Source organism: Mchenga conophoros, linkage group LG18 (assembly GCF_057382185.1).
Source record: "Mchenga conophoros isolate Kocher_MC1m ecotype Shallow Benthic linkage group LG18, M_conophoros_male_GT1.1, whole genome shotgun sequence".
Classification (NCBI taxonomy): domain Eukaryota; kingdom Metazoa; phylum Chordata; class Actinopteri; order Cichliformes; family Cichlidae; genus Mchenga; species Mchenga conophoros.
The window spans coordinates 23272032-23343065 of NC_140543.1; the positions used below are offsets into that span (position 1 = coordinate 23272032).

At 40.8% G+C, this 71034-nt stretch overlaps 5 protein-coding genes across 6 annotated transcripts in view; 2 read left to right on the forward strand and 3 right to left on the reverse strand.

Annotated features, from left to right (window-relative positions):
- Positions 1-2363: 2363 nt before the first annotated feature.
- Positions 2364-36186, reverse strand: LOC146553790 (ephrin type-A receptor 4-like). The gene is made up of 19 exons (XM_085256068.1): positions 35702-36186; positions 34972-35039; positions 32576-32773; positions 32150-32260; positions 31384-31738; positions 21874-22029; positions 20770-21306; positions 18264-18388; positions 17960-18119; positions 17759-17870; positions 16916-16974; positions 16602-16715; positions 16315-16500; positions 16181-16242; positions 15779-15988; positions 15293-15469; positions 12811-12998; positions 12426-12611; positions 2364-10107 (listed from the first exon to the last, which is right to left on the reverse strand). The coding sequence occupies exons 1-19, from the start codon at positions 35856-35858 to the stop codon at positions 9990-9992; spliced, it is 3279 nt and encodes a 1092-aa protein (XP_085112194.1). The 5' UTR covers positions 35859-36186; the 3' UTR covers positions 2364-9989.
- Positions 36187-43350: 7164 nt separating this feature from the next.
- On the forward strand, positions 43351-44821 carry LOC146553791 (C-C motif chemokine 20-like). The gene is made up of 4 exons (XM_085254577.1): positions 43351-43454; positions 43575-43686; positions 44204-44281; positions 44408-44821. The coding sequence occupies exons 1-4, from the start codon at positions 43373-43375 to the stop codon at positions 44520-44522; spliced, it is 387 nt and encodes a 128-aa protein (XP_085110703.1). The 5' UTR covers positions 43351-43372; the 3' UTR covers positions 44523-44821.
- Positions 44822-51853: 7032 nt separating this feature from the next.
- LOC146553792 (uncharacterized) lies at positions 51854-52897 on the reverse strand. 2 transcript variants are annotated; one of them, XM_085254078.1, is made up of 4 exons: positions 52747-52897; positions 52503-52611; positions 52297-52371; positions 51854-52169 (listed from the first exon to the last, which is right to left on the reverse strand). In XM_085254078.1, exons 1-4 carry the CDS (start codon positions 52817-52819, stop codon positions 52094-52096), a joined length of 333 nt encoding a protein of 110 aa, XP_085110204.1. In that variant the 5' UTR covers positions 52820-52897; the 3' UTR covers positions 51854-52093. The 2 variants fall into 2 exon arrangements, with proteins under 2 accessions (XP_085110204.1, XP_085110203.1); XM_085254077.1 differs by having other exon boundaries at positions 52503-52614.
- Positions 52898-60960: 8063 nt separating this feature from the next.
- LOC146553793 (monocyte chemotactic protein 1B-like) lies at positions 60961-61747 on the forward strand. Its single transcript, XM_085254708.1, has 3 exons — positions 60961-61042; positions 61154-61262; positions 61386-61747. The coding sequence occupies exons 1-3, from the start codon at positions 60976-60978 to the stop codon at positions 61504-61506; spliced, it is 297 nt and encodes a 98-aa protein (XP_085110834.1). The 5' UTR covers positions 60961-60975; the 3' UTR covers positions 61507-61747.
- A 7705-nt stretch (positions 61748-69452) lies between these two features.
- The window catches only part of LOC146553794 (uncharacterized), a 2534-nt gene continuing 952 nt past the window's right edge, over positions 69453-71034 (reverse strand). The window contains exon 3 of the mRNA XM_085255627.1: positions 69453-70602. Within this exon, the coding sequence (XP_085111753.1) occupies positions 69699-70602 (904 nt within the window). The 3' untranslated portion in view covers positions 69453-69698. The remainder of the gene's footprint in view (positions 70603-71034) is intronic.

Below are 71034 nucleotides of genomic sequence, written 5' to 3' on the forward strand. Positions count from 1 at the left end.
CAGCTCACCAGAAATTTTAGCTGATAGTCTGCATAAAGTGATGCTGGTCATAGTGGTTTCTATTATAATGAACAGAGAACAGAGGAAAGACAGAGTGATGCTAATTATAAGCAATAAAAAGTACTGAGGAAATATACTGAACTACAGCACGCACTTGGGTGTAGCCTATACACAGATGGGGGACAAATTAAAGGATAAAACAGCATAAAGGTGTTTTAATAATGGTTCTCTAAATGTCTGTAACACAACTGGAGAGATGACACAGCACCCTTACAAAATATACTCAGTCATTTGGTGTTTCGATGATAGCGGTGGAGAGATCCAGAAATCTGCCAAAGTTGTTCTGGTGACTGTGAATGCTGAAGCATATGATTCACATCATTTTTACACTCGTCAAGCCACCCCTCGTGCCTCATGAATGGGAGCGTCGTCATCTCGGAAGAGACTGCTGTCACTGGAAAGAAATGTTTCGCTGCAGGATAAAGCTTATCGCTGGATTCAGCAGTCTCTCTCCTCGAAGGGGAAACGTGGACCTAAATCATGCCAGCAAAAGGGCCTCAGAGTTCAAGTTTTCCTTTAATTTGTAAGCATGTGAACACATTTGCTTTGAGGAAAAGTAAAATACAAATAAAGTGCAGAGTAAATCTAATCAAGTGTGCAGTGAATTTGCTGACTGCTGGTGCAGGTACACTTGTATTGCTGCGTGCTTGTGTGGGCCAGAGTTGTGAATGTCAGTCAGGGTGACAAGTCAGGCATGTCGGGCACTGATGGAATGTGTGATGGACAAGGATCAGCAGCCACCTGCCCAATTGTCCAAGAATGAAATTGTCCCTCTCTTGATTTTCCACTTTTTTGTCCTTCTACCTTTCAGTGCACATGCATATACACACACACAGACACGCACCCTTTCCCCCCCCCCTCTCCATCCTATTTAATGCCTACTTCCTGAATTTCAGCCAAAAGGATATTCTTTAACAAACCCAGAAGTGCATGTTTAAAGCCATGTTTTTGTAGCTACATTTCACAACTGTCCACTCAGGCAATCATCGAGATACGTTTTTCAAAAGAGGACAGCTGCAAGGATACACTTGCTCAACGTGTGTGTGATTGTGCCTGTTAAAAAAAAACTGTTTGTTCAGGCTGTGGGTTGCAGCTTTCTCAAGCACTGCTCAGCTAGGTGTGTGATTGTAGTCATTTCTTAACAGAAACCAAAGACAAAAATACATTTTAGAAAATGAAAACATTTGCAGCTATCTTAGCGAGAAGCGATTTGAGTGCCCAGAGCGATGAAGTTTTGTGAAAGGTAGAACATTTTGGCTGGCTCAAATTTTTTCACACTTTAAGCAAATGCAGCCGTTTTAGAGTTAAGACCTGGTTTTAGAGCTAAAGTTAGAATAAGGTTTAAATTAAGGTTGCGGTGTGACTGGGCATTTTTTTGTAATAGTTAAACTTGCGAGTAAAAAAAGCCTCTGTGTGTGCGTTTGTGGGTGTGTGTGTATATATACACATTTACTGGTCACTTCATTAGGTGCACTTGTTCAGTGCCTCATTAATACAAATATCTAATGAGCCAAGTCTGAGTAAAGTGAGAAACCACTGATCTACTGGGATTTTCCCACACAACCATCTCTAGGGTTTACAGAGAATGTTCTGAAAAGAGAAAATATCCAGTGAGCGGCGCTTCTCCATGCCAAAAAGCCTTGCTGATGCCAGAGGTCAGGGGCGAATGGCCAGATTGCTTTGAGCTGACAGGAAAGCAAGAGCAAGTTAAATAACCACTTGTTCCAACTAAGGTATTCAGAAAAGCATCTCAGTATCCACTACATGTCAAACCTTGAAGCACCTGGGCTACAGCAGCAGGAAAGTATACAGGGCACCATTACTGTTAGGTAAGAACAGGAAGCTAAGGCATTGCTCGGCCTGACGAGTCTCAAGCTCATTCAGATGATAGGGTCAGAATTCAGCGTAAACAACACGAAAGCATGGATCCATCCTGCCTGGTATCAATGGTTCAGGCTGCTGATGGTGCTGTAATGGTTTAGGGAATATTTTCTTGGCATGCTTTGGGCCTCTTAGTGCCAACTGAGCATCATTTAAATAAAAAAATAAAAGATACATGCTGAATCTATCGAAACGCAGGTCAACATGATAGCATCATCGTACTATTGTCTGTTTGTTTTCCCAGTTTTATTTTCACATGTTGAGAACCTCTGCTTTGGGGTTACTTTGGTGAAAGTGACCAACTTTTAACCACCAAACGGAGTGAAGACCAGATGTACAGAGGGGCAGGCAGACTTTAAAAAAAAAAAAAAAAATTATAAGTGAGAACAAATAACATAAAAAAAAAATCTGTGTAGCCAAAGTTTGATAGAACAGTGAACAGTACTTTATTCCACTTTGCCATAGAGCACCATAACAGTCAAACATGTACTGGTAAAACATTACTAATCCACACACAAGCAGGCATGTTATCCAGTTTTAACGAATATGGCATGGGTACCGTTTACTGTGCACTGATCCAGTACGTACACTGTACCACTGCTGTACATTCACCTGCAATGGAAAAAGAGTCCTCATTAAAATTCACTACATTTATCTTCTCTTCAAGTGATTATTTTACATCTTACATCACTCTCACCCCCCACTGGTTGTGGCAGATGGCTGTACCTGGTTCTGCTTCAGGTTTGCTCTTGTTAAAAGGGAGTTTGTCCTTCCCACTGTCACCAAGTGCTTTCTTGATTGGTGGGGTTTTCTTGAATCTTAAACCCCAGGTCTATATTTTTGACCATTTGTAGAAACGTGTCTTCATTAGATAAAAAATGGGCTCGCTTGATGAGCCCTAAAACGAAAAAAAATATTCTTTAGTGTGAAATAGTTGCATCAGACCTGCATGATGTTTCCTAGCATGGAGTTTGCATGTTCTCCTAACGTCCGCTTGAGGCTGTTTTGTAAGCTCCAAAGCCAATCACATGCATATTAGATGCACTGGAAACTCTATGACTATCTTTCCTTTCCAATCTATTTCTGCTCCTCCTCTTGCTTTCTGCTCGCATGCAGGCTGGGATAGACATCAGACACCTGTGACTTTGAAAAGTAATATTATCATGGTGATTATCACAAAAAGAAGAAACAAAGAGGTTGGGGAATGAAACATAGACCATAGACGAGGAATAATAAACTAAAAATATTTCGAAATAATTCGTGGATTTAAAGAAACACGGTGGAGCGGCAGCATCTGTACCTGGGGTGAATGGGCCATCACAAAGCTGAGCTTTCATCTGCAGGAAACATAAACAAATGGCTTTGTTCTTTCAAAGCAGAGAGGGGCGAAAGCCAGAACAAACAGGGTGAGTGTGCAGTGTGTGTGTGCGTCTGCACATGCACGTGAAAAGAAGAGAGAAGAAGAGGAGCAGAGAGAGAAAGCAGAGAAAGAGAGATCAAAGCAGGGGGTATGTTTTTGAATCTCTGTGTGGGAGGTGGAGCCTCACCTACCCAGAATGCCTTGCCTCACTCCTTGCAGCCCACTCAGGTTTTTAGGAGCATCACTTTTCTTTGCAGCCAGCAAATTATGATACTACCTCTTCATCAGTCATCTCCAGCTATTCTGAGAGAGTCTTGAAATGGTGACTTGATGTGAAGCCAGTCTCTGATCTGTGATGCATAACCTGTATCTCCCACTCACAGTTCAACACTGCTGACAATGGAGTGATGAAGTGCGCTGGAAGAAAAGTCTACTAAAATCCCAGCTAGAGCCTTGGTTGAATCTTACCATAGAAGATTCCCGCTAAGTTGGATCAGAGCCCATCTCCCCCTTTTTCCAGTCTCATGGCAGGGATCGAAACATCTCTTTTTAACTTGGCGTGAGAAGCTGCTAACAGATGTCTGCGCATCCACGCGGAGGGAATGCTGTGCCCTCTCACACACACATGAAAAGCCTTGAAAGACTCTCCACTGCGTTGACAGTGTCTTAAGGCAGTGTTTATCTTTGGCAGGCTGAAGAAAACAAAGCCATCGATTTCTAATCCTAATCCCCTTCTACTGCTTCTCTCCTATTGATCATCTAGCCATCCTTAATGAGATGGATGAATAAAGGGATGGAGGGCTGATGAAGGACAAAACTTTCCCTGACAGCGTGCTGCCGTGCATCGCCTCTGCCCATGTCTTCTTAATCTGTCTCTTTTGCTCGTGGGGTTCTCGTCAATTTAACGTGGTTTGCGGTGGAACATAAAACAAATCCAGCTTGGTACCTTTGTGGAGCTTTATCAGAACTAGAAGCCAGCAGAGCTGTCAAGGTTTTGCCTGTATATTAAAATGGACTAATGTGGACGAATGCACTGCACACATAGAGGCACAAAGATGCATGCAGAGCAAGATTGGATTGACCACTTATCACTTATTACATTTCTCCTCTGCCCTGCTTAAACAGAGTCAGATAAGCATTCCCCCAACTACCTGATCTTAAATCAGATATTGCTGAAGCTCTGGACTGGATGCTTGACTAGTCCTGTATGTTTCTGTGTGCCAGCTCTCATTGGTTATTTCTCTCTAGAGGTGCATGGGTAGCAGATAAAGGAGAGTGACGTGGATTTGTTCCATACTTATTCCAAATAAGACAAATGTTATATGTTATGTTAGGTTTCAGATTTATTCAAATTATTCAAACAATTTCCTCCTTCAGTTCAATTCAATTCAATTCAATTCAATTCAATTCAATTGAATTCAATTCAATTCAATTCAATTCAATTCAATTCAATTCAATTCAATTCAATTCAATTGGCACCAAATCACAACAACAGTAATCGCAGGGTGTTTTATATTGACAGGTAAAGATCCTACAATAATACAGAGAAGACCTCAGGAATTAGATGAGTCTCTATGAGCAAGCAGTTAGCGGCAGCGGGAGGGGAAAACTCCCTTTTAACAGGAAGATACCTCAGATAGAAAAAAGCTCAGTGAGACACTGTGGGAGTAATGTGAGGAAACAATGATTTGGTCTCCAGCTGAATTTCTAAGTTTGTTGAGTCGAGCACAGAGGAGGGAACATTATGCTTTGGGCTGTTTTTCTGCTAAGGGTACAGGATGATTTCAACATGTTGAGGAGACAATGAATCTGTCCGTGCGCCGCACTGTCGAACCTGGACTAGAACCTCCTTCCCTTAAGCACACTGTAGATCATTTGTGACTGAGTCTTCCAGCATTGCAATAGTCCAAAACATCCTGCCAAGGAAACAAAGGAGCAGATAAGGAAGAAGCACACTAAGGTCATGGAGTGGCCTAGCCAGTCCCCAGAACTTAGTCCTATAGAAAATCTGCAGAGGGAGCTGAAACTTCAAGTTGCCAAGCAGCAGCCAAGAAATGTTAAGGATTTAGAGAATTTATGAGGAACTCCTGAGATTTATGCAAACCCAGTGATCATCTACAAGAAACACCTCTCTGCTATGGGTAAGAACAAGGATTTCTCCAGAAAGTCATGTTAGCTTGTTGATGAAATACTTATTTCACTCAGTAACATGCAAATCAATATGTAACTTTTACGTAATATATTTTTTTTATTGACTTTAGCATAGCTACTAGTCTCTGAGGGGCTATTTTGAAGATATTAAAGGCTTTTTGAAAAACTATAATAAACAGAATTTTGCTCCTGTGATCATAGGTTCGGTCGCCAATAAAGTAAGTTACTACCAAAAGCAACAACGGTATTACAGTCAAATCCATCTAAGACCCCAGTTCACTGTATATGTTTCTATACACTCACAAAGGCTTATTGCACCAAGGGTTGAATCCTTGACCTCCTGCCAATCCTGGAGGCATCATTTATAAGAAGGGTAAACATATAGGCTAACCTAACACACCATGATCCTTGTAAGAAATATTGTTCCATGACCCAATAAAGCCTTTATTTGAACAGACACAATGTCAACACTGAATCAGGTTGTAAAGAACCCAAGAAAGAGCACCACAGGATATTGATGGTGGAGATCCTGTGATGGTATTTGTGTTGATTGTCCGAACCTGTAGGATTAATCTTAATCACTGTGGTATTCCCTTTCTATTGGGTGAGGTCCATGGACGACACCCACACACATTCCTTAGGATTTACTTCTGAGCTCACAGACATCCTGGATTAATCCTAAAGTGTCTACTATCTTCATTAAAAAGGCATAAATTTTTTTAAAAAAGACACAAAGGGGTAATCGAATCATTGCACTGCAACTGACAAGAGTTTCCATCTAAGCAAAACTGAATCTTGTCTTACAAAACGGTTGCTTTGCTTGCAGAACTTCAGAGAAAATCGGGTGGTTTTGGATATTTAATGCATGTCTCTGCAAAAATGGCACCCTGGGGATCGTTTTCCCTAAGTGTGTGATAATGGCTGCAACAGAAGTTATTAATAGCAGGCTAATGTGTGTCAGATGCTACCTGTCCAGCAGCAGCAGCAGGGGAGAGAGAGCGCCAGGACACGAGTGACTGGCCAGCATAATGAGAGGGACATGGGCTGCCAATTTAGGCAGCTGCTTCTCCAGTGGTACTGAATGCTGCGAGTTTGTGTGTCTGGATGTGAGTGTGTACATAAATTTGTCTCCGCTCATTTCTTTTTTTTCTCTGATTTTTATATATACATATATAACACTCAACAGCAGCAGATAGAAATACAGCCACATTCACGCATACGCTCACGGCCTCACATGCACATGTGCACACAGAGGCAACCTCATTGGGCTTACCGTGGGAATGCTTGTGGCACTATGTCAGTTACTGAGGTGATGCTTTTAATCCTGAAACAAATCTAGACTTTGTGTTGTGCGTCTCCAGCTGAGTGTGAGCGAGCGTGCCCGTGTACAAAGCACGATCTCGCTCCCATTAGATTACGGCTGGCTGCACAGCAAAGATACCCCACTGCCACTCCCACATGGAAGAGCGGGTAGGATTAGCTGGCTCTGTACCCACCCTAATCTAGGGACAAAAACCCACAATCGCCTCCCACTGAGACACGTAGACAGAAAGATTCAATTTGATCTGCCCTTCTCGATATAACAAGAGTGTCTTTTAGGGTTAAAATATCTACTGCTCACTCTACCATCAGTCAATGTGGATTCAGCACTAAACTGTGTCCTTTTTATCCCCGTGATTGATCAATTTGACGACAACTCGGAACGCCTACAGGCGACTTTATAGTAATAAATGCAATGAAAATGTAACCTTAAAGTGGTGCATGAAATATCTTTGCTAAAAAAAACTTTGTCATAGACTTCTGGATATGCAAAGGTGAATCTTTTCAAGGGTTTACAGCGATTAGAGCTAAATAAGCTAACGCTAACGTATTGATGGTTCACATCTTAGTGTTTTGACATGCTAACAGTTTGTGCTTGACATTGAACACAAGACAACAAAAGTTAATTGGTCAAAGCCAGAGAGGGAAAGGATCAACATGCTGACACTGGAGCAAAAAACAAAAGATAACATCGTCTTTGAATTACAAATGTTTGCATTAAATTTCATTACTGTCCATTCAACAGCTGCTGATATTTCACAAACCAAGAAGACTCAAACTCCTGAACCTATGACTAATAAACACCTGCCCTACTGGCGGTAAAGTTTTGACTTTACTGATGCTAATTTATCATGACCTTTCCATAGTGGCGATGAAAGTGTCTGAAAAGATGTGCTAAAGGTTAAAATGTGTTGATGTGCCATGTGAAAGCTCCTTAAAAGTAGGGTGCTACGCTTTAAAAGTAGCGTTTGACACAGAAAAACGACGTCTGGCTAATAACACGACGATTTCAAATTAAAAGCAACACAGTGAAGCGAGGAACAAGTCGGACTGTGTTGTTTTAGCGATGATGTCCTAAGAGTGGACTGGAATGACTGAAGCTGAGATACAGTGTTTTCATTACTTAAAAAAAAGTGAGATAAGGGAGAGAAACGGGAACGACTGATGAGAGAGGCTCTTTCCCGTGCTTTTGCCTGATGGCACCACTATAGGAAATATCAGGTAATCACCAAAATCAGCAGGATTCAAATTTCTAAGTGACGACAAAACCAACAGAGTCACCTGCAGAGCACATCTACCAGCTTAGTCACACACGCTACATCCATACAGCCAAGTTTGAAACAGTGGATAGTGAGTTTATTCAACCTTTGAAGAGTTTTTCTTAATAAGACAGCTGCTACTCTGTTTCTTTTTTTTCCAGGTAGAGTTCAGTGCATTGATGCATCATTCCAAAAGGCTACCTGCTAAATGTGGTGTCAGTGTCTCATTATTTGACGAAAGCTGCCTGTTTCATTGCTCCGAGCCAACACAACTCTTTCCCTCTGTCTCTCTCTTCCTCTTTCTGTCTCTTACTCAGAGGCTTCCGCCTCATTAACCACCATCAGCATTTTGCTTGCTGTGTGTGATTTGGACGTACTGAGAGGGAGGCAGGGGGTCGTGTGTGTGTATTCGCTTCTTGGTGCGCAGGCAACTCTCATTAGGACGGAAAAACATTGACATTTTTTGCCAGAATGAAACCCAATCATATCTTCGCCTTTTTTATATATATATCAAAGGGTTCCTCCAATCAACTCGCTGGTGTGTGTTTGCGTGTGTCGCAGTATACACATATATATGCAGTGTATGTTTGTGTGGCGGTGTAGCGGGAGACAGATGTTTGCTGATTTGACATGTTTGCACTGCAGGCTCAGCCCAATTTAGTGAGAAAAAAACTGAAGAAGAAAGAAAGAAACCAAAAAATTTTTAAAAAAGCACGAGGCCACACAGATGCTCTTGGTGACAGCCCACTCTTAATTTTCTCTTCTTTTAATTTAAGTTTGTTTTCTCCTCACAGCTTTTCCTTTCTCCCACTCTGTCTCCTTCTTTTCTCTTCTTCTGTGTCTCTTTTCTCTTTCGTACCCACTCAAACGCAACACTGTGTGCGATAACACCAGCAGACTTTCAGCTGGGTGTTCTTCTGGAGTTGTTTTCCTTGTTACAGGCACCTCTGACTAAGTCTCGACTTTCACAGAGGACACTTTCTTCTGCCAAAACGGAGAAATTATAAACATAAAGAGCCCGGAGAGTGCATTACAGTGAACTTTAAATATATTACAGTTCCAAACTTCTGTTAAAACACAATTAAAAACCTACATACACTGATGGTTTGGCATTTATTGCAATGCAATATGGCACTCATTACAACATTTCTCAGTGTTTCTATTTTACTATGCACAAACTAGATTTTTTTAAAAAAAAAGCTCATAAATAAACAAACTGCTTCATGTATCTATTTCTTAGCATCAAACAAGTGACAAGTACACGGACACCGATGGACAACATCCTAATCTAAATGTTTACTTCAACAGAATCAAAAGTTCATACAGTTTAAAATAAAAACATGAATATAAAAAAGAAAAACACAAGCGAAATCATACAATTGGTTAGCATCATCCTCCTGTATGAAACTAGTAAGAGCTCGTAATGATACATTCTTTCCGGCTTCTCCTGCTCCCTCTTTAACGTTGCATATTAAGGTTATTCAATGATAGCTGACATCTTGACGAGGGAGAATTCATGTAGGATGCACTCACGCTACGCACGCCGCACAAACACACGCACAAACACAGACACACGAGCAAACAAAATACATTTTGTTCAAGTCGAGCACAAAAGCAGCCAAAGGGACAAACTAGGTTGGAAGCCATTCTGCTTATGCACATGTCAGCCTTCAGAAAACAGATGAGAAAAGAGGAGAAGAAGTGAAACTGGATAAGAGGATGAGGCTTCAGTCTAAGCTGCCGGTAGCTCAACGCTATCGGCGACCACGTCCAGATCACGGTTTATAGAAAACTCCACAGGATGGAAGTTCACAAAAAGTGCTGCTTTTCAATCTTCCTTTCTTCCGTCTCGCTTTGCGTTTCTACTGTACGACGCTCCTTTATATTTCCACTGGTGAAAAGTCCCTCTAAAGTGCACAGATGAGGTAAATGAAACAGGTTTGTATCCATTCGCCAGCTCAGACTGGAACCATAGTGTGCTGCATGTGTTGCATTTGAGAGAATATTTCTTGCTGCACACTAGCAATTAGTATGTCCCGATGTGACGGTGTGATTATTCCAAGTCTGTCCATCTCCCTGTGGGTGCACAGACAGAGATAAATGTTCAGACACACAAAGGCACAATATGCAGTATTTAAGGGATAAGGCTGGCTGTTATTTTCTTTTGATCACGAGCCTACTTATTTTAAATTGACCCACACTTTGACTTTCACCACACACAAACATTTGGAGATATTTAGGGTTTTGCATCTGCTCAACTATGCATTTAAATCACTGGGTAATAACAGGCCAGCGGTCTATCAATTAAACTACAGCCGTAATATGAAGAGTTTAATATACTTCATGCCTTTGCACCGCAAACACCATTGTCTCCCAGCACTAAAAGAGTAAAGCAACAAAACGAAGCAACGTAATCAAGAAACCACATGCTAATAAAACAAAGACTGTATATAAAAGATGGCAACTGCAGCTAATGTGATGTCTAACGTGAATTGGTCTGTGGGTTCCCATCTTCGGGGCTTGAAATATTGAAATGATCGCCTACTTGCTTTAAGAAAAAAAAAAAAAAAAAAAGCAGACATGATGAGTGAGGAGTGGGTGTGGCTTAGAAGTCGAGGACACTGCATGCTCACATGTCAATGCAACACGTTCTCATTCCCAAAGCGTAACATTTTATGCTAGGTGACAAATCGTCAGTTTAATACGCTTCCTGCCACCCAACACATCCTTATATTACGAGGTCAGAAAAAGGAGGAAACATGAGAGCCTTTTGGAATGAATCTACACATATATGTTCGTTTAACTTAAATCGCTTTGGAAAACATTAGCTAACGTCATTAAAGTGCTGGTTAAAGTTAGGGATAAGGTTAGAGTTAGGGCTCGAATACATGGCTGGAATGTGTATTACCGTGTAGCATAAGAACGCAGTAGGTCACCTTTCGCGTTACTCAGAAATGCCTCGCCTATATTATGCCTCGGGAGTGAGAACGAGCTAGTCAATGATTTCTCAGTTGGAGTGTAGCCACGTACAAAACATTTCTGCCTTTTACATTTAAATGGGACTAAAATTTACAAAATAAACATTACTCTTTGTTAAAAAAAAGTCTTCGTAATAGTGGTTCAGTTTACAGGTTTATAAATCTAGAAAAAAGATTTGGACCTTTGCTTTTCTGCAACTGGAGTGATTGAACCCTGCTGACTATTAGAAAGAATCCAGCATTTCAGAGCTAAACCTGAAGTGAGGAAGCAGAGGACGATGGATGGATGGATGTGTCACAGTCCCATGTTTTTGAGAAGTTTGTGACATTTTTAGTTTTTAACTTCCTTTGGTTTTGGGTTGTTTTGATTTTGTGTTCTGGTTCTTGAGTTAATTTATTACCTTTATAATCCCCCCAGCGTTTCCCTCTTCCTTCTCTCTTCCTAGTAACTCATGCCTTACACGAGTTGTGTATCGTCGTCTTTCTACTTTTATCAGTGTTATTTGTCGTTTGGTTAATCCCTAGTTAACATTGAAGGTTAGTTTTTATTTCTTTTGTTTCCATCTTTGTGATTCTCTATTTATTCCTGCTTTGTTTCACCTGGGATTCATTATTTCCACCTCTATCCTGCTCCCTCCTGTGTTTTGCTGTGTAATTAGCTCACAGCGTATTTATAGTCATTGTCTTCTTCTCCGTTATGACGCATTTTTATAATCTCAGCTGTTTCTGCTTGGTTCTAGTTTTATGCTTAATTTTTACCCTTTAGACTCTCTGCCAACAAAGGCTCTTTTGCTTTTTACCTCCCCTGCCTCTGTGCCTCACGCTGGGTTTGTCTCATCACCATTCATCACAGAAGGTTGCATCCTTCTTTTATATACAGTCTACAAATGCAAAACAGGTCTGTTTTAATGCCATTAAGAGTGAGTGCGAGCTAAACTCGCTGCTAATGAGAACACCCAATTAACACAAAAAGAAGCATTTGTAAGATTATGAGGTGACACTAGCTTTTTAAATGATGTAATGTTATAGTCATGAGTAGCTTTTATCACTCACTTTCCCCCCTAATTATGTTTCTGGTTAAACTAAACAAGGCTTACAAACAGTAGGTACTTTAAAAAGACTGTAATATGGATCATCACTGACGTTTTTCAGTTAATAAGCATTGAGATCATTAAAGTGTTAAATATTACAGGACAGAATGAAAGCTGCGATTATACAGAATAAATAAATTTCTTACACCCTGTTTCAGCTTTTCATGACACTGAATTTTGATTCAGAAATACGAGTGGGTTTCTGTTGCTAGTTTTAACTCGATTATGCCCAATGCTTAAAAAAATCACAGATTCCATTTTTAAGACATTTTTAATGCCAGAGTGGCTCCTATTTCAATCCATTTTCACATGAAGGTACACTTACTGGTGTGTGAGAGCCAGAAGACTGTCAAGGCTGGTGTAACCCGCTGCTGCAAGGGTGTCTCTGTACCTCTCCAACCCAATGGACTGCAGCCACTCACACAGCGACCACTCGGGCACACACATCTCCGGTATGACCGCCACACACACCTCTGAACCCACCCCTGACTCCAGTATTGTGCCTGTGGGTCTATATGTGCAGAAAAAACAGCAGGTTGGTGGCGGCAAGGGACTGAAATAGGAGTGTGAAGTCATAACTGAAGAAAAAAAATCATAAAGATGTGGGAGTGGGTGTGAGCACAATATGAATGTGGATATGTGTGGATGTGCATGTAATTGCTACTTTGCTTGAGGAAATTTCTGTCTTTGCTTTCGTGCACTGTAAGTACCTTTCCCCTCCTGTCCGGCGCAAAGTCCCAGGGTTGCGTATGAGTTTATCCAACATGTTGAGGATCTGGCTGAACGTGGGTCTCTCTGCTCGATCCCTCTCCCAACAGTCCAACATGAGCTGGTGCAGCACCACAGGGCAGTCCATGGGCGCAGGCAGTCGGTAGCCCTCTTCTATTGCTTTGATCACCTAAAAAAGGTTTCACATTGTTATCAGAAAACCCAAAACCCAAGATGTTCCAAAAATTTGGTCACGTGAAAATTGTTAAACGCAGACCAAACACAAGAAAATGTGAAACTGCACCTGTTTATGTTTAAATGGTCATTTGAAGCTATAAGATGAGCTTTCCTGATTACTTAGCAGCTGACTTGGTTAGCATTGGTAATTATCCTCATGCAGAGCACAGTTCATGTGTTGCTTTTTAAGAAGCATAAAACGTCCATTTACTAATTGTCCTTCTTTTCAAAGCAGTAGCATCAGCTGCTTATCTGTTAGCTTTTATGGTAACAGCCTGTCATGTAAATTCTAGCCAAATAACCCGGGTTACACTCTCACTGAATGGGCGCTACACTAATCTACCTAATGACAATGTGTAATGTTCACCATGTTCATCATCTTAAATTTGGATGATAGCTTTCAAACATTTAGTGACCAACTTTGACCCGCTCTTGCTTTTCTGCAGCTCCAGAAAAAATAAGGATGACAAATATTATTATGATTCATTCTCTGTGAACCACAAATATCTGGGTAAAATATTATGGCAACCCATCTAAAACTTGTACAGTCACTTAGCTAAAAAAAAATGCTGTGGTGTATACTTACTGTCAGAAAACACTTTTTTTTAGACTTTTAAATAAATCTGTGGTTTTTGTAAGGAAATGATGAAAATCGTGCGACTGCCGTTTAAACTTCACCAATAGCAAAGCAAATTCTTCTCCCTGAAGATTTATTACTCGCTTGTTGTTTTCCAAATGGTTCCCAAAGTCGTCTCACCACTAACTGCGATTGATTTTAATTTCCTGCAGATGTGTGCAGCTCTGCATTTTCCTGTGTGCAGTGCAGATATCAAGCAGCACATGTCTGCAACACAATCTGTAAACCTTTGCGATACTAAAATGCTACTCAAAACCCGTCTCGGTATGAAAAGTATAGCCGGGATATTCATAAAGAAAGAAAACAAAGTTCACTTGTTTCTGTTAGTGAAGTAAGTTTATAATATAAATCTATGCACTACAAAAAATAAGCTAATAAAGTGCATAGTGCACCTCTGCTTGTGCAAATTTCCCCTTTTAATACTTGGACAAAATAAAAATCAACTAAATATCCAAACAGTGCTGCAGATGAAATCCATCACATTGCAGACATGTCCACAAGTCATCTTAGTTGTTTCAACTACTCCAAATGAACTCTGTAACACCATTTTTCTTCATATGTCGATAAAAGTTTACAAAGTACAGCCGACTCGGTCGGTATCTCCTCGAACAGATCAAGTAATATTTTACATCCATTTCCCCTTCTATTACTGGCTTACAACACTGAAAGCACATTTGCAGCGCATGATGATATATAATTTAATCACTTCATCTCTTTACCCTCTCCAGTGTAATTAGCGTATGAATTCTTGAGCTATGTCCAAAAAGCTTGTTCTATGAGGTCACAGTGACGTTTATCCAGAAAATCAGTCTAATCCAAGTAAACATATGTAATGAAATCCTTTCCCGCCATAGTGACCTTCACCTTTGAACGTTTGTGCCAGACTTGAAAAAAATTCCCCTGAGGGCATTCCTGAGATATCATGTTAACAAGTAAGAGAGAGACTAATGATGGATGGAAAAGCAGAAAACATAGTGCCTCCAGCTGCATCTGTCGCTGGTGCAGAGTCCTAAAAACACAATTACTGCCTGGCTTGGCTGAGGAATGACTCTAAGCAGCCAATTCATATATGTCTCAATATTTATCTTCAATAAAACGTCCTCTGATTGCTTTCAACTTACCCAAGGATCTCAAACCCAAATTTTGCACTTTTTTTTGCATTTTACAAACAGCACAGAGGTCAAAGACACTGCTCAGAGAGAAGTGCACAGAGGACAGTTTATTTTTGTCTGAAATATGCAAAAGAAGTGGGGTGTGTTGTGTAGACGGGGTTAATTTAAGTCCCATTTCCTGTGTGAACATTAGCAAAAGTTTAATTTGACTTCTAGAGAAAGTCACAGCTCACAACTTGTTTGCGAAAATTCTAATTAATGTTAATGCTTGTGGCTCAGAAGCTGTAGTATATGTGTATATGTCATTTTAGCTTCAGAGCTGATCACATGTCCAAAAACACAGCTTTGTGTTACATCACATAAGCCATTGTTTTTACTTTCACTCTTTCTTCGAGGATAAAGATCATTCACACTCATCAAGAATTCCAGCATTCTTTTTCTTTTTTTCTACAAGGCATCGCATGGATTCAATAATTATTAATTATTAAAATTACTCACATCTTGGTTGTTCATGTCCCAGTAGGGTCTCTCTCCATATGAAACCACCTCCCACATAACGATACCATAACTCCACACATCGCTGGCTGTGGTGAACTTCCTGTAGGCTATAGCTTCTGGAGCAGTCCATCTGATGGGGATTTTCCCCCCAGGAGAAAGATAAGTCCCAGTGGCCTCCTAAAACAGCAGTAAAAGTCACACTGGTTAATTGAATAATTTATGTTTTTTATGATTTCATTTAATCAGTCGGGGGCGAAAAAACCTCCTCACTGCTAATGTTTATTGCTCTAAGCGTCGCTCTTTCAGCGGCGTCTATTCATTTGATGAATTCTACAGCTTTTTGGCCGCCTTTAACAACAAATGTGTGAACTGAAGATGTGATAGCACATATATATATGAAATATGTAAGTGATAAAGAATAATGAATTTGCAATCATTAAAAGCAAAGCATTGTTTTAACATGAGGAAAATAACAGTGTGTCTTACCCTTGCAGTGTAGGCGGCCTCTGGGTCGTCCTCCAGAACTCGGCTCAGGCCAAAGTCGGACACCTTACACACCAGGTTGCTGTTCACCAGGATGTTTCGTGCTGCCAGGTCTCTGTGCACGTAGTTCATGTCTGACAGGTACTTCATACCTGAGGCGATGCCGCGCAGCATGCCGACCAGCTGGATCACTGTAAACTGGCCGTCATGTTTCTGAAATGGTACAATTGCAGAGACAGGAAGGCAAGTTAACACAGACACCCACAGCTAGCAGTACAGTCATGACTGACTGCATTTCATCTGTGATTTAAATCTTTTTTACCACATTTTGTTAAATACAACTCAGAACCAAAATTTATATTCATTTCATAACAGGAGATGACAGCGTAATAAAAGGGCCCATACCCGAAGAAATGCATCCAGAGATCCATTTTCCATATATTCTGTGATGATCATCAATGGTTTACCTGAAGAGGTAAAGAGTTTTATAAATATCAAGCAAAATCTCCACACTGAGTTCTAAGCTGAGCACTACTCACATCTCGTGACGACACCCTCCAGCCTGATGATGTTCGGGTGGTCAAACTGTCCCATGATGGATGCCTCAGACAGGAAGTCCCGCCTCTGTTTGTCAGAGTATCCTGCCTTCAGACTCTTGATGGCCACATAGATCTCCCTCTTCCCCTGCACACGCAGCCGACCGCTGCACACCTCCCCAAACTCTCCTACACACACACACAGAGATAGCAAAAACAGCAGCGTCAGCGCCAAGTAAGCATGTGTGTGTGGGTTTGTGAGTGTGCGCGAGCACCGATGCCAGGCTTACCCATGCCAATAACCTTCTCAATGTGAATACTGCTGACATCAATCTCTTTGGCAAACTCGTGGATGGCCTGATCGGGGTCTTCATAGGTGAACGGGTCCACATAGATTTTCACTCCTGCAAAGGTAGGAGAGGCGGGAGAGGAGACGAGATGAAGGAGGAGAAGGAGGGATGCAGAGGAGGGTGAGAAATTGTTGTATAACTGCATATGTTATGTAAATATCTTTTGGCGGTATGCATATAAGATGTGCAGGTGGATCTGAAGGAATAGTTGGAGAAACAGCATCCACGAGACCTTACGTGCACATATGCAGTACCTGGGTTAAGATGTTTCTCTTCCTCCGAGTCCTGCTTTGTTTTACTGTACTTGCTCCTCCTGATGAGACATAAATGAGGGACAGACAATGAAGATAAGTGAGCTCGTAGCCATCTTTTTCATTTATTGGGTCTTTTGTGCTGTGATTTTTAGTCATTTGACCTGACAAAAGGCCACGTGTGTCACACTGCTTTTAACTTTGTGTGCTTTCTCTTCTAGCAGGGCTGTGCCTTTCGCTGGATTTTCAAGGATTTGCCGCAACAGAAAGCAGTGACAATGAGGAAGGCAGAGCAACGGGCTGCAGGAAAGCATAGAACGACCAGATCAAAGCATTTAAGCGAGAGAGGGAGGAGGCACAACGCCTCAGGTAGCGCAAGATAAAAGGTGTTTTCCATTAAACAAAGAGACTGTCAAAAACACCTTTGTGTCTGAGCAGGTGTGTGCGTGAGTGTGTGTGTGTGGGCATCTGCGCATGCTGGTGAGGGTGCACGCCAGCGGAAGCTGACACACATGCTATGTTGCTGAAGAGACTGTAATGACAAGTCAGGGACAAAGGGATTATCACTGTCTCCACTTTAATCCCTTTTAAAAGCTTCAGGTAACACACACACATTATTTAGGCCCACAATAGCAGGGGAACTGTGGCTGTTGTTTGTGTGCGCTGAAGCAGTTTGGTCAGAAGCAGTAGTTAACAGAAAGGCTGCACTCGTGTTGACGTCAGCTTTGCACTGATGAGAACTTTCTAGCCGGCCTAACAAGTCTATAGGTGTGTATGGCTACTGGATCTTTTGTGTTTGTATGTCTGTGTTGCTGTGTGTGTGTCTGTGTGTGTGTGTATATATACCTGCGACTAATGATGAAGACAGCTGCAGATATCAGCAGTAAAATTCCAACCCCGCTGACAGACAGCAGCAGGAAGGCAGAGTTGACTCCTTCTCCAATCAGAGGGAAGGGATCTAAGGAGGAAGGACACAGAAGTCACCAACCAAAAAGTGATAGCTGCTTCTTTTAAAACTCCCACTACTGAACGGCGCTGTTTGAATACCTGAATTTGTGGAGAATTCGAAGGGAGTGCTGAACTCTCCATATCCAGCAGCTGTGCGAGCGCGCACATGAAACACGTAAACAGTGAGGGGGTTGAGACCCGTGACATCGACACTCCGAGAGAAGGTCCTCATTATGCGGTACGACCTCTCTCTCTGATCCTGATTAGCCGGGACAAAAAGAAGGGTATCTATTCAGTGTCTGAATGCAAATCCATCCTCACCATCAGTGCAATGCGAACAGCGAGCCGGCATATTGACATTCCAAACAGCTGCCTGAGCTGAATTAACCTGCGGGCAGCTCACCTTTTCATAGAACTTGACCTCGTACTCCAGGATGACCCCGTTGGGTCGATCCGGCTGTTGCCACGACAACGACAAACTGTGCCTGGTGACATCAGTGGCTTGGATAGACGACACTGGAGAGGGTGCTGAGAGGAGAGAAACATGATGAGAACTAATACAAAGACAATAGTCTAACCCACTGTTTCTCAAATGATACTCATACCCCTAGGGGCACTTCAGAGTACTGCAGGAGGTACTTTTTTTCCCCTAAATGGTAATTTAATGATATATGAGCCAAACATATTTTAGCAACAATTATTTCAATAACAAAAGCTCGCTGAACTACATTTCATTTTCCATATTCCTATTTTCATCCAGCTGCCGCAATACCTCACAGAAGGAAAAAGCACCAAGTACAATCCCGTCTACTGTGAGCACAGAACCACATCCAGATATTTAATGACAGACGAAAATCGTGAAAATGGTACAGAGTTTCAAGCGTAGCACAAGTACAGACACCACAGAAAAAGAGGTGATCCATATATTTGTGCTAAGCTTCTCTTTGTGTAATGACTCTGATCAAAACAAAGCAAAGACACCGACTGTGCCTGGAAAAGAGTTTGATCGCTGCAGTTGCCTCTCTGGCACAGAAAATGACAAAAATCCTCAGTGATGCACGAGTCCCTGTTTGTTACTAAATCTGAGGTGCAACCCACAAGAAAGACTCGGTTCAGTGAAATTCCGTCTGTCTTTGGTGGATTTCCACCACTTTTGCAATCGGTAAATGCAAAATGTAACGGTTTGTATTTTTATTAACTGACACTGACACTTTTACATCATATTGGCCTTGAAATATTTTAAATAGTTTACATTATTTAAAGAAAGTTTGAGGAGCATCAGTATAACATATGCAGAATGGCAAGCTGAATATGCTCTAATGCTGATTCTAAGGTGAACCATATGATAGTTTGGCGTCACTGAACACAGCTCAGAATGGCTGTTTATCAACAGTCCCATTGACCCAGTGCACCTGAGAACTGACCTACATCTCGTTCCTTCCTATTCCACAGAGACAAGCTCCATTCTGCACTCTCTCCCCTTAAATCCCTCCACATTTCCCTCCTTTTAACTCTCTCTTTGTCCTCCTTTGTGGCTGCTCATACGATATCGAGCCATATGGTAGTGCAGGTTGGGCTTGACAGATCCCAGGCACACTCTCATGCTGTGCACACGCTGCTAAGTTATTTCCCCGGGGCACCTGGAACCAGGCAGGTGCGCTGCTTTCTAAATGCCACCGTAAAGACTTACAGCAATGACAGTTGAGATGTAACAGCATCAAAAAAAGAAAGAAAGAAAAGCAAACGCTGAAAACTAATGGAGAGCATGTGCGAGGAACGCCACACACCAGCTGACACCTTCACAACTAAAATGAAACACTTCATAAAATGTGAGTGACTTTTCAAATAGTTTTGCGGTTAAGCATTTTAGGGCAAAAAAAAAAAGAGGAAAATCCCACCCTTTGGTACGCCGGCGCTGTTGAGTGTCGACACGATTCTGCTCAGTTATTTAAGTGTGGCGATTTACTTTTTATTGCATCCGTTTCCCCCTTTAACCAACTCTCTCTATTTGTTTTTAAGTCTGTGATTTACATTTTCCAGAATGCTTTCTGACATCCTCTTGAAAACACCCCTATAATTAATTCAGCTGTTGTTAGGTGTAGGAGGACAGAGTAATAACTATGGCAACTGTGACAGTGATAGTAAGAGAACAAGTTTCCGGCTGGAAGAGAGCACGACACGGGCCTTGTCGTGTGTTTCTCCATTAACAACTTAACCAGTTTTCACACATGAAGCCTGAACAACGTGGAGACAATGAAGCCAGGATGACATTAAAAGTAGTAGTCTGCTTTTAGATGTGATCTCACTACCAGGATACTGTTTAACCAAGGAGCTAAACAAAGTATTCCTAAGTAAAGCATGCAGGAGGCAGAGGGGCAGGAGACAGGACCGCTGGCTCACTGTGAATCCACCAGATCATTACCTGCTAAATTCTTGCAAGTAGCTAAATTAAAATATCCCATTGTGTGGTACATTTGCGTTCTCACATACAGAAAGGTTTAGCCCCACTGGCCGTCATGTTTCTGCTTCTCACATGTTATCCAGAACCTTCTCAATTTTCAAATGAAACTGTGTTTTCCATTCATTGCAAACCAATATGTACCTTTACTTCCTATCACAAGTGGGAAAATTGCCATTGTTTTACAGCTTTAAAGTGCTTACAGCAGATGCTACTTTCAATACACACAGATGCAGTATACCTACATGCAGAGCATGTGCATATCTGCTTGTGCAATCTACAGTTTTGAGCTTTACTCATGCGACCGAACTTCCCGTAGGCCTTCGCACGCACTGAGTAGCGGCTTGTATTCTGCTGACCCACTTACGGACAACATCTATAAGCAGATTTTGTGTTACAGTCAACAATCTGACAAACAGATTTATCACAAACAAACACTTCTCTTTCTCACCAGCTTGGTTGGTGGTGACGCTCACAGACACGCTCTGTGCTGCCCCTGCACCACTGGCCTGGGAAACCCCATTGCGCGCATGGACAATGAAGGTGTAGTGCGTGTGGGCCCTGAGCTCGCTCACCACCACCCTGGTGGTCGTGAGGCCCGTCTGACCGGGAGAGAAGAGCACATCTGAGCCGCAGGGCGCGCAGAACTGAGAGCTGGAGACGGAGCCGCCGGCAGAGCCAGGCCGGGGAAAATCTCCAGGCCTGCTCTGGAAGACACCTCTGCCTAGATGAGAAGCTTCGGGTCCCACAATCCCCTGGTCTGACTGCATTCCCAGCCCACTATGCTGAGCCTCAGGCTGAGAGATGCTGCGATTCCTAGGAATGGCTCTACCACCAGTGTGGCTGTGGCTCCCAGTCTGACAGATGAGACACTCCAGACTGTAGCTTGTGTCACTTCTTCCTCCCAAACGATGAGGGGGGGTCCATTCCAAGACCACTGAGGTCTCATTCACCACCGAAATGAGCTGCTGTGGGGCTGATGGTGGCTCTGAAAGAAGAGCGTAAGGGGTGGGGGGAGGGCATAAACATAAATGAAATCAACCATATACTGTGAATGTGTGGGGCTTCTGGCACAGCCTAAAATGCAGACATCTGGCATTAGACTGAAAATCATACGGCTGTGAGATGTTTTTGATGGGGTTGATGTTTTCGTCTGTGGCCTTTATTTTTTTGTATGTGTGCCTGAGAGATTGTGTGTATGTGTTTTTGCTTTTCCCAGGCCAAGAAAACCATGTGCTGTATATAGGCATAATTACGCTAACCAAGGCCACCAAGTCTGTCACACAGAACCTACTCATAGACTTACACAGCGACAGAGAAAGGGGGGGAGCATTTATTCACTTCCTGATGTCTTTAGTTATCACTCCCTAACAGAATGTAGATGGTGGCTTAGTCATAAGGAATGGGATTGTGAAACAGGAGTGGCATTCAGACACATTTGTGTGCCACTCCTGTTTGTTAGAGATATAGACTTTGGGTAAAGACGGCTGTGCTTATTGCTTTTGTTTGTGCAAATGCATACACGTATCGTTTGTGTCTGCGTGTGTACTCTTACGGGTACAGGCCATGGAGGGAGGGTCAGTATCAGCACGGAAGAATCCAGCATGGCAATCACAGATAGTTGCTCCATCTCTGAGTGAGTGGCTATGTGGAGGACACTTGGCACATCCTGGATCTGTAGACTTGGCCTTGTAGAAACCAGCACGACAGGCTGCAGAGACACAGAGAAAGAAAGATTCCATTTGAAACATCTGCATTAAAAAAACAATGATAAAAACAGGCCACACTGTCTCAAACATGAACATTAGTTTTTGGAGAGCACAAAAAACTGCATTTGCATTGCTCCAGGTGCACTGCTGTGCTGGTCCACTACTTCGTAACATAAAAACGCTGACCTCATGCATCACACCTTCCTCCCACCCTTGCTTTGTGAATGAGTATTTTCAGAGGTGAAACATGTCTGAACCTCACTATTTTTAGCTCACTATGTGCTACAAAGAATAAAGGACAACTTCAGATGAAATTAAATTCATTTTTTAAAGTGTTCTTGAGGAATTATTCTCCAGGCTTTTTGAAGGTGTCTCAGGATTTCCACATTGGCAACTTCTTCACTCATTTTCAGTCCAGTCTTTCTACCTGACCATTTTCAGGGAAATAATCTTCTGCTTGCTAAGTCAACACTGACCTATCATTCAAGAATAAAAGGCACCTAACTCAAAGGACAAACCAGTGTTGTGTCTAGACATAACAGACAACCTGGCAAAGCACCAATTTCATATTCTATCATTAGCACGTTGTTACTAGCAACCTAGATGCAAAAACACATTGTTTTTTCCCCATTTCTTTAGTTGAATCTATGAAGACATTATCACAATTTGAGAAGCATAACATAGAATCTTTCCACCAACAAGGTGACTCCCAAAGAGCTGTTAGCTGAAAAAACCTGATATGGCTGGACTGAAAATCAGTGGCAACAGGTTCGAATTTAAAATTGTGCTCTCCGATGCATCCATCAGAGTGTAAATGTTATATGGAAAGCACTTAAGCAAAAAAATGTATTTGTATAAACGAGGTATGTTGTGTAAAACAGAGGTTGCAGAACGAGTAGAAAAGCACTATCTCTTAGTATTTACCATGTACCCAGCAAAATATAGAGAAATAAAGGGTGCTTCAAACTTTTGCACAGGGCTGTATATCTAAGTGGTGTTAAGGTTCAAAAATATTGGGGATGGACACCAGAGGAAAAACCACAATAACAACACTGGTCCGGCCGGGTTGAGTCAAACGATGATTTTAATGAACACACGCGTGGGAGATGGACACTGATGCAGACAGCCTCAAAATCTCAAAATGGTGGAGCATTGCTCAAACTTTTATAGCCTCTGGTGCCTCCACCTTATCATACAAAGCCTAAACATTCACATGCTTTCTCTCACACAGCGCCTAAGCTACGACCTTGGCTCCCTGTTTATCTGCTCCTGCTGAAATGGGGCAGAAAACTCCAGCACACTCTGTTCTCTTCTACTCAGACAAATTAGATTTCTTATAACTCAGCAGTATAATGCATCATAAAACAATATCATTCATTCACAACAAGTCAGCAGTTTAATGTAATGCAAATCAGTTTAACTAATGCAATAGTTATCAGCTTCTTCTAATTCAGGAGAATAATGCAAACTAAAACTACATAATAATTCACAATCTTTAATTCGGGGTATAACATGGCATAAAATAATATTATAATCTAACAGTGGAGAAAATAATTGTGTTGTTTTAGTGTTAACCTGTCTGGGATTTATGCAGTTCGCTCTGATGTTGGCTCCGACTGTGCGCCCAGTCACACAGGTGGCATTATGCAGTTTTCTACATTTATTACATGCCAAACACATCTAGTTTAAAAATCAGTTCATGAATTCAATTCATAACTTCTAATAAATTTGAAATGAAATGTATAAATTCTTTATAGGCAGTGAAATACATTCTGAGCGTATTAGATTCCAAATATACACCCAATAATTTTTGGTGTGAAACGTTGTGCAAGATATCTTTACAAACATATTAATAAATAATGAGATTATAGGAGTTAAAGTCCACCCCGCGGCAGGCTGCAATTAGTGCTGTCAACATTTACTTCCAAGGTCCTAACCCTTGATACAGTTCTTTGTTTTTGCCTGTATTGAATGCTTAGAGAGCCTTTGCAAAATTCAAACTGACAAGCGGAGTAGGTTTTTCCTTGGACAGCGTTTTGATCCGAAGACAAACAACTGCTAAGGAAAAATCTGGAGAGAGAAACAGATCCAGCGCGAGGGGGGAGGGGCACGTTGACTTCTTTTATCTTTAACTTTGATGAGCAAAGAAAGGAACACCTAAAAGAACACTTACTGATCAGCTCCCACTCACACGCAGAAACCAGAAACACTAGAACTGAATACATCAAAACTCCTCAGCGCCGGCAGCCCACACAAATATAATTGACATTTAAATATATGAAAGAGGAGAAACAGAGAAGGAGAGGGGCTGAGAGAGAGACAGAGGAAGAGTGGAGGGAGATACATCTTCTCTCTGTATACCAGGGAGTTCATGCATTGACAGAACAACAATACAATAAATGAGTGCATAATTATACTGCTTGACATCCACTGGTGAAGCAAAAGAGATGGCAAGGCATGGCTGCTTAGAGCAATTTCTTCTCTCTCTTTACTGTCAGAAGGAAATCCTTTATTTGTTTCCACTGCAATCATTTTTTCAACACCTTCTTTTTTCATCATCACACCCTATTCACTCTCCTTCCTCGATCCCACCGTCTTTCCCAATTCTCCGCTTTTTTCCCCCCCAGCCCTTTTCACATTTGCACAGGGAGATGAAGACATCCCAGTGAGAGTGGATAGGAATCTGGGAATGATGTGTGTGTGTGCGTGTTTGTGTTTAAGTGCGTTAGTATGCTTTATGACACTCTCGTCGGTAGATGAGAGGGAGGAAGTCTCCTCTGTAATCTACTCAGACCAACCATCCTGCCCCATCTGTGTGAGCCTCCACAGATTTGCTCTTTCACACACTCATTTGCCCTCCCTTTCACATTTCACAGTCTCCCTCCTTCGCTCCCCATGCACTTCCTCCTCGACCTCCACTTATCTGTCTTTCTCCGATAACTCTTCTCCATACATCGCTCTCCTCTCGCAGTATCAAGCCACGAGAAACCTTTGAAGCGTTGGCTGGCATTCTTTATACCCCCATATCGATACCAGGGGTGCCGCGCACAAGTACACACAGCTGAAAACTACTCGGTCGAAACCTGTAAATTCATAAAACGGCTGATAAGAACGGCTTTCATGTGGCGAGTGACTCATCGTGTTGTGGCAGTTTAGACAATAAAGTGCAAGATAAAAATACAGTCATTCTCCAGCTGTTCTCCGCATTCCTTTATCAACAGTGTAGGTAAGACAGAAAATTATCTGAACCTCTGAGGAGGACTTAGAGGTTGATTACAAGGCTCAACAAGAATCTGCCAGGGGGGTAGCACACTGCTTTTTGTTTCTGTCCCATCTAATCCTCCATCCTCCTCACAAACAAAGACGACACGCTGAAGGGGGGAGAGAAAGAAGCAAGCAAGTATTTGAAGCCATAAACTTCCTTCAGCGCCCTCTTATGTCTCTATTCTCTCTTTTCTCTGTAGTCTTTTGTGTCTCCTTTAGCACCGGTTACTGGAGGAGGGTGGGTTTTTGGTGACCTGGAATGAGAGCCCATGAGGGTGTCATTAACCCGACATTAACCCTACGCTACCGAAGGCCGCGCGAGAGCTTGGGTTTGACCGGTAAAGCAGCAGCGATAGGGAAGCACGCTTACTGATAAGGTGGAAATTTGAAAAAAAAAACAAAGACGCGTGTGTGTGTGTGTGTGTGTGTGTGTGTGTCTGTGGGCACATTAACATTCTGCCTGTTAGACAGGACGATAATTACAAAGCAATCAGCTGTTCGGCTGCTTGAGACAAGCGAGACAAAGTGACAGAGTGTAAAGGATTGGGAAGGTTGACTGGGAGAGGCAGCACGAGAAAAACACTGACAAGAAGCGAAAGATAAAGAGATGAAGAGAGGGGAGACGAAGTGAGAGGGAGAAGGGAGAGACATGCAGGAGAAGGTGCCCTTTGATTACTATCAGCATTGTCTTCATTTGCATATGCATTCTTCTGCTACCCAAAATGCAAATGCAGCTCATTCCAAATCCAACTAAAAGCCTCGTCGGCACACTGCGTGCATGCATGTGTGTGTGTGAGGGTGGGTGTGTGTGCGTTTGCGTGAATTCTCCTTGACCCCGTGTTAGCTGTCATCGTCCCTTGGTTCTTCCCAGCAGAGGGGTGGAGATGGAGGAAGTACCCCTCACTGCTCCGGTCTGACACCTGTCTGTGTGATGGATGGAGGGAGGGATGGATTGACGGATTGATAGACCGTCACGCGAGAAGGAGGGACGCTGTTAATCGCAGGGGTCATGCCCCATTTTAATTAACGCCCAAGGAAACGCTGGGGGAAAGGCTGGAGATGAGGCTGAAGATAGGATCGGATCCTTACCCTTTTCAAGTGTAGGACTTCCTAGAATGGACCGCCTGGCTCCAAAATCAAAGTTCCCCTGTAGCCAATTTTAGCTTGTATTTTACAGGGTCAATGGAGTCTTGCATTTAAAACGTCAAACGAGGCTGCAGCTTTAAGTTTGTCTAAATTTAAATATTCACATAAACTGGTGGTCTGAAGCGAGAAGTGTGTGGATTTGTGAGTGTGTGTGTCTGCCTAAAGCCAACAGTGTTGAACATTAGCATGTGAAAGGGACTCTGCAACAATAACCCCCCCTCCCTATCAGACACACATCACCCCCTGCCACCACCACCACCATAGCAGCAGCAACACCCCCACCCCCTGACTGTGGATCGGGGAGAGGAGTTGGAGAAGGAGGGATAATAGGAGCAAGACAGAGAGGGAGAGCGGAGCTTGTGCCCATGCCAGGGAGCTACAACACAGCCTGGTGAAGCTGGCAAACCTCCTGTACATTAAGAACAACCTGGGAGAGGCAGACAATAGCACACACGCAGACAGACACACACACGCACTCTGATTGTTATGGAGGAATGCAAAGCATTTCCCCCACCTGAGTTTGGCTCACTTCAAACAATCACTCGTGCTATTCCAGTGTCTTTGCTTGCCTCGTCACCTGCCATACGCGCACATATACACAAACACACATGCACACACAGAGACACAAACTCCTCCCTCTCTGTTTGCCCCATCACACTCTTCTCTAGGCATTCCTGGGCAGTCCTCCAAACTGTGAGTATATTGGAAGGAGGGCTTTGTTAGGCAGAAAATCAGAGATACAGTACACAGACAGACACAGTCACACACACACGTGCACTTGTTCACACTCGCACATACACACACTCTAAGTCAGCAGTCCAACATGTCCGGAGTCCAGAAATGCGATGCAATAATTAGAGGGACTGAATACAGCGATTACGCACTCATTCTATCATCCGCTTGCTCTTTCTATCATCTCTCTTTCAGTGTTGCCGTCTCTCCCTCTGCCTCTTTCTGTCCAACTGCTTTCTGCTGTTGACGAGACACTGCAGGTGCGTTGGAAAGAAGCACAACCATGAAATCTCTCTGGATGGAGGGAACACACATGCAAACACGCTCGCACACAGAAACATTCCAACCCTCCCAGGCACTGAGCAGAATTGAGGAGATTCGGACGACAGAGAAAAAGGAGGCCAGCAGAGAGAGAGAAAACCAGGAGGCTCCGCTTTCATTCCACCTCTTCAGCCGTTCACATTTCACATTCTCTCTGTTGTCTCTCCTCCCTCGTTTCCGATCCTCCCAGACGGATCGCAGCTGTCAAACTTTTGACGTCTTCATCCACCTCGGTCGTGACCCCGCTCTGTGCGACTAAACTCTTTCTGCAAGTGTGTGTGTGTGTGTGTGTGTGTGTGTGTGTGTGTGTGTGTGTGTGTGTGTGTGTGTGTGTGTGTGTGTGTGGCTGTCAGCCAAAGTTTTTGACGTCTTCATAAGGCTCAGTCATGACCTCGGTCTTAACCAAGGGTTTAGAAAGAGGGGGAGTTCCCTCTCTCTTGTGTTTCTCCACTCGCCCCCTTTGCACCAAGTGACAAACCCCCAGCAGGGGAGGGGGAGCTCTGTATTGATGCCTTCTGCTGTCAGTGGCCTTCTTTCAACCCCTCTCTCACCCCATTCATGATCTAATCCCTTCTTCCTCTCCAGAGCTTCTCCGCTCATCCTCTCCATCCTCATTATTTTGCGTCAACACTGAAAATGAACTTCTCATATTTTACTCCTTTAAATCTACACTTGTTTCAGTTTAAATTAACCGCAACTGTCGCAGAAGCTTAAATGCATTACCAGTGCAAAAGTACACATGCAGATAATATTAATGTGGGTAACAATCCATTGAACCAGGAGACATATAACTATGAAACATTTCCAGCAGACAAGCATAGATTTTTCATTTAAAATTAAATGTACTTGTTTGGTGTTTTACTATCAGACTAGATTTTTCTCCTGTGTCTTTATAAACACCTTAAAAACTCATGCAAAAAGAGAAAGTGGGAGTTATTTAGGAGGTAATCAAACTAATCCTTGCGTGTGTGAATTATTTTTCTCTTACTGCGTCACAGAACTCATACTTCCACACTGACAGTTGCCATTTCAGTGCACTCACACTGACATTTAGTGCACTACAAGAACCTAGATTGTCTAGTGATAACTCTCAAACCTGAGTGTGACCCATCAACGGTCGCTTGAGCTTGTATAGCAGGAGGGATGAATCACCAAAATCTTTTAAAGCATTAAGAGGAATGTTGTTAATGCTAATCCTTGCTAGCTAGCTAAGAGCACATTTTTAAGATGCTGACAGCTGATGTTGATGTTCAACGTGAGATAACGCTGCACAGGCCTAGAAACAGGTCACCAACCCCCGGTAATCTCTGGTTTTTGTGGCAAATTTTCTATTCCTTGACAAGTGGGTGAGTGGTTTCTACCAGGTGAAATTGGTTGCAAAAAGAGTGCTGCACCAAAAACCTCCTTGTGATCGCTTTGGTTGATAGCAGATTGCCACTCTTGGCTGTAATTAGCATGGAAGATGCTGACTTGTCTTCCAAATACACCCAATTCCCTCTCCAAGTTGTACTGAAAGTTGGAAAAAGTGCAATGCAAACTTGTGCAAAGTTGTGTCTTATCAGTGTAACAACAAATTACAGGGAGTGCAGAATTATTAGGCAAATGAGTATTTTGTCCACATCATCCTCTTCATGCATGTTGTCTTACTCCAAGCTGTATAGGCTCGAAAGCCTACTACCAATTAAGCATATTAGGTGATGTGCATCTCTGTAATGAGAAGGGGTGTGGTCTAATGACATCACCACCACTGAACAAGACACACAAGCTGAAACGCAATCAATTTCATAGTAAATATACATTTTTCCTTCCAACTGGTGGCTGATAGATAATCTTAGACAGGTCTCTAGGTCTGTGCATCACAGGTCTAACATTACTACATTAGATGACAACTCTAACTTACAAGCATGACAACTGTAAGTTGCACTGCTAAGAGAAGACTCCAAACTGAGACATACGATTGTCTTTCAAGTGCAAAATGAGCCCAGCTTCTAATGACGTATTGCCAGCCAAGGTTAGTTTGCCTGGTTTTGTCTTCACCTGAACGCGTTGTGCCGACTCAGAGATGGCACATGAGTCTACATGATCCAGAAATCTCTTAGTGTGTGTGACATGTTGAGAGACAGATCATCTTAATCTCTTCCAAAATCTATTTCTCTTCCCTCCATCCCGCTACGCCCTCCTGTTCTGTTTCTCTCTGCAAATTTTAAACTTAAAATAGGAGAAGAGTTAAGGTGTCCGTCTAATTCAGTCGGGTCAGAGGTTTTGGAGAGATACATTCTGTATTCATTCAGACTTTGATGAATTTCCACTGAGGCAGCTGCGCCCAGCCAACAACCTGACAGGCAGAGAGAGTAGGGAGATGAAGAAGAGAGCAGCAGATAGATAGATGGCACTTCACATCTGCTGGAGGTTCAACAGAGTCAAGGGTCTCTCCTAAATCTAGTTGAGGAGGAACATCTTTCAGGCTTCAGGGACCACCCCACAAACCTCCCCCTCCTTTCAGATGAAACAAATGAGCTAAGCCGGGTGACGGTTTCAGAGAACATCTGAGACACATACTATTCATATTCATACAGAATTTTGGCAACTGCATCTCTCATTGCAAAGAAAAAAGTCATGTTTTTTTCTCTCTTAATCACCAACTGGCCAACTGGCAATGCATCGCTCTTTTTTATGTCCATCTCTGTATATTTCTCTTTCTCAGTGTCCCCTCTTTTCTCTTTGAATTATGGGTCTGTTTGTTATACAATTAGCCTGCTGGGATGGGCTTCATAAATAAAACCGAGGGAGCACATCAGTGAATCGTTCACCCCCACCCCCACAGCTCTTCTTCTATTGGTCTCTGTCCATCTGTGTATGTGTGTTGTGTGTTTGAGTGAACATGAATGGAGAGAGTCGAGCCATGTTGTAAAAGTGTCTCCACTAAGTCTGTCCAACCCCGTTCACCCCACTTTGTCACATAAGCGCGGACATTTGCAGTCTTCACTATCACAACAGTCGTTTCCAAATATTACACGTCATCCGAGCCACATGTGAGTCGGTGAAAGGTGTGAACAGCTTGCATATTTGTTACAGTAAAGTTCAGACCAAATTTGTAAGCGACAGAAAGACATTTTTGTCCAGATGGCTGTGGTTATGCGAGCACACCTCATATGGAGACCTTAGCGCTCAGTACACAAAGCAGAACTTCAACTTGCAACAAAAAGATCGGTCTTAATTTAACCCACTCTAAATGATGGCTGGGCATGTGTCCATACAGATAAATGCTCCCAGTGCATGCCACCCTGTTGATCTGAGCAGGCCAATATGGACTGCACCACTAAAGGTCACTGATTTTAAAAGTTGTTGAATTTTTACTAAAAATCAAGTGAAAATTACACTTTTACACATTGCTTTTTGACTTTGCCGTGCAGTTGCTAAGTATCCAGCGGAAACACCAGAAAAAGAAAACCCATTAATTTGATTAAAGACGTTCATAAATGGATTTTATCACCTTCAGAATGACCCATCTTATCTCTTTTCTCTGTTCTCAGCTTGTAACCTGCAATCTGAATATTATTAGAGTTTGAATTAGGTCAATTTTCTTTTGTGTTCTTTTGTGTAATTTGCAATTTCAGTTGGATACCTTACAAAACACTAAAAAAGTGCCACTATCTACTGTTTCTGCAACAGAATAAAATTTGTTATGGTGTCCTCTCTAAACCACATTTGCCAAGCTAGCGAGTGCCCCTTTAAAAACGAAAAGAACCAAATATCAATATTATCAGAGTAGCTTGTTAAGCTGAGCACATTTGTGATTGTTGTTCACAGAGATGCTAAACTTCAAAGTGACAACACATTAATTCAGGAGTGCACAAAAGAGAAGTAGCTCTGCTGTAGCCAGCACCACTTACCTTTACATGCACCTCCCCTCTCCTCATATCCGGGGTTACAGAGACATCCACCAATAGGAACCAACCACTCTCCATCAGCACCGCAGTACATTTTAGGTTCCTCTCTTTCTTCCGATTGGTTGACACAGGACCCCCGGACCTCCACTAAGGAGGACGTGTCGGCCCCGGTAATGGTGTCGGGAAATGTTGCCAGGTTACGAACGGTTAGCGGGCAGGTTTTGTAGAAAACTCTGACAGAAACCAAAGCAATGCAGGCGCCCACATCCTGGAAGGCTAGATAGAAGCCCTTCCGGGTCGTGACTTTTACATCTCGCACCTCTGTGTTCAGTTTCATGATGCGGTCTCCAACATCCACCTGAATTGAGAGGAAACAGCATTGCATTAATAAACAGTGCAGTAAACCGTGTCACCCCTTATTAATTCAATTTGCTTGTTCAACTTAAAGTGGGCGTTTCAATTGAACCGCCGCTGATCTCCACATCTTCAGCACTTGGCTCCGATTCAGAATAACTTTTATTGATTGCTAAGGCAAAACAAGCTTTACGGCCTGCAAGATTAGAATGTAAGTTACTTTAGCAAAGACTGAGCAAAAGCACCTTGCCAACATTCCCGGGACAGCAAAACAGACATCTAAGATAAAAGTGCTTGTAAAACAAATAAAAACATTACAGCTAAGTGCTTTTGGGGGGGTTTATTTTCCACATAGGAGCAAATTACACTGAGTGGCGGAGGGAACTCAAAGCCTGACTCAGTTGTTCGGTGTTACCTGGGTGAAGCTTTCGTCTGCTGCCACCGTATCCACCTTAATGAAGCTGCTCTCTTTGATGTAGCTCTCTCTGTCTTCGTTTGACTCATGGTAGTACAGATTGAATGTCTCCTACAAGACAAAAGGGGAATTTAAAAAAAAGGGACAGACTGAGGCACCTATTTATTGTCAGCACCAGCACTCATCTTTTCTCTTAATATGATAATGAGTCAAAGTGGGGTTTGTGCTTGAATAAACAGCAGCTGTAATATAAAATAAAGGTCCATTAGCGGCATTCTGTCCATTAAGTAATTATCATGAGAGTTAACATATTAAAAAAGGTCAGACCCTTTATCAGAATTCTTTGCTGTTTTGTTAAAACTTTTTACCGCAGTCAGGCCATACATTCACCAGCACGCTACACATCCTGAGCACGCTTTCACGTACCTTACAGGTGCCGGTGACCCCTGGGAGGCTGTTACAGTCTCTCAGGGTGAACTTGACTTCGACGTAGACCCGCTGAGCTCCAGACCGAGGGATCCAGTCTGTCCTGAGCCAGTTGTTTTGATTGGGCTCCAGGACATTGCACACCTGGTACGTCCTGATGGGGATGTTTTTCTCATCCATAATGCTCACCTCTTCCCACTTCAAACAAGCACATTTGTATAACTGCGTTAGTTAGAGCAATGATTGTGCATGTAAGACATATGTTGCTGCCTACAGGCGTTAGACTACATTCGAAAAATGCATTTAGTTCAGGCCAACATCACGAAGACCAACTTTGAAGTGACTGGAATTGAACTGAAGCAGATGTTCCATCAAAGTTGCCTTGATGAATGACTTGATATTAATGAAATGTAACTGTCATGTGGAGAACAGCTTTCCCAAACTTCTCTTAATTCAAAATAGTCTGATTTTTTTAAAATTAAAAAAGTCATTTGCCAAGCAGCAGTCATTTAAAAATGCTGCTGGCACTCAAATTTCAGATGACACGCCAGTTTAATTTCCCACAATGCACCAACAGAGAAGGGTTTTCAAAACCCTTCCATGCTGGCAGCTGCAGACTGTTATATAATTTTGACAAAAGCATCTAAATAGCCGCTGTGATGGCAGCAATGTTAAAGTGTCTGAAAGTTGATTTTCATACTGTGCTGGCGTGAACTGAAAATGACTGCATACGCCGCATAAAGTTGAACTCTTCAGCGTAGGCACAAGCTTTAAACACACACATAAGCAGCCGTGGCTGTCAAAAAAGTGCACACTGTAAAAAACTTAGGTTGCCTGTCCACTGGGGGGTACTTCTAGTCATCATATATACAAAATAAATTTCAGATGCCGGTGTCCACCCTCTGATTCACCGCTGCTGCGTGAAGCCTCACGGGCTAATGCTCATTCTTGCATCAATATTCTGCAGTGGACGGTGGTTCAGATTTGTTGCGACTCCAAGGTTTTTGCAGGCACATTTCCATACGAGTGAAGCAGGCTCAACCTTCACCGCACCATCCATCTCAATAGAGCCGATTATTTGCCTTGTACTGTGACCCTTCAAATGACCGCTGAGCCTCCCAAGTCCAAATTGGCTTTTTATTGCCACTGAATAATAATCTGCTCTCTCCCTGCTAGTGAGAGCTGTATACACACTAAATGCACCGTGTCCAAAGAGAGAAAAAGAGAGCGAGAGGAATGACAGAAGAATGTGTGTGTGTGTGTGTGTGTGCTTGAAGGACATGCTTGTGTGTCAGTGTGTGTCTTTAGACTGATCGATATGCCATCAAAGTCGCTTTCGTTGTCTAATGTGGGGTTATTGCCTATATGCTATCAGCTAATAATAATATTATGTATATGTTGGGTGATTTGTAAGCGGTGCAGTAAATATGTTAGTCTTTACAGTTTTATGTACATTTTAAGCCCATTCTTTATTGATTTAATACTCAAAATGTATCAGCACTGCTATTGGCCTGGAATATCTAATCGAGACTGATCTTTTGTAAGCCACGCATTTCTTTATGTACAGTGTGTTAAAATGTGTGTGAGTGTGAGGGTGTGCACATGCCCACATAGTGTCAGCGTTTGTGTGCTGTTGTAGTGTCTTTGCGGGTTGAGGAAGTTAGCTGTATAAAAGCTGACATGGGGTATGATGTCTCTGTGTCTAGTCTCCTTCAGAGTTTTTGTCAGCCTACGCAGCTGTCAAGGGAGAAGGAAAAAAACATACAGAAATGGAGTTTTGTATGTATGTGTGTAGCTAAGGGGTGAGGAAGGTGGGGGGAGTGCCTGTAATCAAAAGCTCAGTGCGTGCAGACCAGGACCCTGTCAATCAAGCAGCATGTGAGAGTATAAGGGCAATGGCAAGTGAAGAAATAACAGGCAAGTTCACCACTAACTCTTAAACCAACAAAAGAGGTAAGAGAGACACTGAACGACAAAGAAAGAGAGAGAGAGAGAGAGAGAAAGAGAGGAAGAACTATGGATGGCAGATCACGACAATGACAAAAAAACACAAAGAGAAGATCAAATCTGAAACAGATATCACCAGGATTCATTCTGGCAACTGTACGGTAGTAAAAATTCCTAAAAAATGACACCCACCACCAAGCTGGTTTATGCCTTTACTTGTGCCAAACGCAATGGCAGCAGTCTCATATTAGCACTTAGGCTTGGTGAACAACAGCACATTTCAAAATCTGTGGGATGATTATTTACAGTTTCCAGACCGCGCGTGTGCATGTGCGCGTGTGAGGAACGAGAGAGGGTGTGTGAGTGTGTTTTCCAAAGAGAGAACAGGTTGTAAACAGTGTATTCATAAAGAAAAAAAAAAGAAAAAAGAACAGGCAGATCCCACTCACCCCTCCCTCTGCAGGACTGGCTGCCCATTTCAGCTCTCCTGGCACTGTCCTGGTATCCAGCAGGGTCACTAAAATTGCATACACACACACATGCAGGTGTACTCAGGACAACCAGTCTGGAATATTTTTTTTTAATTGCTCTTAAGCAGAGAAAATTAATTTGACAGACTTCTCACAAGAAGTAAGTGATGGTTAAGCTGTGAACAGTTATGGAAGTAAAAGCAGGCGTCCATTGGCACTGTTAGGTTTAAAAATGTTATCTTATTTCCACTGCACAGAGTCATATATGTACATTTAATATCACATACATTTATATTTTTCACAGAATTTTAAACTGTTGATTTAAGACCTCGGAGCTTTATTCATATACAAAACCCCAAACCACAAACTATGAATTCAACGGTTTAACTGTTTATAACAAAAACACAGAGGTGCTCAGTGTTCTCCACCATGACCAAACCCACAAACATAAAGAAACGAACAAAAAAGAAGAAAGGGGAAACATATTTAAAGGAAGAAAAAGCTCACAGCTGGACTGCACAAATATTACAAGGATATCTAAGAATTCAACTTTTTTTCCTCTTCTAGATGTTTGCAAATTTTTCCCTGTTCTTTGCTATCCTAGGACGCGCCTTGAGCGCACGCAGGATCTCTCCCAGCTCGCAACAGCGGAAAAAAAGACCCGACTGTGCCACACAAGCAACACGGATTCGAGTCCCTCCTTCCTTACCTTCATTTGGCGGATAAATCCTTGTTCTCGAACTTGAAACTAATGTTAATATCCAGATAGTAGAAGAAAACGTTCGCCACAGATTTGCAGCCATGTGTGCAGCGTGGAAGCGTGTGCGTTCCCCGTCGGCTCCGCGCACTCGCTCTAGCAGCTCCATCCCGGTGGGAAAAAAGTGTTTGAATGAAACCAAGTGTGAACGCGAGTTGGATGCAGCAGTGGGTACTGGGGCGGTCTCCTACACTTCCTATGCTTCCAGTAATGATAAATGACACGAGGCAAATGACTGTTCTAGACTATACGAGCGTCGGTGTGTTATCCTTCAGCATCTTTGTTAACGTTTCTAAGAAGGCAAATGCAGATCTGCAGCTTCTGCGTTTAAAAACGGGTGACATTAGTTGAAAAGAATAACTTCGCTCTGGCTGTAAATTTAAACTGCATAAAATTGTTTAAAAAAAAATAAAATAATTGAGACGTTTTTCACTGATTCGACCACAAAACTTAGTCAGCCCACTTTAAAACACCTAATCTGGGAAACATAATGATGGAGTAAATGAATGCTGTAGTCAGTAGAAGCTATCTGGCGCACGTCAGAAGTGGCATTTAGCAGTGATAACCCAAAGGAGGGCCAGCTGGGGTACAGGAGGCCATAAACGTCACAATGCTGCACTTAAAAAATAATCACATAGTCACGTGTAATTCAAAAACATGAATATGTCACATTCTCCTGATAAAGGCCTGAAGTGCCTGATTGGAGTTGAGGTTGTCCTTTGTCCTGAGAAGCGAAATACCCATGAATGTGACTACAGCGCCACCTGTTGTTGATGGTTGCCGGGTGAAGGAGGAGAAACCCAAAGAATGGTCAGGATCATTTCACAGTGGGCTGTTGGTTATTTTAAGGCTGAGAACAGGAGGGTTGATGGAGCTTCAGTCATTTCTCTGCCGTCTGTCAGCTACAGTTTTTAGTATTTTTTCAAATCCCACATGGATGTAAAGAAATGAGCATGTTCTTAATTAAAGAAGAAAAACACTCGTAAACAAAAAGGCTCAAGAGCCCGGCCTTGTGTGTAAGCGTGATGGAGCGCACAAAGAGCCAGGCTCATGACCTGTCCTCCTACACGCTCCTTCTCTCAGAGACCCTGGAAAACGAATCACTGCTGAGGGGCTTGAAGCTTGAAGAAGTAAATTCTTCAATTTATATCGACCCAGTCTGGTTTTCTCTCCTCTGTCGTCCATTTTAACAACAAAAGGTGAAGCAAAGACTTGCTCCATCATGTTCAGTCCTTGTTTAACACGTACAAAGGTAAGCTGTGAAGACCCCTGTTGAAGACCAGCCACAAAGAGCACTAAATGGCAGGTGTTTGTTAGGACTTTTTTGGGGACTCTCTGTATGTGAGACTTCATGTGTGAGTGTGTGCGTGCCTGCGTTTGCAAGTATGTGTTTGTGCGAGCCGGTCTCCATCTTGCTTTTGTGTCTGCACAGTTGCTACGCCGAAACCATCTCAAAGCCCTGTGTGGCATCATAATGGACCCAGGAAGAGCATCTGGCACTTTGAGGCGGCAAAAACGATCTCCCCGCATCGACCTGCCACTCTTCCCCCACCCGCCATAATAACGTTTTCACGTTTCATTCTTCGCCAGGCCCACGATAGAATGCGCAATCACAAAGGCCCAATTAGCCGAGAGGGGACCACGATTTCGCTCGGGGACCAGCGAGCCAATTGCATCGGGCGTCGTATGGCGAAGGCCAATGGGGCAGCGGCACAGGTGGGTGGGACATGGCAGCGAGGCGGAGGGGACACGGTGACATGGATGGAGAATGCTCCGTTGTTTCTGGTCATTTGTGTCACCAAAGTTTTGATTGATGACGGTCGAAATGTTTTTCCCACTCTCCCCTGAGAATCACAGCTTTCTCGAGGGGGGTTTGCACAAAGATCCCCCGGCATCGAACCCCTACTTTACGTTTGGCCCTTAGCCCTACGCCACACACAAACACACATCCTTACATGCTTTTTTGTTCCTTGCGAGGCCCCAGATGGCTCCTGCCCACACATGTGTATTGTTGACCACTAGATACAGGCGCTTGTTAGCGTATGAACGCATGAGAACCAGCATTTAAAGACATCCAGAATCTCCAAGTGTCAAACAGCGATGAGGAGAACAGAGAGAAGAGGAAGAAATTTAAGCAAAGTACATACAAAGTAGCCAAATGTAAATTTGTGCATGTGCGTGAGAGTGTTAAGAGAAAAGCCCGAGGGACGGTAGGTGTGTGGGCGGCTGAGAGAGATGAACAAAAGAAGCAGGGAAGAGAGATGAGGAGCAGCGCATTGCCAGTGAGGATTTGATTGGGTGGGTGGGTGGTGGTGGTGTATGTGTGCGTGTGGAGGGTGGGGGGTGGCTGGGTGTTGAAAAGGGATCTTCCCTCAAAGCCTCTCTAAGATATTCCTGGAGCGAGCTAAGGTTTCATTTGGCTTGCAGTCCTACACAGAGTGCTTACATCGCACTGGGAGCTAAAACCATTTAATATTCACAAAACCAGGCTGATATTCCCGGGGCTACATGACAGTTAATAATCAGATTTTCTAAATCTGTATGGTGCGAGCGTGTGTGGTTGAACTCCTTGGGTCGACAGAGCGTCATTAGCATGTCAGAGGCGTTTCGCTGGTACCCGGTTTTCTCCATGACAGCTGCTAGTCTGGCGAATTACTCAATTCGTGTGTGGATGTGCGTCCGTGTCCACGCACACGTGCGCTCAGTATCAACAAAGGAAGAAGCGAACAGAAGGTTTCATCAAAAACACCAAAACACCAAAAGTGTGTGTGTGTGTATGTGTGCTGTGCATCATGTGCTCACTTTGATGACTGAAGAAATCTCCATCAGCATCTTTCTATGGAGTGTATATGTGTTTGTGCGCGTGCATGCCGCGTGTGTTTGTGTGGTGTGTTTGCATGTGATTGCATAAACATGGTGTCAGAGTGATGAGATGTTCCCTCCATCCATCTGTTCTGCTGGCATTTACATCTTAAGAGGGCTACAATAGAGGAGAGACAGATAGGGGAAATGCAAGAAAGCGAGATAAGTAGTGCAGTGACGAGATTCTGCAATATTGTTGGTTTTTGTTGTACACTCTTTAGAGTAAATACACACTCCTGGGTCACCTGTAACAGCTCTCTGGTTCCATTCTGAAACCATCTTTTAACACGGTTGAGGGTTTCTAAGTATTTGCGAGAAGCCGTGTATGAGTGAAGCTATGGTGTATCTTCCTGTGGATGTGGTTGTTTTGTTTTTTGTTTTTTAGTGTGCATGTGTGTTTTTGTATGAGTGTATGCATGTACAAGAGACAGAGAAAGAACTCATTGTTCCCATCCTCCTTATCTATCGTCCCAGCCGAGAGCCCGTGCTGTTTCCCCCCTCAGCGATATGACCCGGCTCTGATACCGCACGCCCTCGTCTCCACAGATAACAGACCACCCTAAAAATACTCATCTTTCTACCAACTTACTCGCTTCCCCTCTGTTCGCTTCACCTCTTCTGGCTCACTCTATCCTCCGGAGTCTCCCCAGCCAGGAGTTAGCTTCTGCCAGACTAAAATACCTCTGGGCGCTTCCTAGAGTCACAGAGGTCTTCTAATTCTATATTTTCCCCCCTTTTCATCTTCTACTACTCATTCTATTGGAGGCCGTGGATGTTGCAGTGTTGGTTTGAACAACAAAAGTGTAACTCAGACTGTTACATCACAAGTTTTCTTATAATTTTCCACAATAATTCCTCATCTCCCCCCGCAGCTACTTCAGTCACCCACAGTCTGGACACACGGGGCAGATGGCATGTAGGAGGAAAACGATGAGGACAGAATCTGCCGGGCTCACTTAATTACACATCAAATAATTTACCATAACGCAATAAAATATTGAAGAGTGCATTGTTTTTTTCGTGCCTCACGGGTTCGACAGTCTGGAACGATACTAATTATGATGATTTTTTGAAGATCATGCCACAGCCAAGAGCTTTGGGAGATTTTTTCTTAATCTCTCTGCCGATTCTCTCTCTGGCTAAACTCATCTCTGCTGTGAAGTGCTTTTAAGGATCCTGACAATGCCCCCTCTCCGCTGATTCGAGGAAGTTCTTTTTTGCTCATTTAAAATGCTTTTATTCCAAAGTACTTTGGTACGTTTGACATTTGGGGTTAGAAAAGCTGCCGTTTTGTTCTTTGTGTGTGTGTGCGTGTGTGCTCATGTGTGTGCTCATGCACGTGTGTGCATGCATCCTCGCCCTTCTTTCGGCCTAAACCCACGCAGGTGACCAGAGGGGGCCTTGTGTGGGTGGACAACTCAATGGTGACCCCCCCCCCCCCCCACTCCCCGTCCCCACCACCACCCCCTTACCCTCTCGTCTCTCCTCCCTTTCTCTCTTTTCTTGTCCTCCGTCCAACAGCATAAGTTCAAAACGAAGGAGAGGGGCCTATGAGGAGAAAAAGTCTACTTCACACCCACTCTAAAGCAAACAATCACCAAAGATACATCTATAAAAAGAAGATGATGCAAGAATATATAGATAGATAGATAGATAGATAGATAGATAGATAGATAGATAGATAGATAGATAGATAGATAGATAGATAGATAGATAAATGTGTGTGCGTGTGTGTGAATGTGTGCCCTTTGACTGTGAAGCAGTAGTTTATGTATATACAAGTGATAAAGCATGACTAATAACAAAAACTAGCTGAGCAAAAAGTTAGTCAAACTGAAAATAATCACAAACGATCTTTATCTGCATCTCATTAAATTGTTTCTGGTTTCTTTGGATCCCAATTAGCTGCTACAGAGGCAGCAACCATTTTTCCTAAGGTTCACATAACTAACCACTACTTCACAGAGTAAAATAATAACAGCACTTTAGCAAACAAACCAATAATATAAGAACCAAACAGAAAAATGAAAAGGGCAATACAGGAAACAACAATATAAGGAAGGAGTTACTTTATTGAAAAAGATGGTATTTACAGTGATCCGCCCACAAGGAAATTGCTAAATCCTCTCTGTGACACAGTGTTGTTTGAATTATGTGCTAGTGTCACTTTTTCTGTTCACTGTAGCTGCAGAAACAATGCTTCAAGTCACATAAAGCAAGCATTTTCAGTGAGAAACACTCTGTACTACCTGTGCAATGGCATACAGTTGTATGCACTGCCTATCAAGTATTTATTGGAGTATTTAGAAGGTGGAGGCAGATAGTAAGAGCTGTTAAAAAGCAACAACCAGTTAGAGGTGGACTAATAGTTCGCATGGCGCCAAAACACAAATCTACTTCAATACAATGAAATACAGTAGTTAATATTTTCGAGCAAGAAAACTATTTCAAGGTGTAACATTCATCTGGATCTTTTTAGGCTTAAATAATAATCATCATCCTGGCATTTCTGCATTAACTGGTTACTTTTCTCGATAATGTGTAAAAATAAAATAAAATATAAATTTATAGATGAAAGACTATTAGAGTGATTTCAGGCAAACAGCTGACTGGGTCCTTAAAAACGATGAGTAAATTCTCTGTAATAAAGACTCAGTGCGGCTGTAACCTCACAGGAAGGTGTTTGTTTTTCTTTAAGTGAAGGAGACAGGACGGCAAGAGGCTGTGTTTTATGTCGGATTAGCAGGGATTAGGCTGTTAAACCAGGCGTTGCTGAGTTAATCATGGCACCTTTCCCTTTATCAGTGCGTGCTGCAGATTTCACACGCAAACGCCTACATGTGTAGAAACAGAGAGGTTAAAATAGAAGGTGGGATGTTAATGAGTTACCTTAATTCTTGTGTTGATTTGAACCTGACTCATTTTGATTTTGATATGTAGGTGACTCCCACACGCTTTCTTTTGGTACCGTGAGAGTTTCTTCATTTCTTTTACTCAATGACACAAATAAAAATTTGCTGAGAAAAGTTGCTTGCCCCACAACATGTTTTATATAAAAAGAGAAAAGAAAAAATAAAACAAACAATTAGAATTTTACAAATACAAGGCAATTCTTGTTGGTGGTATGAAAAACAATTGTACTGCCGTGGCTAGAAAAAAAGTGGCTAGATTTGCTTTATTTCTATTTATTAAATCTTGCTGGGCATCCATCAACGGGCCATGACCACAGTGCCCCCTATGGATAAAGGGATAAAAGAAGGAAGCAAAAACTGCTGGAGGACACCAACAAGCGTGGTCCGTGCATGTGTGATGCTTTAAATTAGATGTGTGGGTCAGCCTGCCAAGTAGGAGGACAGCAAAGGTTTCAAGAAGGGCAGGAGCTGTGCAAGTCATAATGACACAAAGCTCACAAGAGTCAGAATTAATTTAGGATCACAACTTCAGGCTTCAGATGACTTCTCATCTGTCTCATCAGACTCCTTATAAAAGCTATCAGCATGCATAAACAACAATGAAAATAAATACATTTTAGGCATTTTGTTCTCGAATTACTGAATTACTTTATGCTCTAAGACACATAAATTTCAGGGGAAAGAAAATGGTTACCATGAAAATGACTCGTTAATCAAACAGCTGACAGTTGACTCAGTGAGACTCTGAAGACTTACTCAAGTAGCGGTCCTCTCTATAGATGCTGTGTCAACAAGCATTTATGCTTCTGAAGTGTCCTTGAGCAAGGCCACAGATTCCTATCAACTGCACTGGATATAAATGCGTGGCTGGCCTTCACACTTCTGATTTCCCACTGATAAAGGCCAATCACGTGGAGTATGTGGTGCAAATAAACTCATGTTGATTGCAAAACATTCATATTTGTCCCTAAATAAAATACTGTAGATATCAGTATTTTACTGTAATGGAGCTGTTTATTTTTACACGTACATGTAAACAACCTGTTTATGCTGTTTTTGAAACATATTGTATACTTATTGTATGTGCTACAACTTGAAGCTGTTGCACCTATCTAGGTCAGCTGAGCGAGATCTGAAATTGTCAGCTTTCTGCAGACTAAATAGGTCATGTTAACCAGAACCAGGGGAAGGGGGCGGGGAAGTTTGACAACCTTCACATACACTTTGAGTTTTCACCACAAAACAATCCCAAGATTGCTGATAACATCAAAAACCCAAGATAGACAACCGCTTCAAGCTACAATGTGAAACTACTGTACGACAAAGGCTATGGCAGTCATGTTTTGGTAGGACTACAACACGCTATGGGAATATCGCATGTGAGTGTCACGTGCATTTGCATGTAGCCATGTGGCCATATGCACTCACACATGAAGATGCAGCCATGAAATCAAGAGAAATCAAAGTAAAGCTAAGCTATATAACGATTCAAATCTGCTGTGCCATATATGGAGAACTTCACTGCACAACTGTTCAGAAAGAAAGTATAACATGCATATGCAGAAAGTATAAATCCATATTAGAGCCAAAGGAGATATATGAACTAACTGCATCAGAGCACCAGGCCCATATCATCCCACATAAACAAATCCTAGCATTGCGTAATAGCATGGTACATGCCTAAATTGGTAATGAAGATGCAAAGTTGCAGCATGATGCAACAGTGGGCTTCCTGTCCTCAATTTAGGAGCCACAAGATGCAAAAACATCAGTAGTGGAAAAAGTATATATATATGTGCAGAGACCATGTATTCAGTGAGTCCCCGGCCACCCTTTTTGCACTGTCAACATGGCTCCGAGAGGTACGATCACCCTGACGGCCCTTCTCCTCTGCTTCATACTGGGGATACTTTGTCCAGCTCCAGCTGAATGTAAGTTTATTTTGTTGCATTTAATTTTTGGTCAGTTAATAATGACAATATCACATAACGACTCAAAGATGACATGTTAATGATCTGGTGCCTTTGCATCTGTGTCTGTGTGTGCATTAGGTGCCCGTGCATCCTGCTGTACCAGCTACAGTAAGACGCCCGTGTCCTTCAATCGCATCAAGGGATACAGAGAACAACGTAACTGGGAAAACTGTCGCATCGAGGCAATCATGTAAGACTCTTCTAAACCATTCAACTTTGCCTGCAACCTCTAAATTACTCATTATAATACTTGACTAGAACAATCATAGCAAACATTGCCAAACATTTGCAAGTGGATTGGTGGGGACTAATGGGGTGGATTGGATCTATTCCAAAATATTCCAAATACATTGGTAGTTTTTTGTGGCGAGACGTATTAAAGTTATTTCTGCAGATTTTTGTGGAATAAAAATAAGACTTTTATTTTTAACATTTTAATGTTGTTAAATCATAAATCAAAATTTAATTAAAGTTGAGGTTGTTCTGAATCAGTCTAATCCAACAAAACTTAACCACTTTTGATTCATATTATATTTATATTATAAAACCTAAAATCCTTAAATTGAGTTATTAAATTATTGAAGCAGAGACTCTGGCATATGTTATTATTTATCATATACCAACACATATACATGCAGCATAAATGAATACACTTACTAGTACTATGATACTCTGTGTTACTCTAATGATGTGTCTCGCTGTTATAGTTTCTACACGGTTGCAAACAGGCAGATGTGTGCCAATCCGAAAGCTGAATGGGTGAAAAAACTCCTCGAACAACTCAGGTATGACATGCTTACTCACTTTAAAATGTCAATTAGGGGCTGTTTAGATGCTCACCTGAAGATCTGTAAAAGCATAAAAAGGTTTGTTTTTGGCATTTCACATGTAAGAACTACTTATTTTTTTAGCGCAAAACTGAAGAACATGTCCAAGGGTGGCTCAGTGAAGAAAACTGGAAACGCTTCAGGTCGTGATGGAAGTGGATCTGACCTCACTGCAACAGAGGCTTTCACTGCTTATTAGCAAAAACCAGGTGTCACCTTAGACAGCTCGATGTAAAGAAATCGCCATGCAGAATTAGCCAGTGTGCCTATACATTTGTTATAAAGATACTCAAGCATTTATAATCAAGTTAATGCTGAGGGCACTGTCCCTTGAAAATCTGAAAAAATGTGTAATGCCTTTGCTTTACTTTTCGCTCTTAACTTCTTCAGCCTCAAGTCTAAATTCAGTACTCCTGTATTAAGACTGTATTAAGAACAGATTTGAGACAAATGTTGTTGATTATTTGTTCATTCTCTCAATAAATTTTTACAATAACATCTGTTTTGTTTCATTCACTGCAACAAATCTGCTGCGTAAACAAATGAATGAGGTAAAATATACATATATTGCATTTCAGACAAGTAAATGAATTTATTTCAGGGTAATGTAACGCTGTTGTCTACATTTCTTTAGTCAAATTGCAGCTAAAATCCGCCATGTCACTTTCACTGAATGGATTTTAAAGTTATTTGAGTGACTTTAGAACTTGTTAACCAGTTTCACAAAATATTTCAGGTAACCCAACCATTCATTTAGAGAATATTTTCCAATCAATTAATGAGTTAAGTTAGGAACACTTTAAGCACTTGTACTTAAGCGTTGGATGGTGAAAACTTGATGAGCAATACTGATCTCTGAGCTCATGTAAATGTATGACATGGCTGTTAGGGAGGCAGTTTCCTGTGCTATTTCAGATTAACACCCCAAGAGGTTGGTGTACCAGTCATGCAAGGTGACACACTCCTTTGACTGAATATGCACTGCAGTCACTTAAAGCACCCACTAGAGGGCAGAATGAATCTGAGAATAACACCATTGTCTGCTGCGTCATGAGATTTTGATAGTCTGGCTACAAGGACATGAACATTTTTTGAAATGCTCTATTTACAAAAAATCAAGGCTCTTCTCTTTTTCAAGGTCTATGCCTCACAAACAGAGAGAAGTCAGAGGAGTTTATATCCACAATTTCATTAAACCAGTTGTTATTAGTCATGTCTTAAAGCTACTTTGCTATGAGCTAAAAAAGGCAATTAGAATAAGAGCGATTTAAAGGAATAATTTGACTTGTTTAATGTCTCTTCAAATATCCACCTCACATAAATACTAATTCAGGGTTGCATATACACCATGAAGCTAAAAAGAAGAAGAAGAAAGCTTGCATGCTTCAGGCGCACAACAGCACTCACCTGTTTTTAGTAGATTGACAAAAATGAGACATGGGAAGACACACAGCAACATGAAAAGGAGGAAGCATCATGCTTTGTGGTTTCTTTTGCCAGAAGCTCACTAGAAGTTCGCAGTAGGAGAATGACTGTAAAGACTGAAGTTAATCCACTACAGAACAACACTTTGAGAGATCTGACAGAGCCCAGGCTTAAATGCTTTGGAATAACCTCAAGAAAGTCACTGACATCCTAAGAAGATGGCTGATAAGTCGTTCAGGAGGGAAGAATGATGTCAAATTGCTTACTTCTTCCATCAGCAGTGTAACAGCTAGTATTGCATTCAAATGTTGGGTTTGGTGTGTTCTCAAAGCATCACTTCTCTGTTTTATGGATGTGTTCAGTGAAGTCAAGTAAGGGAGTTGTAACCGAGCAAAGAAAATCAGATAACAACAAGACTGTGGATACATGATGGGATCAGTCATTTCATTTATGAAAAACACCATAAAAGTCTCAGCTGTATTACTCTTGTCATGGAGATATACGGTGTGTTTGAAAAGAGCAAGCACATACCATAAGCGGAAATTTAAATTAAAAAGGCAAAACAGAAAAAATTAACATCACTGGTTATAAATATACAATAGAGATGAAATTAGAAAGCATTTAAAAGTATTTCAAATTAAAACAAATGTCTGTAGTCCTTTCTATTCGTAATAAAGAAGGATGTTCTCTATGAGCTGGAGTTGAGAGCAGTCTTACTCCTCTGCGTGCGTGCCTGTAAAACACACATACAGTGGATAATGGTTAAAACAAGCTTGTGGTATACTTAGGCAACATTATATCCAAAGAAACCAATAACTTCTCGAAACAGGAAACAGGCTGAGATAAGGAGGCATACTCACTCTAGCTCCTTGATCTTTTCATATACCCAGTCTTGTTTCCAGTGGCTGCAGACTTCCCCTTCTGTTGTCTCAAATCCGGGTGGAGAAAAGAAAAAAACTCAAACTTGAGCCCATATTTTTCACCTGGCTTACTTTCATAAACTTGCTTTTCCAACTGCATCAAAATTATAAATGTAAAATGTTTTGATCATGTCTTTCTTTGAAATAAATAAGGAAATAAATCTTACATAACACAGGGTGGGTTCTTCCTCTGTGATGGGATTGAGACTGACCTCTTTGCTGCAGTCACTTGTCTTGATCTGTTTTTAGGAAACAATAAAGCTGTTCAATATTATGAAAAGTCCTTGCATTTTCTGACAGGTAATGACAGCCATAGCAGAGAACTGTAGTTACAACTGTAATGTAAATTGTAACAATAATAGTCTGATGAGAAACTTACCAGAGACCGCTTCTGACGCACAGCTGTATGGCTTCTGTATAAGCTGATCAGAGGATCCTGTAGGTGGAGAAAACTGATCTTCTTGAAGCAGACTTGTAGCTTTTATCTCATGAATGGAGAAAGCAGGCCATACTGACTGGGTGAATTCCGTATTAGTTTTTTCTATAGTGTCTGTTTACATCAGCGTGATGGACAGGATGACTTGGATGACACTGCATTTCCGTTTGATGTGATTTCATTATGACTTTGACAGAGGACTTCAGCACTCGTGTTTGTGACTATTACTCTTATTTTGTTTTTACATGCAGGACTCAGTTTGCTGTGGGGGATAGGGGATTTACATGGGAAAAACAAAAACATACCCCCCACCTACGCTTTTAACACAAACCACACTCTGATTACGCACATAAAGTAAATAACGAAGTGACAAACTGACTGCAAAGACATCATCCTGCCCTGTAGGAGGGGAACTGTGTTGCTTGTACTGACTTGGTAAATGGGCTGGTACTTATAAAGCAGTGCTTCCCCACTGCAAACAGGAAGGTGCTAAGAGCTGATCCCTGATGTAATCCCAACCCCGCTTTGAAACCATCCGTTATTCCTACTGTACACCTCACCACTGTTTCGCTGTCCCTATCATCTTTTTTTTTTTTACTCCTTTTACTCACATCTTAAACATATGTGAACATCTTGAGGTGTATATGTATGTGTGTGTGTTTTATTTGTATCTGTTCCATTTCGAGGTAGTGTGTAGAATTTTATTTTATATATATATATATATATATATATATATATGTATAAAAACACCCAGCACGCCCCTGCGGGCGGTTTATCCTTCAAGCTCGGGTCCTCTACCAGAGGCCTGGGAGCTTGAGGGTCCTGCGCAGTATCTTAGCTGTTCCCAGGACTGCGCTCTTCTGGACAGAGATCTCCGATGTTGTTCCCGGGATCTGCTGGAGCCACTCGCCTAGCTTGGGAGTCACCGCACCTAGTGCTCCGATTACCACGGGGACCACCGTTACCTTCACCCTCCACATCCTCTTGAGCTCTTCTCTCTCTTTTCTCTGGTGTTGACAGTTATGTTTATTATAAGAAAACGGGAAGGAAAGCGGTCCTAAGGCTTTCCACCAAAAACCACAGATTCCTGAGTGTCCTCTAATCCAAATTTGGTCATTCCATCCTCCGTTACTTGTCTGAACTTGCTTAGTAAGCTTTTATGATTTCAATAAGTAAGAAAGATTACAAAAGAAGAGTTGAACTAGATCTTTTTCTTTTAAAAATATAGGATGATTATCGTACCTACAGCATTAATTTGCTCATATTTTGACTACGGTGTTTATACTTACTAATGAATGAATTACCTTATACTCAAAGACACATAATAGGAAAAACATTTGCCATGAAAATTACATAAATTGCTCTGTGAGGCTGGACATGAATAAGCAGTTTCTGGCAAGAGCATGTTTATTAACCAAGCAAAACCTTCAACATGTATTCGAGTAGTAGTCTTCTCTATAGCTGTCTCCACACTGTGTGAACAAGCATGTGTGCTTCTGAAGTGTCGTTGAGCAAGGCTATGAATTCCTTTCAACAAAAGTGGTAGTGATGTGTTGCTGGCCTTCACACTCCTGATTTCCCACTGAAAAGGCCACTCACATAGAGCATGTGGTGCAATTAAACTCCTGTTAATTGCAAAACATTCAGAAACTCTTGTCTAAATATTGCAGAAGTTAATGTCAGGTGTTAATTTTGCATCTATTAATTAACAACTTGTTGTTTTTCATATAAACTGTATGCTAGAAAGCATTTACCACTTGAAGATGCTGCAGTTGTGTTCTCCCCTTTTGGCACACTAAATAGGTCATGGTAACCAGGGGAAGGGGGCGGGGAGTTTTCACCACAAAACAATTTCAAAGTTACTGGTGATGTAAAACATCCTGACAGCAGCTTTATGCTACAATGTCAAAATATTGCATGAATAAGGCTATGCCAGTCTTTTTTTTCTTTTGTAGCACTGCAACACTAAAAGACATTATCATGTGTAACAAATTGCATTCAGGTGTAAATGTAGCCATACACACTGAGAGATAAAGTTGCAGCCGTGTGCTGAATTTTACTGAAATATGAACTGAATACATACATGTCTAAATTGTAACCAAGGTGCAAAATATGCAGTATTGGTTGCTGTGATACAACACTGGGCTTCCTGTCCCCAGTTTAAGAGCCACAGGCTACAAAAAAAAGCATCAGTAGTACAGTGACTCTTCATATATATGTACAGAGGTCATGTCAGTGAATGCTCTGCCACATTCGTATTTTGTATTGTCAACATTGCTCCAAGAGCTATGGTCACCCTGATGTCCCTTCTCCTATTTCATACTGAGCATGCTAAGTTCAGTTCTGCCTGCCTTTAACTTTATTTTGTCACATTTTACTTTTGGTCAGTCAATAATACCAATATGATTGATGTTTATGATGTCCTGTGGGTGCATGTGTGTGTGCATCAGATGCCCACATGAGCAAAACACACTTTGCAAGCTACAAGCTGAAGCCAGTGCGTTTGACCTGTATCAAGGGATGCAAAATATAGTGATGACTACCATATATATCATGTAATACTCTCTCTTCCAAGCCATCCAACTTTGCCTGCAACCTCTAAGTCTCACTCTATAATATTTGAATATAATGGTCATAGTATGTTATTGCAAACAAGCAGGTGTGTGCAAATCTGAAAGCTGAGTGGGTGAGGGAAACTCTGGAAATACTCCAGTATGAGATGCTAACTCACATTTAAATATCAATTAGATGTTGCTTAAGATCTCTGCAGGCATGATCAATCTAAATAAAAAGCATTTGGTTTTTGGGATATCACTTGGGAGAACTACTTATTTTTTAGTTTAAAACTGGTCATGTCCGAGGGTGGCTCAGATGGAGGTAAACATCAGTGAAGAAAACTGGAAATGCTTCAGCTGGTGATGGACGTTGTTATGAAATCAGTTTCAGCCGGTTCTTTTTATTCCTCGGGCATCCAGAGACGGCACCGGAACTCAGTAGTCATTTCACAAAACCTTTATTCATCTTCATTTAAGCATGCATCTTCTAGAAGGGAAGACATGCAAGGCCGGTGTCCCTCTGCAGATCTTCACTGCTTTGTCTGTGAAACACAGTTTTGTAGAAGTGACCCCATCATAAAACCCTCATGGTGTGCTGGAAACTCTGTGTCTGTGTGTGTATGCACGAGCATGTGAGTGCCTGTGTGTGCGCATACCCGTGTGTCTATGTGAGTGCAGGTGAGTGACTGTGCATGTAAGTGTGGGTGCGTCATAACAGTCAAAGCACTGTGTGTGTGTCTCTGTGTATGTGACTTCCTGCCGGTCATAAAAGTAATCTCCTCACCCAAGCTACACCAAATTCCTCTACACAACAGAGAAAACAGAGTTAACATATTACAAACATTGAGGCCCGCACCCAGGTCTCCCCTGGGGAATTTCCACTCAACATTAACTTCTCTTTTTCTTACTTTCACAGTTCAAAGTGGGGGAGGGCCTCCTAGAAATCTACTCCTAAATTCATGACACACTCAGGCCTTTATTGCATCCAGGGCAGTGTCAGCGTCTCTACAATAATTCTACATCCTACCTAACACATTTCTAAACTCTCAAATAAGCTACGTACGCATATCTTCAACGTGGATATTTTTTCTGTATAAAAGAGGCTTTCCTTAACAGCAATTAGCAAAAAACAGACTAAAAAATTTCAGTTTCCAAATCTTAGTCTAAAAGAATCTCAAGCTTGTGCCGTCAAGTTAACGCTGAAGATATTATCTCTTGAAACTGACTGACAAACTGTGCTTTACCTTATCTTTTACTTTATCCTTTAACTTCATCAGCCTCAGACTTAGTACTCAGTATCAAAACTGAGAAGAACAGATTTAAACAAATGATGGTGCTTATTTGATCAGTCTGTCAATAAATGTTTATATGAACATCTGTTTTGTCAATGGATTTGCTGCGTAACCAAATTAATCTCTTAAAATATACCAACTGCATTTCTCACAAATATATGAATTTATTTCACAGCAGTGAAACTCTGTCTATGTTTATCTAATCAAACAATACTCTATCACCATAATGTACATTTAACAAAGAAAATCATGTAACGTGCAATATCCTTAGTTCAGATGGAAACGCAATCATTGATTTAGGGAATATTTTCCAGTCAGTGAGTGACAGGAGATCCATAAATGATGCAGATGGTGTGTATTTTACTTGTATGACACTACATGAGCACATTGTGTACACCTGAAAGGGTTTATCTGACAAGGTAAGTCCCTCAATGAGACACTTGTTCGACTGAAAGAACATGGCTATCAATCAAAGCACCCACTAGATGGCAGGATTAATCATTAAAACAACATACCTTAGTCAGGTACATCGTACACCTTGGTAGTCATTACAATATGTTTAAGGTGCATAAAACATTTTGAAATGATCTGCTTCTATGTATCCATTTAAGTTAATCTGTTTATGCTAATCAAACGGTAATAGTTATATAGTTGTTGTCCATCTCTGTCTGTCTGTGTATCACGAGCCGTGGGGGGACTATAAGCACTATGAATGTAATAAATAGTTCCTGATTACTAATACGAACAGTAACATGCTCACATATTTGGTGTCTTCTCAATGAATATGTTCAATAAAGTCAGAAATGTTAATTATAAGCTTAGATTTAGACAAGATTACATTTTATAGATAAATAATACAAAACCAGATAATTGGCAAGAATAACAAAGACTGTGGACAGATGACAGGATCAATCCTTTTATTTATAACAAACACCATATCTCATCATGTCTCATCATAAAGATGTGTCTCTGCACAGAGCGAACAACTATCATAGGCAGAGAAACATAAAGAAAAAGAGACAACAGAAAAAATAAATACCGCCAATTATAAATATGACATACAGATAACATTAGAAAGCATTTTAAATTATTTAAGATTAAAACAAATGTTTCTAGCTGTTTAGAGTGAAGAGGGATGCTCTCTATGGGCTGGAAGTTGTAGTAGTGGTAGTAGTAGTGGTAGTTTTGAGAGCAGTCTTCCTTGCTCTGCGTGCATGCCTGTAAAAAACACACACGGTGGATAATGGTTAAAACAAGCTTGTGGTATACCTCAGCAACTTCATGTGCAAAGAAACCAATAACTTCTCGAAACAGGAAACAAGCTGAGATAAGGAGGCATACTCACTCTAGCTCCTTGATCTTTTCATATACCCAGTCCTGTTTCCAGTGGCTGCAGACTTCCCCTTCTGTTGTCTCAAATCTGGGTGGAGAAAAGACAAAAACTCAAACTTGAGCCCATATTTTTCACTTGGCTTACTTTGATAAACTTGCTTTTCCAAGAAAATGTTTTAATCATGTCTTTCTTTGATAAAACAGGGAGATAAATCTTACATGACAGCGTTGACACAGGGTGGGTCCTTCTTCTGCATCCTGTAGCCAATGATTGGAGCTGTGATGGGATTGAGACTGATCACTTTGCAGCAGTCACTTGTCTTGGTCTCTGCTTTTAGGAAACAAAAACAGAATTTCAAACATTTCTTTACAAGTAATGATAGTCATAGCAGAAGACTGTAGAGTTAAAACTATAACATAAATATAAGAACAATATTGCGGAGGAGTCTGACAGGAAACTTACCAGCGGCTGCAGCCACTAACAGAACCCCGACGAGAAAGGCCTGGCATGCGAGTCTTCTGATGCACAGCTGCATGGTTATCGCGTAAGATCTTTCTGAGGTTCTTTGCAGCAGGTGACCTGTAGATCTTGCAGATGAAGTCTGACTCCCTGCAGCAGACCTCTGGCTTTTATCCCGTTGAAAAAAGAGGAATCAGGCCATACTGACCGGATGAATTGTGTCTTTCTTTTTCTACAGTATCCATTTGCATCAGGGTGGGGGACAGGATGACTCGGGTGACACTGAGACTCTCATTTCCTTTTTTTAAATAAATTTCATCACCACTTTCGCACAGGAGTTAAGAAATCATGTTCATGACTTTTTATTTTACTTTTTTTAATATTACCTAAGTAAATAACAAAGTGATGTGCATTGCAAATATTATAACACACACCTGAAGCAATCCAGTGATAATTATTCTGATCCTATATTAAGGCACACTATGTCCACTTAAAGGACACTTGGTAATCTTTGTTTATTATTAGTATTACTGTTAACAAGGTAAGCAAGAACGCAGTGTGGATAAATTGAGTTGGTGGGCATTTGCATTTAGATAACTGTTATCTTTAACTTCAAATTAAAGTTGACAGTTTTTAATCTTTGTCTAATAATCAGGCATTAATAAGATTTTAGTTAAATCTGCTGATTTAAGCAATTACGCGTCATATCATGAACGCCACTTGACACAATCTCTATCTTCATTTTTATCCCTCTTTTTTTTCTGATGCTGACAGCTATTACAAGTACAAGGAAAAGGGAAGGAAGCATTTCCTAAGGGTTCCACCACAAACCACAGATTTCCGAGCCTCCTCCATCCAAATTTGGTCATTCCGTCATTTCTAAGTAAAGCTACATGTCTGAACTTGTTCAATGATCCTTCAAGATTTAACCAAGTAGGAAAAGTTAAAAAAAAAAATGCAAACCTATAACTATATTTTTTCTTATAAAATGATAATAACATATTCAAATTGGAGCATTTATTTACTTTTATTTGAAATACCAATTTTTTAGTTAAAAACTTTTATTGCAAGCAAAAGAAGAACGAATGAACCTGCTCGCCGTAGCTTTTATTAATATTAAATAATACGTTGGATATTTTAAATGTTACATTTTAATTTGAAATTTCTGTTCATTAAAGATTACCTGTCTTAAAAGGGAAGTAAAAGGTCTGTGGCCACTATTTAGGAAAATCTGGTCAAATCTCTAACCATAAATTCATGGCAAAGACTTCACCCAAAGTTAAGCACTTATTTGCCTTGTGAATTAATATAAAATTGCGCTGATTGTAAACAGGCTATATTTAATAACTTTTCTAACTATGTAAGTCAGTTGACAGTGACAGGCTTTGGCCTGTAGTTCATGTGTAAGAAACAAAGATCAAACCACTAGTCTTTTAATTAGGAGATTACTTGTGAAAAAAGAATTCAGATTGTAGTATTTGTTATGTTTTGTATTTCAGAAACATTCATTAGAATCTGATATTCAGATATCCCCAAGTCTAATCTGCTCAGGGAACCACTGTCATTGTTATAAATGAAACAACTGCTTTCAAATACAGGTTTTTATCATTTCACAGAAGGTCCTCTGTCTGCACTTCCTAACCTTCAGTTACCCCCAATTCACTTTAATCTCACCAAGCTGTCATTGTAATGTAGCCTTTATTACACAAGGACTTTTAGATTGCTGCCTAATGTTCTCACTGTTTAAGGCTCAATAGATCACCGGCCCATCGCAGACCTAAAACAGAGAGACAGACAGCTACATTTAGAACAATTTAGACTCACCAGTTGACCCAACAAGCATGTCTTTGGACTGTGGGCAAAACCAGAGCAACCACAAGAAACACACAAAGATGGAAGAAGAAACGGCAAACTTCACACAGAAAGGCCCATCTGACTAATATGACACAAAGTACTAACCACTGCACCACTGTGTGGCCTGAACATATTAACCATATAACCGTGTCGGTTATATGGTGACACGGTGTCACTAACAAGAATATTGAGGTATTTTTTAATGAAATGAATAAATGCAATGGTCTCAGTCTTGAGTTATCCTCAACAGACATAGCTGTATAAATGCTTTAAAATGCTAAAAGATATTTCCCCATTTACCTTTAACATTTAAAGTGAAATATTATGAGATCTCAAACAGCTACAGCACAAAATGCGTAGCATGTCATCTCTTCATTTACTGGGTTTGGTAGCAGACTTTTGAGATTAAGAGTTACTAAATATGTGAAAAGTTCTTGGCTCTGTAACATGCTTCACAGCACAATGACATCAAGTCACAGTAATGTCAGCTGATGGGATACTTCACTGGATCTGGTCATTTTCAATAATGTTAAAAATACTTGTCAAAGGAAAGCAGAAATGATAACTCACAATGAGGAAGGAAGCATGACCATAAGAAACTGAAAAAGACAGGTTGTATCCAACACCACGGTTCCCAATCTAACAATGAAATCCACTATTTCATTATAGGTGTCACTGCATGTGATCATTCAGGAATCCAGCCAGACTACTATCTGCTGTGCCATATCTTTATGGGCTACAACTTTTGTTGGAGCTTAAAACTTCTGTTTTAGGTTAATCATAAGGAAGCAGCCCCTGAGTGGAGTTGAGTCACCACTGACATTTCCAGAGATTTAAAAGAAACAGGAAGGACCACAGTGCACTGGCAACTTCACAACAATGCAGTCCTTGAGGCGCACTTTCCACAGCTGCTGAAAAACGCACAGAGAAGCCTGACTTCCAGAAATTACTCTCTGGACAATGTGACAAAGACACTGTGAGGCACATAAAGTTGGGGGCAGCCACACAATTATTCAAAAACTGCTTTATCAGTCCCGAAACTAACAGCACCATGTGGCACCTCATCCCACATGTGTTTCACAAGTATCTGTCGGTGAATTTACCAGCAGCATTGTAGACGGGTGGCATGACTCCCCACTGCTTGCACAGAGTGGACTGATATTATGGCAGGAAATGTCACAAATGTGTGTTTAGCCAAAAAACAAAAAGTACTTAGATAATAATTCTCATGTAAGATCAAATACATTGAGTTCAACTTCAGGGATTTCAGTTTGTCCTAAATAATAAAGCACATTCTGGAATGGTGGCCACAGACCATTACCCTTTCCTTATCCCTGCTGAGTGACGTTGCGCTTGATGCTAGTATCCTTCTCAGTACTGGTAGTAAGAGATGGCATCGGCAGCAACACAAGCAAACCAGCTCCTTCAGGATGGCCTGTTCATATGTGCCATTTACAGAGGTGGCAAAAGTACAATCTTTCTTTACTTAAGTAGAAGTTCAGACACCTGGATTTAGAAATGCTCCAGTAAAAGTTGAAGTACTGAAGCAACTCTTTACTCAAGTAAAAGTGAAAAAGTACAGGCTCTGAAATGTACTCAAAGTAAGAAAGTAAAAATGAGCTCCTTGAAGGACAATTCTAATAATCATTTTTGCAAAACAGTAACTGAACCTTGTGCTATATAATATACAACATAACATTTATAACATAATATAAAACAATATTAGTACAGGAGAATGCAAATATTATTCAAATCTAAATTTGAATTCTCGTGAAAGCTTCAATCTGTTATGTAGGTTAGTGTAGGTGCTGTAATCAGCTAACCTGCTGCTATTTGTGGATCTACACGGAAAAAAACCCCTCACTTCCTTAATGCTTCCTCCTCTTCTGTAGCGCTAGCTAGAGTCGGAAGTACCACAAACACAGCATACGGACACACCTGCTGTACTTCCGGTTTAAATCCCCCCACCCGTGTAAATGCTTTGGAAGAAGTAACGAAGTAATGCGTCTGTTTTGAAAATGCAAGGAGGAGAAAGGATATTACAGACATTGGTTTAAAAATGTTGGGAGTAAAAGTAACACTATTTGTATTTGGTTACGTCCCATCTCTGGCTACTTAGTCAGCAATGCACACAGGTGTCAGCTTCAGAATTCAGAGTTCATGTAAGCTTTGTTGCCCCATTTTGGTTATTTCTCTCTACTAGTGCATCTATAACACATATTTCAACAGCAGTCAAAATATAGCTAGCAATGTGAAGAACATGAGTCACTGACATTTTATTTGTTTCCCTCAGCCATCTGTTTTGGGTTTTTTATAGACATTAACAAATACCTGCGGTGGCAGAATGTAAGAGGTGAGAGTAATGTGTGCTAGCACAGCTGCAGTAATCTCACTGACACAGAATCAGACAGAAAGCAATTTTTCACTAAACACACAACTAAAATTATTCTAAAATGCACTTTAATGTAGGTTCTTCATGAGGGATCTCTTACATATTATGTTTGTTTTAATGTAATATATGCCATATATGCCATCACAAGAAGGTGTGCTTTGTCTTCCAGCAGAGTCTCAAGTGTATGGAGCTGATACCAGGATATGTGACACTACACAGGGAGAACTGAACAGGACTAAAGGAGAGCACCAACACAGCAGACGTACCTGTATCTGCTCCTTTTTGCAAGACAGAACAGAAGCTGCTGAAGCTGTAGCGCATTGTTTTGTCTGTACTTTGTATCAGATTTACCACAGTGTGTGGCAGGAGAATCTGCTCTGACACCATGAGACTGTGGACACAGATGAGTATGGCCTATCTTGATGGAAAGTCCCTCAAAAAAAGAGTCCACGTTCATACCAGCATAATGCCAGTATCCATGGTGCTTTTTGTGTTATAGCAGTTAAACAAATACCTATGTGTTCTTTAAAGTATAATAAGTAAAACACACATGGCTAAATTATAAAAAAAAAATATTATGAAACACATATGTACCACTAAATTGTTAGAAATGAAAAAAAAATGTTTTTGCCTGTAACTCTTTAAAGCCTGACTCATGAAATAACTATCAGAAATCCAAATATTTTGAAAATTCAATGTTATTCAATATTTAATTTGTATATTTTAGCTTTAATTTGCATCATATTTGCTATATTTTATTATTTTTTTGCAATCTATTCCTTAAAAATGTAGTGTGCTCTTTGTTTTGGTTTTTCCAGGGGGAAAACTGATGGTGCAGTAGTCTCAAAAGATCTCAAAACTGTATGTAACTGTGGTGGGGGTGTGGTCTTTGGCCTGCTGCAGAGGAGGGGTGGCGCAGTGAGCTCACAGGGCAGCACGGAGGCGGGGAGGGAACAGGTGTACAGGACTGTTTAATGAGGGAGACCTGTCTTATGTCTTTGGCAGTGAGAAGGAGCACTCACTGGGAGTGACGGAGTGGCTGCATCCGAAGCTGGTGCCGGAAACCGCTGGAGGAAAAGCTTGTAACTGTGCTTTTCAATAAAGCACAGTTACAAGCATAACCCAGACCTGTGTGTATGTGGGTCCTGTGTCACAGTAGCAAATATGATACACGAGGCATTAAGGGGTTAAACATTATGAACAACTGTTAAATAATTGCTTTATGATCTGTCACTGCAATAGGTAATATTTAGGAGTGGGAATCAGACAGTACATACAGTAACAGATACATCATAACACAATGCTATCATGAGATGTACACCAATGAAAAAGATCTCTACCATGATACAGTGTTTTGGTAATGTACAACATACTGCAGGACAATAATCTAACACATCAGTGAGTTTATATAAATTAGGAAGCAGCTGTTTCAAGCAGAGCCTTGCATATTTCTGGCTCTTTGTAATGCTTTTTAATACAACAGAATGAATGAAGTTAATGTGAAAGTAGGGCGTGAACAGTTCCTCAGTATGCCAAAGCATTCCTGTTTCAAATTTTCTTTCACTTCTACACAGATTTGAGTTTGTGTGTGTCTTTAGTCAGCAGTGTACATCAGTGTCTCAGCTTCACAAATTAAAGTTCATGTAATCTGCTTTGCCTCATTTTGGTTATTTCTCTATACTGTTGCATCTTCAACACATCATAACATCTGTAAAAATATTGCAAACCATCTTTGATGGTCTAAAGTTTAGACCATCTAAGATGGCTATATTGTTGCTAAGCTTAGTCCAAAGAGTAACAACATACCATTTAGTTGCCATTTTGAAATTCTGCAGAAAATTAGTCACTGACACCCTGTTTGTTGCCCTGAGCTGGCTGTATGTCAGTGGTTTCCTTTCTACATTAATAAATCCCTGCGGTATTTCATGTGTGCTAGCACAGCTGCACTGACCTCACTGACACAGAATCAGACAGAAACCCTTTTCACCAAACACAGACCTAAAAAGGCTCTAAAATGCTAATTAGTACATGTATTTAATGGAGTTTCTTCATGAGTGATGTGAGAAGGAAAGCTTTGATTTCAATTTTCTTCAATAAAAATGTAACATTTTTGCTTTTTTATACATGATTTGATTTTTGGAAGGTTTTCTTGTACAGTAACACCCTCTTAACATTGCACAGGTAATCGCCAACATTGTTAAATGTTCTTTAGTTCAGCAGTCCCCAACCTTTTTTGCGCCACGGACCGGTTTATGTCCGACAATATTTTCACGGACCGGCCTTTAAGGTGTTGCGGATAAATACAGAGGTTGGGGACCGCTGCTTTAGGTTACAAAGAGGTGTACAAGTTCGAGTTCATATTACATTGCTTACATTGCCACACTAACAGCACCACCATCTTTCTGACCTAGGGTAGACTGAAGCATCAAATGGTCACTGGAGCATGTTAAGTAGGGACCAATGGGCCAGAAAAGCAAAAAAAAAAAAAAAAAAAAAAGATTTGTGCAACTTTGTTTATCAGCAAAGAATACAAAATCCAGCTAAAATTCATTTTCCAATTGCACATTAAATTATATATCTTTCTATTTCATTCTTATTTATAACCTAAACTATGTTTAAATTAGAAAACACAGCTATGATTCAACAGGCTATCAGTGTGTAAGCTAACAGCAGCATAAAAAAACATTCACAATTTATTTATTCAGATCACAACATTTTAGATTTGGATGCAAACATTTAGATCTCTTTATATGTCGTAAATGTCAGTCAAATATTTTGGGTACCTTGCATCTTGACCTCTGCTGGTTTTCTTTCCTTCTCCTCACAGATATCTTCAAGTGCCAGCGCCCTCCCATGGATAGCTTGGAAAAATGCAACAATTCCTTATATTCCTTAAACACTCTGTATGATTGGTAGGTCTAACCCTTGTAAATATACAGAGTCTCCATATATCCATGAGGATGTTAACTCTTTAGTTTAATGTTAGTATCACCTTAATTAAAGAAGTCTTTCTCTTTTTGTGAAAGAATGACTGCTCTCACATCTCCCTGATGCCAGGTGTGGGATTTTGTGACCTGCTGTAGTGATGTTACCACTTCATAACATTTATTCATATCTTCTCCAACCATGACTGCACAACAGCCATGACACAACAGAGCTAAATATAACTCCTCCTATGCTCTTCCAGAAGAATGGATGACCTTAAACCATATAGGTTAAAGTGGGATGATGTAACATTTCCAGCATCACTGCTCGAGTGCCGATTTAAGTATAACCTCACATATACTCTTAAATGCCATGACACCGACACAGGGAAATGTATTTCTGCAGTGTGGTTGCAGAAATGAGTACATCGGCACTGAGCGCACAGAGAGACGCTCGCCTCAAAAACCTAACAGTAGAAAGCTTCCGTGCTAGAAAGTGAGAGGAATTCACCATAACATATACAGTTATATTAAATTCCTTATTTCCACATCATTTTCCAGATTCTTTTGAGTTTAATAAAGTACTTATATATTTCACCAGCTTCTTTGTCACTTAATGATGGAAATAAAACTATGTGAAGGAGTCAACAAATCACTTCTTTTAATTAAAAATTAAAAGAAACAAAGAGGAATCACATCATATCCACTTGCCATAGTTGTTAAGATGGTGTTCTAAGATCTTCATGTTGTAGCTACAGGTATTTTCCATATAATTTTCATTATGAAAATAAATTATAATGATCGTTACAGACCACATTCAACTGCAGTGGAAAATGCCTTAACACCCTCAGACCACCGTTGATGAGAGTGGAGAAACAAAGTGCAACACTGGTGAGCTATTGTGGGAGGAAATTGTTCTACTACTTTCCAGCCGTGTGCGTATCTGTGGGTGCTTCACACCTTGCTGCAAGCGGAATAACTGAATGCTGAATGTGTCGGTGGTCTTTAAAAGGGCTTGCAGAGCAGTGCAAAAGTCAAATCTGTTTCAGCTACGGCCACACGATGAAGGGACTTACAATTATCTCGCTTTTGCTTGTCGCTATCATGGTATCTACAGCCGCTGCCCAAGGTAATGCATGGATTCTTCTATGGATGAATATCGAGTTCGTTTTTGCACGATTTCATGTTAGATTTGGATCATGCCGATGATAACACTGTAATCTTTTATCTTTATTTCAAGGTGGGATTTCAAGTTGTTGTCAGAGAACCTCGAAAACCCAAATCCATCGAGACCTGCTGAAGAGTTACTACATCCAGCAGCCGCCGTCGTGTTCTATACCTGCAGTGGTGTAAGTCAGAAAAATGATCCAATATTAAAGTATCTTTAAGTTTTTCAAATGTTGAGCCCAAATTGTTCATGTATATTCTTCCCTTGCTGACTGTTAATTTTCTCTCTTTGTGATTTTCAACAGATTCACCACAATTAGTGGCAGGAGAATCTGCTCGGACAGTTTGAAAACATGGACGCAGACCAGCATGGCCTATCTCGATGGAAAAAACTGGCAAAAACGAAATATTACGGCAAAGAAATAGTGGCACAAAATCTACGTTCACCCAAAATTGACATTACTATTTAAACTACAGATTTTGCCACGGACCTTGAATATTTGCTTATTTTTCTACCTTATCTAACTTTCGTGAAGTTAATATGACATTGAATGTCTTCATTGGATTTCTGCATGTAAATATGTAAATATAATGTTATTGTGTATGTCCATATATTGGAAATGATATGGATTGAGATTGGGTAATAAAAGGTGTCACACTGTAATGGCTATATTGTGGTGACTGTATTTTTTTTTTTAAGATTACTATTGCATCTAGGTGCGTCCAGCGAGAAAAGCTTATATCTTGAGCATTTCTTCACCTCTTTATCTGATGTTTCTAAATGTCTCATCTTCATGAGAATATGATAAAACCAAAACGTTCCTTTAGTAAGATGGCTAAGTCGATGAGGAATGTCATCCTCAGCACTGATGTTAGAGAGTTTTAAAACGGAGAAGCGATCCAAAATACATCCCACATCTAAAAGATCTGCCAGGTCTAAAACATTTATAGTTCAAGGCCTTTACTAAAATAGAGACAGAAACCATGCTAGAAGGTTTCTAAACGTGATTTAAAATGCTGCTTAAGTAAAGGTAAGTGTGATGTCCAATGGCTTAGTAGGCTTTATCATACATTTACTAAATAGATTGTCAATGATGGAATAATAGATGATAAAATTTTTACTGTTAACATGGTTGGGGAAGTTTTAAATAAATTCTAACGGAAGGAGGCTTTGTGAAGTTGAGTCTTTGCAAACCACAAGACTCAATCTTCAACACAAGACCAAAGTGAAGATGTTCGGCCACGATGTGCAACGGGATGTTTGGCAAAAACCAAACTCAGCGCATGAACAGAAACACCTCATACCATCTGTCAAGTACAGGGGGAGGAGGGGGGATGGTTTGGGCTTGCTTTGCAGCCACAGCACCTGGGCACCTTGCAGTCACTGAGTCAACCATGAACTCCTGTGTAAACCAAAGTATTCTCAAGTCAAATGTGAGACCATCTGTCTGACAGCTAAAGCTCTGCCGAAATTTGGTCAGGTATCAGTACAACGATCCCAAGCATAGGCCCAAATGTACAAGGAATGGCTAAAAGAAGAAAGGAATCAAAGAGTTGCAGTGGCCTAGTGAAGGTCCGGACCTCAACCTGACCAAAATACTGTGGTGGGATAATTGTGCATAACTGAATACCCACAAACCTCACTGAACTGTAAAGAAGAGTGGTCCAGGATGATGTGACAGACTGGAAGTACAGAAAATGATCACCTTAAGTTATTGCTGTCAAGGGTGGCTCTGCAAGCCATAATAATGAGATGCACTTTGTGTTGTCCAAGTTTCTGTTAAACGAATAGGGACACAGTGTAACATGTCATGTGTTGTTGTTCGTCTGAGGCTGTATTTACCTAAAGTTAAGGCCTGCTTAGGACCAGACAATTTTTAAATGTTCTGATACAGAAAACTTTAGAACTGATCACTGCAGTGCTTTCTATTTTACGATGACTGTACACAGATTGAAACATAATTCACACAACTAAGCATGGACAGGCCCAAATGCTCCTTGTCCATCCTCAAGTCTGCACTGTTTAGGGACTGCAGACAGGAAGGATTCAGAGTAAAGACTTAGTAAATGTATTAAATGAGTGTCTCTTTTGGAAGAATTCAAATAAATAAAAATGAAGGTTTTCAGTGTGTTTCTCAATATGAAAGCAAGAGTGGGCATTGTCCAGCCAATGGTTTTCAATTTAGGCATATCGACCAACAAACTGACCAGATGACCTGCCAACTAGTGTAGTAGTGAGCTAATGTTTCTAATATTTTAACTATCCTGTGATATGCAGTCATAGATAACTAGTGTAATATGTAATTTTCAAAATGACGGGGATTTAAACACATAAAAATAGACATAAGTACATGTTGTCTCTAAAGCCACTTTCATAAATCATAATTAAAACCGCAAGCAAAACATCAAAACAGACACATTTTTGTTGATCAAAAGTCTGAATCTTCTCACGAGCTTGGCTGAGTCATTTGCATTGACAGCTTAATCATTTTTGCTTCTTTAGTGGTCACCGTGTTCCATGTGCCTTACTAAGACGTGGTGGGCTTCAGGCAGACCAGGTGGAAGTTTTAGGGGCTTTACTTTGCATGTTTCCTCCATTCCGGTGTTCTAACACAATGATGTGTGATTAAAAAAAAAAAAAAAAGCTATTAAAAACCACGTTTACTATGTGTGGGTAGAAAGAGAAAGTACAGCTCTGTCTCAGTGTGCTAGAGCTGGGGGAGGTCTGAGGGGCTGAGAGCGTTTGAGGTCGATGAGACATTTTACTCGCGCTAAAGAGTAATGGGTTTTTCCCAGCCCTGAACCCACCTTAGTGGTCCGCCATGGTTGCTATTTGCATGACAGAGCTGTTAAACATTTAAGCAAAAACCCTAAACTACAAATTAAACCGTAGTTAAACAAAAGTGTGGCGTAAACATTGCAAAAAAAACACTGGCGCTAAGGCTTTTCTTTCAGTTGTCACATTCATGTGCCGTCGAGTCAAAAGTACTGCGCACGGTTCAGTTTACAGTAGGTTTCAGAAGAATCTCTGTGAAGTTTTATTTACTTTGTACTGTATTGCATTATTTTTCACACTTTTTCATAAAACTGCAAATGCTTGTGTGGGTGCATGCATGTGCAGTATGAAGGTGACAATGAATAACTTCCTATGCCTCAGCGACCAAATTATACTCACGTTGCACGGAGCCAAAAGAACTACGTAAGGTCACACTTTCCTCTGTGCGGGTCTACCACAAAATGCATATGTAGGGCCGAATACTAGAGGATATGTGGCAATATATACTATTGCAGGCAAAAAGACGTAAGATTATATGAAGAAAATAGTCCTACCTTTTACCTCGGCCAACTTATTTTATCAGTTTTAATAACAAATGCAGGTCAAAAGTTAATTTTTGCATCGACACGATTCCTGAGTCGCCTTTTGACCCCAACTCTATGAACAACTTCCTGAAATGCTTTTTAACCTACATTAGGTGCTAAAGTCTTAGGCCAGATCAATGCTGCTGTAAATGTGAAATCAATTTAGGATTCATTCCCCCAAAGATTTCACCTTTTATCAATGGATTTGATTCAATCCTTTTTAATGCCTCATTACATGCTTTGTGGAGGTAGATGACAAATGCAGGAATGACTCAAAACCGCAGGCTGTAGGACCAAAACAGTGAGTTAAAAGATGCTGAAATCTGTCATTTATTTATATCCACATTCATCTCTCATCTGTCACCTAGCACACAGTATTTTTTTTCTATTGTTAAGGCAAAAGTATGACAAAGTATTCAAGTATTCCTATAAATACACCTTGTACATATTTGTCTGTGTCAGCTATTTCATGTTGCACGGACTACTGAAACATGCCTAATGTTCTTAGAAGAGAGGAAATAGCCCCTATATTAGCCTTCTGCTAAATTAGACCCCGTAAGCGTAAACTCATCCCACCTGCTCAAGTGTACTCAGGATGTGGTGGTTAGCGTGGTATCACAGGCCCCCAGTTTCAGAGAAAACCAAACTCGACCCTGAAACATAAATGCAAAAATATTGCAGGAATATGACCTATATTAAAAAAAAAATTGCCCCAGCACAATTAAACTTTTAAAACCTTTATGCTCATGCTGAAAGCAACAACACCTACTCTGAATTTTCTATCTCATTTTGTTCTTACTCATGGAAAAAACTAGTCTTCCATTAACAAACAGTCATTAGGGGGAAAAGTTACATGTTAACATATAATATACAACTAATATAATTCCTATTTACATCTTATAATATGTACTTGTATTTTGGGTTTCTGTGCACCACAAGGTGTTTTTGTGGCATTTTATGTGCGTCACAAATAAAGAAAAAAACCCATACAGATTGCGAAATTGATAATTCTCAAATGCAATTACTATCTATAACATTAGCTTATCTAGAATTTTTGAATGTACGTGAGTAGCAAATGTCACCAGTTATCATGGTGATCAGTCAGAGATGTGTCTGTTCTTCTGCACACCCATAACAAGTAGACTGTTTGCATGAACCTGACTTGTGCATTAAAATAGAAAGGAAAAACACTGCAGCTTTTACACCCTGATACTAACACGGTACGTGAGCCTCTCTGCTATTTTAGGCGAAAGTCAGCTTTATATCAGAACAAGCTGTTAAGCCAGACCATGTGATGTCCAGTTTTCTTTAAAATTACCATGCAATCTCCATAATGGAAATATATAACGTCATTGCATATTAATTTTAGAACTACAGTGAAAGGATAGCAACAACTTCACCTACTTCCAAGGTGCATGGAGAGGATGAGAAACTAACAATGCAGGCACTCCAGCAACACTTAAAGGTTGCTGAGGGAACAACTTTATTAACTGACCAATGCGTCATCAGGGTATTCCTCACCATCCTGACCCATCATGACCCTGATGAAGGCCACAAGCTGAAACGCATTGGTCAGTTAATAAAAATGTTCCTCTTTACCTATAACTACAGTAAAAGAAATATCAGTTATAATTTTAGGTTTTACACTGCACTTTGGCAGTTATGAAGGTGAGGCAACTGAGTTAGCTTAAGTGATTAGGACAGCGATTAGCAGCATAGTTTTGAGTGGTACTACTCTAAGCATGTTGTCGTTTGATTGGTTGAGCAGCATGTTGGAGGATACAGAGACGTGCTAGCTGGTTTAACATCTGGTTAGTTGGTTGTTAATTGTTAGCACACTGCACTGTTGTGTGATGTTATTATCTGGCAAAATTATAGCAACAAGTGAAAAGAAAAGTGAAGAGACTCCTTAGTAGAGCTGCTTTGAGGGTATTGGCAAAGGCAAAGTGATAAAGATCAAAACCACACATACCACCTTCCCTTAACCCCTAGACTGGCATTGAAACTATCACTCAACTTTTAGTACAGGTTATTGTTGCAAGGTTTGTTTGACAGCTGGCACAAGTCTGTTTACCATGCCCTAATGATGTAAATGATGCACATCTCCAGATTGCTATCAGTGTTTAGCTGCATTTCTATATTGGCTTCCTTCCTGCACATTGGTTATTTCCATTTTTGTACAAAAACAGTGAGACTTAGTAAGAACAAGAGTTCCCAGGAACATTCCTCACCCACATTTTTCATATTTTACAACAAACGCAACATTTGCTTAAAAGTAACTTTAATTGATTGTGGGAAAGCTTCAAATATATACTTTTTTTAAAACAAACATATTTATGACAATGAAACATGACAAACTGACATTTATATTTATATATATTTATATATTATATTATACTATGTAGCTATAGTATTCCTTTTTTTAACTTTAATGATGAAATATAGCAAGAGCGGTAAAGCTAAGTAGAGTGGCACTGATTTTAGTAAGCTTTAATTTGGGGGGGATTTCTCAGACACATTTTCACTGCTCCTTGTTCCTCCATCCTGCATGTCCTCTCCCAAAGTGACATTCTTTTGAGGGATCTTTTCTGATGTTGGGGGTGCAGTGGATGTTGCTGGTGTGGATGTTGCTGGAGTGGATCCTGTTGGGGTCGTGTCACTTGTGAATCCCTTTTGCGAATTCTCCCTGTCCACCTTCTCAATTGCTTTTCTTGTCCAGTCAGCGTCTGGTTTGGCACAGATTGTCTTTCCAAGCACGGTCCGTAACCTGCAATTTTTGGTTGGCTATTAATGGCATTGTAATACATTTCTAACATTATTTGTATATACTGGTAGGTGCAAACAGATTTAGAGGCCTCACAGCAAGCCTGCATGTTCTCTCATGTTGTGGGTCCTGGGTCTAGATAGGTGGTTGGCACCTATCTAGACCCAGGACACTCTTACAAAAGAGAGTCTTGATTCTCAAATGCTTCACTTCTTGCTTTTAAAAGTTAATAAAAAAAATATTTTCACCTCTGTTGCAGCTAGTGGCATGCAATTAGCTTGTATTGAACATCTCCATTCTCAGTACACAGTAAATTTGCTTATCAAATATTTTCCCCTGCAGCATCTCTTTACAGAGTGGTTTCTGAAACTCGAAGGCCTTCCTGTGAACATGTTTTCAAAGAATTTCCTCCAGTACAAAGAGGTTTCAGTGAGAACTGCTGACAGGTTTTTGGATCGTTAGGAATGACATGACTACTAAAGTCCCAACTGGCCAATTTAATTGGTATAGTGGTGAAAATCAAAGACAGACACTGTATTTGAATAGTCAAACATGTAGAACCAAACTTCTCAGAATGACTGGATATCACCACAGGAAAATGTGTTTTTATATTATAGGTCATTTATTTGTCATTTTAATGTTATTTTAAAATAGTTGGATGGAGTGTATAAACTTTATTAAATTATATCTATTCCTTTTTTTAAGCGGTGAAGACAGTGAGGTTAAAGTCTGTCCCAGCTGACTAAATGGAAAGCACAGTGTCAGATGTCAGCTGATCATCCCAGAGTTAACACAGAAAGAGACTGGCATCCATTCCCTCTCACATCTGCACTTACTGTAAGTTTATAGTCATTTTTAATTGAACAAGTATGGTTTTCAAAGCAATGTGGAATATAAAAAAACTCAACACAGTGCCAGCCAGGAGTTTACAACCAAGAACCTTTTTGTGCCCACCTCTGTGTCACTGCCCGTTATCTATGTATTTTCAAATACAGTTTGAAGATAATAATGAAGCATCTCTTTGGAAAGGGGAAGCAAACACCTAGAAAGACCCCAGCTGGCCAACAGCTTTGAACCCAGAACCTTCATGCTACATGTGTTTATATTCATAAAATACAAGTTAAAATGCAGTGTGAGGTTTTTTTATTGAACACTTACCGTACTGCTTTGATGCGACAAGTATCTTCAGTCTGAATGGAGTAATTCACAATTCGGTCAAGTGAGACTCTGGTTTTGGACCACACGACACAACAACTGCGTATGCTTATAGGGGCTGAAAATGTCACACACAGAAAAAGTCGCATTAATTTTATCCGTTAAAAACAGTCAAGCTATAAAGTAAATGAAAAATTATTTCTTCCTTGCAGTACTCACTTGTACGGACTGAGCTCATCCAGGTAGTGAAACAGAGAAAAGCGGCTAAAACCAGGCTGGGCTGCATCTTTAGTATTCCGCTTTAGGTTTGTTCTTCAGAAGCTGAGCCTCAAAGCTGTCGGCACAAACCTTCACAGCCTGTTAAATAATCTCTGTGCCTCCCTGAGCTTTTATCAGAGTATCGAATCAAATGAGTCTTGCTCACATGGCAGACGCAGTGCATGCGTTCATGGTATTTCCTAGTGTGGTCTTTCTGAGCAATCAGGTTTTGATGTTGATTCTAATAAAAAAAAAAGGCCCCTTTGCGCTCGTTCTCATTTTACCAACACAATGGGGTAAAAAACCACTGAGTTCATCATTTATATTTAAACTGTTAACAATGCAACAAGTACAACAGCATCAGAAATACAAACTCATAAATAATCGTAACTATGTGCATGCACAGAAACAGATTAATCCACTTCCTTTATATTCAATCTGAAAGCCACAGGTGACCTGCATTTTAGGTGGCATGTGGCGTGGTAATTTAAACCATGGAAAGTTTTCACGGTGAGAAAGTGAGTTAAGATCAGTGAGTGATTGAATTTGAAAAGCATCAGTCTGAGAAGTTTTAGCAGACTGATACTAATGATTACATCACTAGGCAAACTGATGATGTAATCGAGTCAGTTTTTAAAATGAGAGAGATTGGATTAAATTAAAATCACTTTATTATAGTAAATAAAGAGTGAGTAGGTTCAGAAAGCAGAGTTTCCTCATTTGACAAACATTAGAGGTTAGTGTGCAGTTAAAGGTACGAGCAACGACAGCGACCAGAGTATGAATAATTCTAATTAAATCCTGTTTTAACTGATTATGACAAAAACACAATATTTGCTGGAAAGTGCTTTATTGGCAGTTAAAAGTGGGAAAACTTTAAAATACATTTTTGTACATGACAACAATATGAAAACAAAGAATGGTGATATATGGTAATATATAGAGAGATTAATGTTACTTTTATCAGGTACTGTTGATGAAATAAAGCAGGAAGAGTACAATAAAAAAGAGCAACATTTGCCGACTATGATAAGTTTGAAATGTTTTGTGATTTCTCAAACACATCGTTTCTTGTTCCCTCTCATGGCATTTTCCTCTGTCCTTTCCTTCTTCTGCACTTCGTCAGAGAGATATTTTTTGATTTTGTGGATGTTGTTGTTGTTGTGGATGTTGTTGTGGATGTTGTTGTTGTTGTGGATGTTGTTGTTGTGGATGTTGTTGGTGCGGATGCTGGTGGTGTGGATGTTGTTGATAGTGAGGATTTTGTTGTTGTAGATGTTTTAGTTGTGGATGTTGTTGTTGTGGATGTTGTTGTTGTGGATGTTGTTGTTGTGGATGTTGTTTTTGTAGATGTTGTTGGTGTGGATGTTGTTGGTGCGGATGCTGTTGGTGCGGATGCTGTTGGTGTGGATGTTGTTGTTGTAGATGTTGTTGGTGTGGATGTTGTTGGTGCGGATGCTGTTGTGGATGTTGTTGGTGTGGATGTTGTTTTTGTAGATGTTGTTGGTGTGGATGTTGTTGGTGTGGATGCTGTTGGTGCGGATGCTGTTGTTGTGGCTGTTGTTGGTGTGGATGCTGTTGTTGTGGATGTTGTTGGTGTGGATGTTGTTGTTGTAGATGTTGTTGTTGTGGATGTTGTTGTTGTGGATGTTGTTTTAGTGGATGTTGTTTTTGTGGATGTTCTTGGTGCAGATGTTGTTGGTGTGGATGTTGTTGTTGTAGATGTTGTTGTTGTGGATGTTGCTGATGTGGATGTTGTTGGTGCAGATGTTGAGAGTGAGGATGATTCTGGTGTGGATGCTGGTTTGTATGTTCTTGGTGTGGACGTTGTTGGTGTGGATGTTGTTGTTGTGGATGTTGTTGGTGTGGATGTTGTTGTTGTGGATGTTGTTGGTGCTTTCTTCTTGTCCACCCACTCCATTGCTTTTATTGTCCAGTCAGCATTGGGATTAGCGCATATTGTGTTTCCAAGCACAGTCCGTAACCTGTAATTGTTAGTCAGTCATTAATTGCACTGAAATACAGTTTTGACATTATTTCTAAATATATTCTGGCATATTTGGTACATGTTAAGTTTAAAGAAAGAGGCTGGTTGGCTCTGTTGCCTCACTGTGTGGCGGCCCTGAGTTCAAATCTGGGCACGGTCTGTGTGGAGTTTGCATGTTCTCTCTGTGCTCTGATTTCTCCTGACTCTCAATAATATTACAAGTAATAGTCGCTTTTCTAGGCCAATGACATTCCCACAAAGAGTTTTTTGTCTAAAACGTTTCACTTCCCCTATAAAATAAAAGTTAATATTTATAGCAAAATTGTTCCCTCTCAGTTACACCTAGTGTTACGTTGTCGGAGTCCGTTCTTGGTCATCTAAGTCATGGTAGTCATAAGAACTTGAAAAGAGGGCGACTGTACTGCAGTTA

Bases quoted from the DNA above. Each gene is read 5' to 3' on its own strand.
- LOC146553793 (XM_085254708.1), top strand. From the start codon at position 60,976: ATGAAGGGACTTACAATTATCTCGCTTTTGCTTGTCGCTATCATGGTA. The intron at 61,043-61,153 runs GTAATGCATGGA...CTTTATTTCAAG, and splicing joins ATCTACAGCCGCTGCCCAAG to GTGGGATTTCAAGTTGTTGT. The intron at 61,263-61,385 runs GTAAGTCAGAAA...GATTTTCAACAG, and splicing joins TGTTCTATACCTGCAGTGGT to ATTCACCACAATTAGTGGCA.
- LOC146553792 (XM_085254077.1), bottom strand. From the start codon at position 52,819: ATGCAGCTGTGCATCAGAAGACTCGCATGCCAGGCCTTTCTCGTCGGG. The intron at 52,615-52,746 runs GTAAGTTTCCTG...GTTTCCTAAAAG, and splicing joins GTTAGTGGCTGCAGCCGCTG to CAGAGACCAAGACAAGTGAC. The intron at 52,170-52,296 runs GTGAGTATGCCT...TGTTTTTTACAG, and splicing joins GAAAAGATCAAGGAGCTAGA to GCATGCACGCAGAGCAAGGA.
- LOC146553790 (XM_085256068.1), bottom strand. From the start codon at position 35,858: ATGGAGCTGCTAGAGCGAGTGCGCGGAGCCGACGGGGAACGCACACGC. The intron at 22,030-31,383 runs GTAAGTGGTGCT...GTGTCTCTGCAG, and splicing joins GAGGGGAGGTGCATGTAAAG to CCTGTCGTGCTGGTTTCTAC. The intron at 10,108-12,425 runs GTAAGTGTACCT...GTGCACCCACAG, and splicing joins CTTCTGGCTCTCACACACCA to GGAGATGGACAGACTTGGAA.
- LOC146553791 (XM_085254577.1), top strand. From the start codon at position 43,373: ATGGCTCCGAGAGGTACGATCACCCTGACGGCCCTTCTCCTCTGCTTC. The intron at 43,687-44,203 runs GTAAGACTCTTC...TCGCTGTTATAG, and splicing joins TGTCGCATCGAGGCAATCAT to TTTCTACACGGTTGCAAACA. The intron at 44,282-44,407 runs GTATGACATGCT...TTATTTTTTTAG, and splicing joins AAACTCCTCGAACAACTCAG to CGCAAAACTGAAGAACATGT.